The following is a 72,089-nucleotide window of genomic DNA, read 5'->3' as shown; positions in this document are numbered from 1 at the left end:
TTTGTGACTGTTGCCTCTCATTTTCGTCACCCTATATGTACAACTGTCTCATGTATTCAAAGGACAAGTTCACCTTCACAGACATGTGGGTTAAGTGAATGCAGCAATATTAGCAGAGCACATTAGTGATAATTTGGGGGAAAACCGGACAATCCGTTCAAAAGTTATGAATTTTTGAAGTTTCTGCTCAGTCATGGCTGGATGACAAGACTACTATGGCTTGTGATGTCACATGTGTACAGCAATATAAAAAAGTATAAAGAAAATCAAACATATTTCCACTTTTCTCGCATAACAAAAGAACAATCGACTTCTCTATTTCAGAGGCGAGGGGGATAGTGTTACTCATATAACATACGTCAGTAACAAGCCCAGAAAATATGCACTTTATTCAAGAAGCGAAGTTTTATGAAATTCTGTTATTATTTTCGTCATAATTATGGTTCTATGCATATGACATCATAGTCTTCTCATGTAGCAGTGATTGTGCAGATACTTTACAAATTCATAACTTTTAGACGGATTGTCAAGTTTTCCTCAAATTTTCACTGATGTGTTCTACTAATATTGTTGCATTCACTTAACCCTCATGTCTATGAAGGTGAACTTGTCCTTTAAATACATGAAACAGTTGTACATAGACCTATAGGGTGACGAAAATGAGAGGCAACAGTGACAAAATTGCAGTGTTTATCAATGAATTAACGAGGTTTGGTAATGCATAAAATCGTTGTATCATTTTGTTGAGAGGTGCCTGGTTTCCAATACGCTATATCAAGACGTTTTCTCCAAGAGACATGATGAGGTGTAAGTAAAGGGTGACGAAAATAAGCAGCAGAGGTGACAAAATCGACTGAGGCAACAATATGCTTAAATAATATTATACATAAATAGAAATGCATTTACTCAATCTACATGTCTAGCAAGGTGAACTTGTCCTTGAAGAACTCGAATGCAAAGCATATATCTCTGCGACAAAAACGTTTTGAAATAGTTCATTGAGAATCATGTCTGTCTAAACAACTTGGTGTAACGATTTGATGTAATATTTTAGCTTATTGTTGGTTTAATCCATTTCGTCACCGCTGTTGCCCTTTTTCGACACCCTTTATTCACTTCGTCATCATGTATTTGAGCCTATAATCTAGAACACTTGTCTCTTGGAGAAAACATATTGATGTAGAGCATTTGGAAGCCTGCAACTCTAAGCAAAGTGGTATTACGAGTTGATGCATTACCTACACATCGGGGCTTGATTAAATTTCATCACCGTTACTGCCTTTTTTCGTCATCCTGTCTGGTTCTGGATGTAGTACGGTGCAGGACCTTGCGGTCACTGGCGTAGCCAGGGGGGGGGCGATGGGGGCGGTCGCCCCCCCTAAGATTTGGACCGGGGATTTGGGAGGCGGAAAAAAAAATGCGTGTATACTGTATGCATGCACATGAAGCGGGTCTCCTTTGCAACCTTTCATCAAATAAGATATTTTTTTGAATATTTCACTCAAATTGTGCACCAGATCGTTGAATTTCAATTCAAAATATGCAAAATCTCTCGTGCTTGGGAGGGGGAAACCCCCTCCCAAACCCTCCCCCTCTGTGCCTCTTTCCCTAGCTTAGTACACTTTTTAGATTTGCACAAAAATTATGAATAATTCTGAGTGCACAAGACTTATCACTTATATTCCGAAAACTCAAGGTTCCCTCATGTATAAGGGGAGTTTCCCCTTTTAATCGACCCTTTCCTCCCTCAGTCCCCCCCCCCCTCCCCATCAGTTGGTTTTTTTTTTTTGTGATTTCCCAAATGTTGATTCCATCAAATATGCGTATACGAGATATCTCAATTTCAACCTCAAAAAGGCAAAAGCTCCATCGGAAGGGAAGGGTGGAGATCCACTCGCCCACGCCTTCTCCCTGCTCGCCCCCCCCCCCCTTCCGCCATGCATAGAAGTAGACTGTGGCTATACCCAGATCGCTTTATTTCAATTCTAAAAACGCAAAAGCTCCGCGAGCGGGAGGGGAAATCCCCCTTCCCCTAAGCTCTACCTCACTAGACTTTATACATACACACAGATGGTGCACATTCGGAATAAGAGCTAAATTCCGTGATTTTAACACTTCGATGAAAAAGTATTGCACCAAAAATTTGCACCAGATCGCTGAATTTCAGGTCTGAAAACGCAAAATCACGTTCGTGTGGGAGGGGATATGCCCCTATCATCTACACCCTCGTGTGCATGCTTTTTCTGTTTGATTGCTGAACAGACAGCGTTCATGATATTCAGTGTAAGAATTAATACAAGAAGATTATTTAAATGATACCATTTTATAGGCATATTGTTCAATAATAATCTACACTAAAATATACTGCAACCTTAAACAAGTGGGACTGTTTCAACTCGTTAAAACACGCAAAAACATGCATCAAATTGCACCATTTGCAACATCAAAATGCAAAAAGTTCTCCCACACCTTCCCCTCCCCCCTCGCTCGCTCCGCTCGTTCGGGTTCAGTCGCGTTCATGATATTCAGAGAAAAAAATTGATACAAGAAGTGTATTTAAATCATTCCATATTACAGGCTAATTGTTCAATGATAATCTACATCAAGATATACTGCAACCTTAAACAAGTGGGACTGTTTCAACTCGTTAAAACACGCAAAAACATGCATCAAATTGCACCATTTGCAACATCAAAATGCAAAAAGTTCTTACCGTGGGAGGGGGGACACCCCCTCCCACACCCTCCCCTCCCCCTTCGCTCGCTCCGCTCGCTCGGGTTCAGTCGCGTTCATGATATTCAGTGAAAAGAATTAATACTAGAAGTGTATTTAAATAATACCATTTTATAGGCAAATTGTTCAATAATAATCTACACCAAAATATACTGCTACCTTAAACAAGTGGGACTGTTTCACGTCGATAAAACGCGCAAAAACATGCATCAAACTGCACCATTTGCAACATCAAAATGCAAAACGTTCTTACCGTGGGAAGGGGGACACCCCCCTCCCACATCTCCCCTCCCCCGCGCTCGCTCCGTTCGCTCGGGTTCAGTCGCGTTCATGATATTCAGTGAAAAAATTAATACAAGAAGTGTATTTAAATCATGCCATATTACAGGCAAATTGTTCAATGATAATCTACATCAAGATATACGGCAACCTTAAACAAGTGGGACTGTTTCAACTCGTTAAAACATGCAAAAACATGCATCAAATTGAACCATTTACAACATCAAAATGCAAAAAGTTCTTACCGTGGGAGGGGGGACACCCCCTCCCACACCCTCCCCTCCCCCTTCGTTCGCTCCGTTCGCTCGCGTTCAGTCGCGTTCATGATATTCAGTGAAAAGAATTGATACTAGAAGTGTATTTAAATGATACCATTTTATAGGCAAATCGTTCAATAATAATCTACACTAAAATATACTGCTACCTTAAACAAGTGGGACTGTTTCACGTCGATAAAACGCGCAAAAACAAGCATCAAATTGCACTATTTGCAACATCAAAATGCAAAAAGTTCTCACCGTGGGAGGGGGGACACCCCCCTCCCACACCCTCCCCTCCCCCTCGCTCGCTCCGCTCGCTCGGGTTCAGTCGCGTTCATGATTCAGTGAAAAGAATTGATACAAGAAGTGTATTCAAATTATACAATTTTACAGGCAAATTGTTCAATAATAATCGACATCAAAATAAACTGCCACCTTAAACAAGTGGGACTGTTTCACGTCGATAAAACGCGCAAAAACATGCATCAAATTGCACCATTTACAACATCAAAATGCAAAAAGTTCTTACCGTGGGAGGGGGGACACCCCACTCCCACACACTCCCCTCCCCCTCGCTCGCTCCGCTCGCTCGGGTTCAGTCGCGTTCATGATATTCATGAAAAAATTAATACAAGAAGTGTATTTAAATCATGCCATATTACAGGCAAATTGTTCAATGATAATCTACATCAAGATATACTGCAACCTCAAACAAGTGGGACTGTTTCAACTCGTTAAAAAACATGCAAAAACATGCATCAAATTGAACCATTTACAACATCAAAATGCAAAAAGTTCTTACCGTGGGAGGGGGGACACCCCCTCCCACACCCTCCCCTCCCCCTTCGCTCGCTCCGTTCGCTCGCGTTCAGTCGCGTTCATGATATTCAGCGAAAAGAATTGATACTAGAAGTGTATTTAAATGATACCATTTTATAGGCAAATTGTTCAATAATAATCTACACTAAAATATACTGCTACCTTAAACAAGTGGGACTGTTTCACGTCGATAAAACGCGCAAAAACAAGCATCAAATTGCACTATTTGCAACATCAAAATGCAAAAAGTTCTCACCGTGGGAGGGGGACACCCCCCTCCCACACCCTCCCCTCCCCCTCGCTCGCTCCGCTCGCTCGGGTTCAGTCGCGTTCATGATTCAGTGAAAAGAATTGATACAAGAAGTGTATTTAAATTATACAATTTTACAGGCAAATTGTTCAATAATAATCGACATCAAAATAAACTGCTACCTTAAACAAGTGGGACTGTTTCATGTCGATAAAACGCGCAAAAACATGCATCAAATTGCACCATTTACAACATCAAAATGCAAAAAGTTCTTACCGTGGGAGGGGGGACACCCCCCTCCCACACCCTCCCCCCCTCGCTCGCTACGCTCGCTCGGGCTCGGTCGCTTCGCTCCCTCGCAGACTAACCGCCCCCCCTAAGATGAAATCCTGGCTACGCCGTTGCTTGCGGTATAAGGCACCGGGTGAGAGAGGGCACGTTGGGAGCGTTGGTAGTAAAAGTGAAGAAGACTTTGCTCAATCTTTGCTTTGAAAACCTCCTGAATATACTGTTAACGACTTCAGCTGGAAGTTAATTCCAAACCAGGATCGGTTTCACAAAAAAAAGAGTGAAACTCGGTCGGTATACTGATGTGTTACAGTGCCTTACTGTGTAACATTTAGTTTGATTTGTAACGTAATTTTCGACATTTTTTTTCTTACGTTACATTCTTTATATTTCTTTGCTGTAATATTTCGCTTGGGTCTTACTTTAGTGAAAACAATTGCAGAATGTAGGGCTGGGACCAACCCCTCTACCACTTTGAAGAATGATTTTAATCTCCGGACCTGGCATCCCAAGGTAAGAGTTGGCAAGTTCAGTTTCTCCCTCATGCACGTTGTACAGTCTGGATCGCGGAAAATGTAGTCACTGCATATGAACCGTACAGCTCTTCGTTGTGGGATTTTCCCCTGTCTGTCAACTCTTTGATGTACTTGAGCCATATTTCCAAAACACTTTTCTCTTTGATATAACGTCTTGATATCGCACGTTGAGAAGTATACAAGTCTCAGTAAAGCGGTATAACGAGTTGATGTACAAGTAATAAAGAACATTGTTGGCTGATTCGATTCCGTCACCGCTGCTGCCTGTTTTCGTCACCCGTTATTTACAACTATCTGATGCGTTTGAGCCCTCTAATCCAAGCCCACATGTCTTGCATAAAATGTCTTCATAAAGCACAATAAGAAGCACACAGCTCTCAGTAAAGTGATATGACGAGTTGATTCATTACTTGAGCAAAATGTGGGCTGATTCGATTCCGTCACCGCTGTTGCCTGTTTCCGTCACCCTTTATCTACAAATGACTGATGCATTTGAGCCCTCTGATCCAAAGGACACATCTCTTGGATATAACATCTCGACAAAGCACATTGAGAAGCATGCATATCTCAATGAAGTGATTATGACGAGTGGATTTATTGCTTGAGCAAAATGTGGGCTGATTCGATTTCGTCACTGTTGCTGCCTGTTTTTGTCACTATTTATTTACAACTGTCTGATACATTTAAGCCCTCTAATCCAAAGCACACGTCTCTTGGATAAAACGTATTGATTTAGCAAACTGAGAACCATGCAACTCCCAAGAAAGTGGCGTGACGAGTTGATATATCACGTAACCACATTTTGATCTTATTTGATTTCGTCATAGCTGGTGAATTTTTCGTCAACCTTTACTTACAGCTTTCTGATGCATTTCAGTTGTCTAATCCAAAGCTCATGCCACTTGAAAAGAATATTGATAAAGTACATTGTGATATACAACTGTAAAAAATGGTATAACAATATGATGAATTAGCTAATCATATCCTGGACTAAATCGATTTCGTCACTGTTGTCGCCTTTTTCGTAACCCTTCGTGTACAACGGCATCATGTATTTAAGACCTCGAATGCAAAGAGCATGTCTCTGGGAGAAAATGTCTTGATGTAGCACATTGAGAAGCATGAAACACTAAGTAGTTTGGTATAACAATTTGAAGCATCATTTAGACACATTGTTTGCTTCCGTTACCCTGATAGCCTTCTTCGTCACCCTTTATTTACAACCTCATCATGTATTTTCGACCCCTCTAATACAAACACGTCTCTTTTATAAATTTCTTGATATAGCACATTGAGAAGCATGCAGCCCTGTAATCCAAAGTACATTCTTCTTGGATAAAAACGCCTTGATAAAGCATGATACGAACCATTCGGCTCTCTGTAGAAAGGTATAAAGAGGAGTAGTACTTGAGTAAATTTTGGTCCAAATCGATTTCGTCACCGTTGCTGTCTGTTTTCGTCACTCTTTATTTTCATCTTCCTGATACAATTGAGCCCTCTAATCTAAAGCACATACCTCTTGGAGAAAACGTCTTGCTGTAGCACAATGAGAACCATGCAACTCTCAGCAAAGTGGTATGACGAGTTGATATACTGCCTAACCACATTTAGGATTAGTTAAATTTTCTCACAGTTGCTGCCTTTATCTTCGTCCTTTATGTACAACTTTCTGATACATTTGAGTCCCCATATCAAAAGCTCATTGGGATACATGCAACTCTGAACAAAATGAACAATTCGACGTATTAGCTAATCGTATCGTGGACTGAATCGATTTAGACACCATTGCTGCCTTATTTCACCACCCTTCATGTACAATTAGTTTCATGTACATGTATTTGAGCCCTAGAATGCAAAGCACACGTCACTGGGGGAAAACTTCTTAATGCACTGTAAAGCACACTGAGAAGCATGCAACTCCGATCATAGTCGTAAAACGATTTGATGTATTAGTCAAGCGTATTGTTTGCCTGAATCGATTTCGTCAGCATTCTCCTTTTCTCTTTTCTTCGCCCTTTATTTACAACATCGTCATGTATATCAGCCCTCTAATCCAAATCACATGTATCCTGAAAAAAAAAGAATATTTTTGATATAGTACATTGAGAGGCATGTAACCCTTAGCAAATTGGTATTATACTGTATTACCATAGCACATTGTAGGTTGATTCGATTTTGTCACGTTGCTGCCTTTTTTCGTCACCCTTTCTGTCTACTTGTCTGATGCATTTCAGCCCTCTAATTCAAAGCTCATGCCACTTGGAGAGAAATTCTTGATACAACACATTGAGAAGCATACAATTTTAATCAAAGTGGAAGAATGATTTGATATCTTCGCTCAGCATATTGTTGGCTGAATCGATTTTGTCACCCTGCTGCCATATTTCGTCATCCTGTATTTACAACGTCTTCAAGTATTTGAGCCTCTCATCCAAAGGGCACGTCTCTTGGATAAAATGTCTTGATTTGGCTCGTTGAGAAGCATGCAACTCTCAGCAATGTTGAATTACGAGTTGATGGATTATTTAAGAATATTGTGGCTGAATCGATTTCGTTACCGTTGCCGCCTTCTTTCGTCACCCCTTATCTACAACTGTCTGAGGTATTTGACCCCTGCAATCCAAAGCACGTGTGTCTTGGACAAAACGTCTTGATAAAGCACATTCAGAAGCGTGCTACTCTAAGCAAAGTGGAAAATAAGTTGAGGTATTAGCTAAGCACATTGTGGGCTGATTTAATTTCGTCGCCGTTGCTGCCTTTTTCTGTCGTCCTTGGTTTACAACTGCATGTCTGAGTGGGAAGGGGCTGATCTATGATTTGGGCCGTATTTCAAAGGGGATTATCAGCACATACACGAGTGCTTTATTTTTGACCTTTTTAGTTTGTGTATGTTTGTCATTATGCTTGTCTTTGTGTGTGTCAATGCGTGTGTGTGCACGTGTGTAGGCATGAGTACGTGTGCGTGTTTTCATTCAATATTTACAGCATAATATTCAGCCTTTTTATTATTGCTGTCACATCAACGTATTTTGTAACTAAAAGAAGAATATTTCGTTTTCGGAATAACGAAACTGATTCTATTATCAGATTAACGATCCTTGGAATGATGAATCCGAGAAAGGACATGAAGGAACATAATCATTTCTAAAATCTTGTCAGAAAATACGAGAGCAATTCATTTCTGACAGGTCGAATCAAGTGAATGTTATTTTAACAACCACGCCTCACCTCTTAACGAGAGGTTCCAGGCGAAAATGGTACAAGACTATTTAGCAGAGCCACACGTGTTTGTATGTGTATTTTACCACAGTTGTTCGCTTGTTGATGATACTCAATTTAGCCATACGTATGCATACAGAATGGCCACAAAGATGTCCTCATATGCATTTGTAATGAAATGTGAATCAGATTCAATCGGTTTATCATTACTTGTTGCCAGGACCACGTAGATGGCATCTCGTAATTTCATGATTGCAAAGAATGCACCATATTTCACCTGTGCCTTTGGCTTTGCAGGAATCTTTTTGTGTCGCAGCTCCTCTTTGTCCCCATGTTACCGCGGACGAGTTCTTCCGCGACAGTGTGATCATGCGTGAACACGACAGAAAATGCCTGTTTAAAGTCTACGGTGCTCCGATATAGGGGTTGATGTATTGACGGCAGCTTTATTCATGTTAAGCAAAAATCATTCAAAGTTTAATACAAAAATATATGGCAACTCAAGGTTAAAAATGATAAAGGGGAGCGGTGATATCAAATACATTTCCGAAACATACAATTGAAGTAAATATCAAGTAGACTTTACTCCAATAATTGAAGGTTTGCATTCGGCAGTAGTTTGGGTGTAGTTTCCACGTGCAAAACCCTCATAGATTTACAACTGAAGTCAGTTGCACTGAATACCATTATTCTTTTCTATTTGAAGTAAGGTAAGATGTAATACACCTTAAAAAGAATGGAGAAGAATGAAAAATACTGTAGTAAGCTGAAAGAGACAGGCAAACTGTATTTTTATTGAAAGATTATCTGTAGTATACCTAGGAGAGTAGACTAGCATTTCTTCGGGCTCTGCGACGTGTTTTGATTGACATCCGATGCTCAGCCAATAAAACTTCGAGAGTTGACGACTGACAACTGTCTTGCCACACCCGGCTCCACGCCTCTATTCGGAGGTTTCTTACTAGACGGATTTTTAGCCAACTTGACTTCCACATCGTCGCGCCCTCTATTGACTGCCAATCACTGATTTAGGCTAAAAATACGTCGCCCGCTAGCGCCTTTTTTTTTCGTACTACAGCGAGGCAGGAAACCAATGGGGCTCATTAATATTCATGAGTAGCACTCTTTGCACATGCGCACTACCTTTAGCAAAAGTCCCGTTGCTCATGAATATACATGATTGGTGCTCGAGCATCGGAATAGCATGGCTGTATGAAGTGGGATGCTATATGTATGCCTAACAAAACAAGATTTATGCACTGACATAGCAACGCACCTGGCTCATTACATAACGCAATGAATCACCTTATGTTCCTCTTTGTAAGCCTCCTTATTATGGCCGACATGAGTTACAAATACAGTGTTTTGAGACTGAAATGCATATAATCATGAAACATACACGCACAAAGACATTCGTCATACAAGTAGCTAGTCAGCTCCCTCTCTCTCTCCCTCTCTCTCTCTCCCTCCCTCTTTCCGCGCCAACCCTCCAACCTCTGATCCCCCTTCTTTCTCCCCATCTCTCACTCTGAACTCTGACTCTCCAAGCATGGTCCTATAATAAAATGAATGCATGTATTGGTCTAAGGAATAGACCTGTTTACTAATTTTATGCATAGGCCCTACCTCTTGAACAAAAGTTTCTCTTGAAGACTCAAAAGCTTGCCCGAAGATTGCCTGACATAGCAACAAGTAATGCATGCAAAATGGATTCCATCCATAGAGATGCCATAATGCATAGCATGTGCACTAAATAGTTGGTAACTAAGGATTCTGGAGAGAAATAGCCTTAGATATAAAAGCCTTACCCCTGACACCACTGATGACATAACCATACAAACCAATAAAGACACCGTGCAACATCTGCAGTGCAGGTTCAATCTGCAATTCAATGTAAACATATAATCATTTGTTTAAATGTCTCCAATGTTATAACTCTTCTTTCATCATGAACTGATTATGATTCTTGAATTTGTCTTTTTTTATTGGGTAGGGTTATAAAACCATAAACGCCAATTACATTCTAACAGGAGCAGTATAGGGTAGTACGACTCCCTAACAGCTGATTACTTATCCATTGTATCCATTGGCAACTGCGGGGTAACTGCAACAAGGCGAATGGAAATTAGACATGAGACAAGAACTATACTTATATTATTACTTTTTTTATTCAAAATAAAATGATTCCTTGGACTAAAAAACCCCAAATATCTTAGATTATGCTTTCCAAAATATATAATGAATATATGAAGTATTTTTAATCGTGATTTAATAGATAATTAGAATCATTACACAAATATAAATACTAGACGGGTTGTATAATAAAGGCTAATTTCGCCCCAAGAATCTGCAGCCCACCGTATTTGTTTGGTGCATTCCTAACGCTACGCTCTCATATCCACATAGTGCATGCACATGTTCGCATATAGAGTACACACACTGTTGTATGAGTAGCTAGTTCACCGGTCTCATTCCTGATCTCGTGCGAGGAAAACCTTCAAAGTGTAGAATTTCCTCTCAAAACTAAGCCAAACATGATTTTGGAACATATAATACAATGTCAAGACCTTTTCAGTGGATTTTGATTTCGCTATTTGTTTGTTTTAGCTCTTGAATGTACGACTTCTTACGTCCGATTCGTTTGAACCATGCCTCGTGCTGCGTGGTCTTTCAGCCACATGTTTCCCCACATATTATAATTATGTCATACACACACGCCATCGCGATCGAAGCTTGAGCGATGGCGATAACACGTGCGGAGCAGACATGCGGATTTCAGCACAGGTAAATGAGTAGTTGAACGTATCACGATTGTAAAGCAGATCTTTTTCTATGTCTCTGCAAATTAGGTTATCTAAGCATAGATAGATTTTGATACATCATAAAATAGATTAGCCATACCAAGAACTTGCTTACATTAGAGTTATTTGACAACGTTGCAAAATAATAACCCCGTCATTGAGTGGAATGTCCCAGAGCTATCTCGGGGGCTCGAGGACGTTATGGACACGCCGATTTGCAAAAGGGGAAAATATGATTACAAACGGGTTGAAATGAAGAGGATTTATGAACAAAATACACATAAGCGTTATATTTTTTTATGATTCATTCACAGTTTATTATTTTTATCCATAAAACTCACATAAACGAGAGCTGTATTGAGGTAACCAAGTGCACATTTGCATGGGTGTGCACGCATCAACCCTCCTGTCTAGTGGGAATGACACAGGCAGTTTTTCAATGACGTCTGAATGCCCTTCGCGTAAACTAGCCTAATTTGCGTACGTAAGTCGCTTGTACGCATGCGCATCTACTTTCAAGCCATACTTATCATGAATATTAATGAGCCCCATTGGTTTCCTGCCTCGCTGTAGTACGGAAAAAAAAGGCGCCGCCCGCTAGACTAGCGATCGACCTACTCAAGGCGCGTATCATTATCAAGTTTCGTGCATTGTGATCAAAGGACAAGTCCTCAGACTGATTAAGTGCCGTGGTCTGAAGCGGAATGCTAGTCTTGCCAAACACCGAACATCTACCAAAGACCTAACGGACAGCTCGTTGAAATACATAGTATTTCCACGTCTGAAAAAAATAAAAATGAACAGGAAATTTCGTTATTGGATACTCGGATCCCTTATAGTAGTGGTATCCACAGTCTGGTACATACAACGTGCTGTTTCTCCAGTAGCTTACGGAAACACATCAGGAAAGAAGGTAAGAATGACGAGAATTTGAATATATTATAATATCGTGTTTATTTTTATGTCACCTTTCTTTGGATCAGATGAGTCAAAATTGCAAATTGGACCTAGTGATGATATCATTGCACCTCCCATTTCATTTCAAAATATGAAGAAATGCAGACCCCTGCTTTGCTACATGATTTTGATTTTGTTTAATTTAGTGATAAATTGATAATGTCTTTCACAAATTTCTATCCCATAGTTGTAAGGTGCTGTGGTCAATATGTTATGCCTGCCAAGTGTAGGAACTATATGGGCAATTCCATGAGATTGGTGTCATGGGGTGAAAAAATAAATTGCTACGTTGAAACTTGCCACCTATTTTATTTTGTTCAGTATACGTCTGGGCATGTGGAACAGCCATTTTTTACACTAATATACCTCCAGAATGGCAGATATTACACTTTAAAGTCAAATTACATTTTCATTGAGAATTACATTGGAAATGTACTTGAATGTTTGAGTTGAATCCATAGAATATAAAAGAATGGTATGTAATTGATTTGTTGATTTTTATGATGTATTGGGTATCCGTTACTAGTTGTCAGTGAGGAAAAAATTATCCGTATCCCCGTGAATTGGTAGAATGCATACTGCCAAACTGCTAAAACTAATGTAACGTGAGTAACGAAAATACTCAAATAGTTTCATATCTCAATATTCCCTTGGATTTAAAAAGTGCCAATGGAAATTCTCTTCATACTGCCTCTACCTAATATGAAAAATGGTGAAAGAGTTGTGTACATGCAGTTGTATTATCATGAGAGAGGTTCAAAAATTGTAACGTGAGTAACAATGTAACGTGAGTAACAAGGGTGTAACGTGAGTAATGACAAAAAAAAATCACGAAATACAAATATATTTCTACACCAATGACAGCAAAATTTTTTTTTGTGTGACTTGAGTAAGCTGAGGGAGCATAAAGAGAGTATGGTCTTGTAAATAACCTTACATGACCTTGCTTGAATTGGTTGTTATCTAATAGGCTAAACACAATTGCTATCCAAAGAAAATCTTGATTGGCAAACTAAACAAACCAGATGTGGCTAATAATCGTGGAAATTGTGTATTTTTTTTTTATAAGTTCTAAGCCTTACATCATATCGTTTCAGATATCAGCTATGGATAACTTTAAATCCCTTTTAGAGCCAGCTTGATCTTTTTTTAATGCTTAAGGTTGTAATTTGTACAATTTTGGGAATTGGTTAGTGGAGCAATCATAAGACAAATGGGAATTAATGTTGCATCTCAGATGCAATTTACAAATGAATTGTAAACATAATAGATTAACAAAAATTTGTTATATCTGATGTAACTTTGAGCAAGAGTTGGCATTGTCTCTTTTTACAATGCCATTTTTTAATATTTTTATTTTTTTTTGAGTGGGGGGGGGGTTAACAATAATCATTTTCTGGCAGCTGGTAAATACACATACAGTTTTGTACATGTGTGTCTAAGACATTTACAAGAATCGTCAGTGTTACAGCTTTTTATACATTATTCTCTGGGATTATCAACCCCAAATAATGACAATTGCTTAACTACAATAACTTACTCAAAGTTAGAATTCACCACTACCAGAAGATACAAGAATATTTTTGGGTTAACCCTATAAAGCCCAAGGGGGGGGCACATTGTGCCCCCCCCCTACCAGATTTCCATTTGCCACTCCTTCGCCCTTTATCCGATTTCAACCAAATTTGGTGACTTTTCCTAAAATCTTATTGCGAACATTTTGATATATAATTTAGCTATATTTGATGTTGCTGGTTGCCATGGTAACCATAAACTGACAACCATGTCAGTCAGATTTTGCATCTTTTTTCTGTTCACATTTTATTTAACAGCATTACAGTGGATGAAATGGGTGTTTCTTGGCTGAAATTTGTTGAAGGAGCAAAATTTGAAGTAATTATGGTCCTGGAAAGTTTTCTTATTATTTCCCTTGTTTTTATGAGACAAAGGCATAAAACAATAGATATAATAGAGATAATTGAAAAAAATAATATTTTCTAAAGATTGCCCTTCTATTTTGTGTTATTTTGATTCCCTCACCCAAGTTATGCCTCTAATATCATTAGTTTATCATATCATCAATTTGCAATCTTGAAATTCCACTATTATGCAAATATGAAGTGTCATAATTATACATGTACCCATCCGAAACATTTCATCTCAGGTCTCATAATGTATTCTTATGTTGACATGAATAGCGCCCCCATGTGGTGACCTTGAGAAATTTCAACCGTAACAAATAATAACATTCCACTTGCTTATCATTTGTGACAAATATGAAAATGATTGGTCTTTAATAAGACATATATAATTGGGATAAAGGAATTATACAGAAAAATCATGTTTTTGGCATATATCCTATGTATTTCTTTATATTTTGGAAAATAGCGCCCTCCATGGGTGACCTTGAGAAAATTGAAATGTACGGTCATGTAGAGTATGAGTTACTCTACCCATGTGCCAAATATGACGATGATACATCAAATAATAAAAAAGTTATATAGGGGGGGCACAATGTGCCCCCCCTTGGGCCTGCGAGGGGTCAAAATAGCTTGGGCTTAATAGGGTTAAGAGGTAGATCAGTTAAGACTGTACATAGCAGGGCTGCCAAACTAGAGTGAGAATTTGGAGTGAAGTGTGAGTAAGCAAGCGACTAATCGAAGTGACAGTGGTGGGGAGGGGGTTGGGGATGGTGTGGAAGGGGGTTGTCTCCCCTCCCCCCTTTTCACTGGAGTGAACTTCATCAATTTTGCATTTTAACTGGTGGATTTGGTGCATACTCAGTAAAGATTTCAACACATGCCATAGAGAAGATTTGCCTGTGGGAAAATCTCGAAAGTTTGGGCATGGGCATACGTTAATTGCATGTTCGGATAATCAGGAATTTTCTTGTGACATATTGCAATAGTATATAAATTCAGACCCTAAATAAGCAATAAATAACATTTCGTTGCTTTCAACTGTCTTTGTAAAAAGGCGATTGGGACGGTTGTTCGACTCATGAAATGTCGATTTATGCAGAGTTAACTGTATTTGTATGCTGCATCACATAATTGATATCATGTGACAACTCAGTTTAAGATGTAAAATTTGTTTGGTATAGTGCATGATACATGTATGCCAGGTCATACTCTTAATTTATTAATCTTCATGAAAGAGTAAATTAGTTACCTAATTTAAAGGAGCCATGTAAAGTTTGATCAATTTAATTATCTCGCAAATTACGAGATACGCATAATTCACAGCGCCATCTAGGGAGACTGAAATTCGTGATGTCGCAATGAACGACTCGCCCTGTTTGCAACGAGAAAATCCAGGATTATCTTGAGAATCCTGAATCCTGGTAAATCCAAAGCGATAACTAGAGATTGTAATTTGTCATCACTGACAAATTAAGGTGATCCGATTTTTTTTATCAATGATTCGAGTCCTGATACTGCAAAGTCTCAGCTACAACATATCAAAATCTGAGAGAAATTCACCGAAGCATAAGTAAGATAGTGCTCGATAAAGAGAGTCATGTCAATTTTCACATCTAAAAAATTCCCTCCCATAGAGATAACACGTCATAGCGAACATAGAAAAAGAAGTACATATGACCTTTGACCCCACTTTGCACAGACAAGATGGCATCTGAGCAAAAAGTGATTATTTTATGAAATGATCCCTGTAACATGGATTTTACGTGTGCAAAATATGGGAAAGATAGGTCATGTATTCACCAAGATACAGGATGAAACATTTATGACCTTTGACCCTAATTTACATACCCAAGATGGCGTCTGATCAAGTAGTTGTTATTTTATGAAATAATGTTCGTGACATGAACTAAACATGTGCAAAATATGGTGGTGATAGGGTATGTTTTTCTTGAGTTATTGCACATAAAGTTGCAAAAAGAAAGGAATATCTCAATACATCGAAGATAAACTTTAATTTCAACCAAGTTTTTTCACGTGATCCCGACAACGTATGAAAAAACAAAGGGCACACTTACGATAGCCCTACGTCTCAGCTACAACATATTAAAACCTTAGAGAAATTCACTAAAGCATAAGTGAGCTAGTGCTCGATAAAGATAGTCATGTCAATTTTCATTTCCATAAAAATTGCACTCCCATAGAGATTACACGTAAACTGGTCAAATTTGACAAGGTTACCTTCAATCCATTTTTTCGAGGTGATGTCGTCATCTAATGAAAATTGTGTATTTAATTTATGAAAGAGCATTTCATAAGCTACAACATATTGAAATTTGGGTGAAAATTGGCAAAGGATAAGTGAGATACGCTCGAGTAAACTTGAAATTTGATGACGTCATTTTGAAAATTTACTTTTTTTACTTTATTAAGAAATTTGATATCTTTTAATCATTTTTTCAGCATCGCCAACCCATGAAATGACATATACAACTCATCAGCTTTCAGAATATGTAAAGGAAATGGGGGGTCACCGTCCATCCTGACGAGTAAAATCGGATTTAAGATTTGCGGTTTTTTGGCATAGTTGCACTGTCTATCGCCATTGACGCGCGCGCGGAATTTCAACTTTGACGGGCCCGTATGACGTCATATTGAGTCGGATTGACTTGAAACTTGGTAGAAATATTCCTTCACATTTCAGACATCTGATCACAGTGAAAAAAATGGGAAATTTCTATTGCATATGAGCTGTGCGTGCGTATATGCGCGCGCGCGTACGCGTCCGTCCGATTTTTTCATTTTTTCAAAAAATGCTCTAAATGGTCTGAAACGTGTGCAAAAAAATTTTGGGCTTGATTGGAGCATACAAATATTTCAACGCGCGCGTACGCGCACGTTTTAAGAGAAAATATAAATTTTGACAATATGAATAGAATTCGCTTGACTTGAAATATATGTGACGTAAATTTCATTTAAAAATTCCATCCCATTAATGAGATATGATTGAGAATGTGTTTTCATATAATGACGTCATAGTGACGTCACGGTCAACTGATCACAATGATTTTACTTGATCTGTCGTCTTTGGGACACGATACATACATGGTATAAGTTTGAACTTGATAGGCATAGCACTTTCTGAGCTAACCTCTGCACAACTTTTGAGGAGAAATAAAGAAAGAAACAAAGAAAGAAGAATAAAGAATCAGTACAGATACAGAAGGTGATCCGAGAGGATACTCGGATCACCTAAAAAAAGAATCCGTACAGATACAGAAGGTGATCCGAGAGGATACTCGGATCACCTAAAGAAAGAAAGAATCCGTACAGATACAATAGGTGATCCGAGAGGATACTCGGATCACCTAAAAAGTGTTTAAAAAAATATTGGCAGGGGTGAGCCTCGAACCAGGGACCTTAGGATTACTAGTCGGATGCGCTATGCAATGACCTATTTCATGCTCCATAGGCCCTGTGTATTAAGCAAAATGACGTTGCATCGAAGCCACGTGCCATTTTTCAACCAAGTTTTTCGACGTGATGCCGACGTCGTACGAAAAAATGGAGGGCACATTAACGATAGCCCAAAGTCTCAGCTACAACATACTAAAATCTTGGAAAAATTCACCGAAGCATAAGTGAGCTAGTGCTCGAAAAAAATAGTCATGTCAATTTTCACTGCCAGAAAAACTGCTCACCCATAGAGATAACACGTAAACTGGTCAAATTTTACAAGGATACTTTCAATTCATTTTTACGAGGTGATGACGTTATCCAATCAAAATGTTGTTTTTACATTAATGAAAGAACATTTCATAAGCTACAACATACTGAAATCTGGGTGCAAATTGGCGAAATTTAAGTGAGATACGCTCGAGTGAATTTGAAATTTGATGACGTCATTTTGAAAATTTACTTTTTTTACTTTATTAAGAAATTTGATATCTTTTAATCATTTTGTCAGCATAGCCAGCCCATGAAGTGACATGTACAACTCATCAGCTTTCAAAATATGTAAAGAAAATGGGGGGTCACCGTTCATCCTGACGAGTAAAATCAGATTTAAAATCATCGGTTTTTTGGCATAGTTGCACTGTATATCGCCATTGACGCGCGCGCGGAATTTCAACTTTGATTGGCCCGTATGACGTCATATTGAGTCAGATTGACTTGAAACTTGGTAGAAATATACCTTGACATTTCAGACATCTGATCCGTGTGAAGAAATTGGAAATTTCTATTGCATATGACCTGTGCGTGCGTATATGCGCGCGCGCGTACGCGTCCGTCCGATTTTTTCAATTTTTCAAAAAATGCTCCAAATGTTCTGAAACGTGTGCAAAAAAATTTTGAGCTCGATTTGAGCATACAAATATTTCAACGCGCGCATACGCGCACGTTTTAAGGTAAAGATGAATTTTTTAGAATATGAGTAGAATGCGCATAACTTGAAATATACATGACGTAAATTTCATTGAAAAACTCCATTCCATTAATGAGATATAATTGAGAATGTGTTTTCATATAATGACGTCATAGTGACGTCACGGTCGACTGATCACTTTGATTTTAGTTCGATTGCCGTCTTTGTGACACGATACATACATGGTATAAGTTTGAACTTGATAGGCATAACACTTTCTGAGCTAACCTCTGCACAACTTTTGGGGAGAAATAAAGAAAGAAGAAGAAAGAATCCGTACAGATACAGAAGGTGATCCGAGAGGATACTCGGATCACCTAACTAGAGATTGTAATTTGTCATCACTGACAAATTAAGGTGATCCGATTTTTTTTATCAATGATTCGAGTCCTGATACTGCAAAGTCTCAGCTACAACATATCAAAATCTGAGAGAAATTCACCGAAGCATAAGTAAGATAGTGCTCGATAAAGAGAGTCATGTCAATTTTCACATCTAAAAAATTCCCTCCCATAGAGATAACACGTCATAGCGAACATAGAAAAAGAAGTACATATGACCTTTGACCCCACTTTGCACAGACAAGATGGCATCTGAGCAAAAAGTGGTTATTTTATGAAATGATCCCTGTAACATGGATTTTACGTGTGCAAAATATGGGAAAGATAGGTCATGTATTCACCAAGATACAGGATGAAACATTTATGACCTTTGACCCTAATTTACATACCCAAGATGGCGTCTGATCAAGTAGTTGTTATTTTATGAAATAATGTTCGTGACATGAACTAAACATGTGCAAAATATGGTGGTGATAGGGTATGTTTTTCTTGAGTTATTGCACATAAAGTTGCAAAAAGAAAGGAATATCTCAATACATCGAAGATAAACTTTAATTTCAACCAAGTTTTTTCACGTGATCCCGACAACGTATGAAAAAACAAAGGGCACACTTACGATAGCCCTACGTCTCAGCTACAACATATTAAAACCTTAGAGAAATTCACTAAAGCATAAGTGAGCTAGTGCTCGATAAAGATAGTCATGTCAATTTTCATTTCCATAAAAATTGCACTCCCATAGAGATTACACGTAAACTGGTCAAATTTGACAAGGTTACCTTCAATCCATTTTTTCGAGGTGATGTCGTCATCTAATGAAAATTAAGTATTTAATTTATGAAAGAGCATTTCATAAGCTACAACATATTGAAATTTGGGTGAAAATTGGCAAAGGATAAGTGAGATACGCTCGAGTAAACTTGAAATTTGATGACGTCATTTTGAAAATTTACTTTTTTTACTTTATTAAGAAATTTGATATCTTTTAATCATTTTTTCAGCATCGCCAACCCATGAAATGACATATACAACTCATCAGCTTTCAGAATATGTAAAGGAAATGGGGGGTCACCGTCCATCCTGACGAGTAAAATCGGATTTAAGATTTGCGGTTTTTTGGCATAGTTGCACTGTCTATCGCCATTGACGCGCGCGCGGAATTTCAACTTTGACGGGCCCGTATGACGTCATATTGAGTCGGATTGACTTGAAACTTGGTAGAAATATTCCTTCACATTTCAGACATCTGATCACAGTGAAAAAAATGGGAAATTTCTATTGCATATGAGCTGTGCGTGCGTATATGCGCGCGCGCGTACGCGTCCGTCCGATTTTTTCATTTTTTCAAAAAATGCTCTAAATGGTCTGAAACGTGTGCAAAAAAATTTTGGGCTTGATTGGAGCATACAAATATTTCAACGCGCGCGTACGCGCACGTTTTAAGAGAAAATATAAATTTTGACAATATGAATAGAATTCGCTTGACTTGAAATATATGTGACGTAAATTTCATTTAAAAATTCCATCCCATTAATGAGATATGATTGAGAATGTGTTTTCATATAATGACGTCATAGTGACGTCACGGTCAACTGATCACAATGATTTTACTTGATCTGTCGTCTTTGGGACACGATACATACATGGTATAAGTTTGAACTTGATAGGCATAGCACTTTCTGAGCTAACCTCTGCACAACTTTTGAGGAGAAATAAAGAAAGAAACAAAGAAAGAAGAACTAGAGATTGTAATTTGTCATCACTGACAAATTAAGGTGATCCGATTTTTTTTATCAATGATTCGAGTCCTGATCGCAATAGGCATGACCATACAAGTTCCATCTCTGTTTAGAGACATTGGCCGTGTGATGTTTGCATTCTCATTTAGAAAAGGGAGTCATATCTGCCATCTTTGGTACCAAATTCTGTATACACTGAATAACGAAGATACAGCAATGAATACATATGACCTTTGACCCACCTTTGCACTCCCAAGATTGCATGTGATGAAATAGTGGTTATTTTGTGAAATGATTCTCGCGACATCGTCTATACGTGTGAAAAATATGGGAAAGATAGGACAGGTATTCACTAAGATACAAGATGAAACATTTATGACCTTTGACCCTAATTTACATTCCCAAGATGTCCGATCTAGTAGTTGTTATTTTATGAAATAATGTACGAGACATGAACTAAACATGTGCAAAATATGGGGGTGATAGGGCGTGTTTTTCTTGAGTTATTGCAAAGAAAGTTGCAGAAAGAAAGAAATATCTCAATACATAGAAGATAAGCTTTAATTTCAACCAATTTTTTATCGTCATCCCGACATCGTATGAAAAAACAAAGGAAACTAAACGATAGCGCAAAGTCTCAGCTACAACATATTAAAATCTGGGAGAAATTCACCGAAGGGTAAGTGAGCTAGTGCTCGATAAAGACAATCATGTCAATTTTCACATTAAAGAAAATTCCCTCCCATAGAGATAACACGTCATAACGAAGATACAAAAAGAAGTACATATGACCTTTGACCTCAATTTGTACAGACAAGATGGCATCTGAGTAAAAAGTGGTTATTTTGTGAAATGATTCTTGTAACATGGTCTTTGCGTATGCAAAATATGGGAAAGATAGGACATGTATTCACTAAGATACAGGGTGAAACACTTATGACCTTTGACCCTAATTTACATACCCAAGATGGTGTCCGATCAAGTAATTGTTTTTTTATGAAATAATTCACGTGACATGAACTAAACATGTGCAAAATATAGAAGTGATAGAGGCCGTTTTTCTTGAGTTATTGCAAAGAAAGTTGCAGAAAGAAAGAAATATCTCAATACATCGAAGATAAGCCTGAATTTCAACCCAATTTTTTGACGTGATTCTGACATCGTATGAAAAAACAAAGGGCACACTTACGGTAGCGTAAAGTCTCAGCTACAACATATTAAAATCTGGGAGAAATTTACCGAAGCTTAAGTGAGCTAGTGCTCGATAAAGATAGTCATGTCAATTTTCATTTCCAGAAAAACTGCACTCCCATAGAGATAACACGTAAACTGGTCAAATTTGACAAGATTACTTTCAATCCATTTTTACGAGGTGATACCGTTATCCAATCAAAATATTGTAATTTTATGTTTGAAAGAACATGAAATAAGCTACATCATACTGAAATCTGGGTGAAAATTGACAAAGGACTAGTGAGATATGCTCGAATGAACTTAAAATTTGATGACGTCATTTTGAAAATTTACTTTTTTTACTTTATTAAGAAATTTGATATCTTTTAATCATTTTGTCAGCATTGCCACCCCATGAAATGACATGTACAACTCATCAGCTTTCAAAATATGTACAGAAAATGGGGGGTCACCGTCCATCCTGACGAGTAAAATCGGATTTAAAATTGGCAGTTTTTTGGCATAGTTGCACTGTATATCGCCATTGACGCGCGCGCGGAATTTCAACTTTGACGGGCCCGTATGACGTCATATTGAGTCGGATTGACTTGAAACTTGGTATAAATATTCCTTAACATTTCAGACATCCGATCAAAGTGAAAAAACTGGAAATTTCAATTGCACATGAGCTGTGCGTGCGTATATGCGCGCGCGCGTACGCGTCCGTCCGATTTTTTCAATTTTTCAAAAAATGCTCCAAATGGTCTGAAACGTGTGCAAAAAAATTTTGAGCTCGATTGGAGCATACAAATATTTCAACGCGCGCGTACGCGCACGTTTTAAGAGAAAATATGAATTTTGAGAACATGAGTAGAATGCGCATAATTTGAAATATATGTGACGTAAATTTCATTGAAAAATTTCATTCCATTAATGAGATATGATTGAGAATGTGTTTTCATATAATGACGTCATAGTGACGTCACGGTCCACTGATCACAATGATACATTAGATTTGTCGTCTTTGGGACATGATGCATACATGGTATAATTTTGAAATTGATAGGCAGCGGACTTTCTGAGCTAACCTCTGCACAACTTTTGCGGAGAAATAAAGAAAGAAAGAAGAAGAAAGAATCCGTACAGATACAGAAGGTGATCCGAAGGATACTCGGATCACCTAAATATAGGCACGGAGTTTTCACTGTGCCTGCTTGTACGAGATCGATACGAGAATGTACGAGAATGATAAATCACTCGGACTCGGGTTTCTACGGGAGTGAAATGGATTGGAGTGAGTTGCGACGAAAGAAGACAAGATTAAATTACGACACTCCCGTAGAAACCCGAGTCCGAGTGATTTATCATTCTCGTACATTCTCGTATCGATCTCGTACAAGCAGGCACAGGGACATTACTTTTTTTTCTTTTTACATGCTGTTTTGGGGGTTAAGTGTGAGAATTCTTTTATCAGAGATAGTTAATATTTGATGAATTGCGTGAGTCTCATGCTAATTGCACGAGAGTTGGCAGCCCTGATATAGAGAGGAAAGTCCACACTGGTAACAGTAGCTGGATGAAATTTGTAGACATATGTACTGTACATATTGCTAAAGTAGTTTACAATTTATGAAATCAAGTGTTTCACTCATAATTAAAACTACTTACATTTAAGTTCCTGTGAAAGGGAATAGAAGGATAATATTTTAATTCACTGCATGAACTAGTATCTACTACTTTATATTTTCTTGCATTCGGTTTATAGTGGTTACTCGGATTCTGATAAAAGTAAAGTATGTGGAATATATGACCGTATGATAGTGGGAAATGTATGAAAGAGTGCCAATATTGTTTTATTTTAGGGACAAAATATCTGTAGAGGTTAGATATATCAAAACTATTTAGTTTCCAGCTAATTCTCGTGGTCAGTTATGTGGTAGTGATTATGAGCTAATATGTAACGTGAGTAACGTGTAACGTGAGTAACGACGATTTTGCTATCGTTGTCAAATATTTCCAATGCTCTCAAAATTTTAACCCCCTATATTTGAGTACCCCAACATGAGTTATATAAATCATACAACAGTTGTTTGAAATACTGCCCAGTATGAGGACACTTTTTGAATAAAGGCATGTTGGCTTTTTATGTCGTCCCAAAAAATGTAACGTGAGTAACGAAAGTATTTTGTCTTTATTTCCGGTATGGATGTGGTTAGTAAAATTCTATTAATATTGCATGGTAGACTAAGGACTTGTGCATCTATTGTACAACAGAGAGTATGTCAAACCTTCCAGTATAAAAAATATGACAATTACAATATGCAGAGACGCTTAAAAAGTGTAACGTGAGTAACGTGAAATTGCCCATATAGATCAGTGGGAGAGTTGTAAGGTTGTGGTATCATGGTTCCAAATTCGATTGCAACCCGTTAAACCCCCGGTGTAGTAGGCGATTATGTCCCCCCTGGAGAAACACTCCGGGGGAGCGCCTTTTTTTTCCCGTACTACAGCGAGGCAGGAAACCAATGGGGCTCATTAATATTCATGAGTAGCACTCTTTGCACATGCGCACTACCTTTAGCAAAAGTCCCGTTGCTCATGAATATACATGATTGGTGCTCGAGCATCGGAATAGCATGGCTGTATGAACTGGGAGGCTATATAGTCTGGTAGGAATGGGGGGTCCCCATGCACCCCCCGAACACATTTTTTTAACTTACTTTTTTGTAACCCTTAGGGTGTCTAGTTAGTGAATTTTTTTGTTCCCAAGAAAAAATCGTGTCCCATGGGGGTCATTGGCGGCCATCTTGGCAGCCATCTTGGATTTTCAGGGAAAATCATTATTTTCCATAACTTTTGAACTACACAGCATGAAATTATGAATAAAGCATTTCTTCAGGGTAAACGTGACACGAGGAATCGATTGCAGTGGTTATTTACATGATAAAAGCAAGTTTGAAACAAGAAAAGCCTAAAAATATGCAAATTTTGGTGTCATTTTCACCGAAAAATACCCAAATATTTTAACTTTTGAATTACACAACAAACAGGGACAAATAAAACAGTGCTTCAGAGTTGATACGGCATGAGGAATAGTTTGACATAGTTATTTACATGATTAAAGCAAGTTCCATAGAAGACAAGTCCAAAAATGCGAGGAAAACCAGTGTCGTTTACTCTAGAAATATTCCAAAGTTGTCCATATACATGTACATGACAATCTCATATCTTCTAAGAGTAACTAACCACTTTTTCTTCACAGTCTGGTAGAAATATGGGGAGGGGGGTCCCATGTACCTTCTTTCTCTATCCCGTAGGGTGTCTATTTCATGATTTTTTATTTGTTTCCAAGTAAAATCGTGTCACATGGGAGTCATTGGCGGCCATCTTGGATTTGCAAGGAAAATCATTAATTTCTATAACTTTTGAACTTTCAAACATACAAGGAAAAATTAAACATTTTTTCAGGGTAAATGTGACATGAGGAATCGATTGAGATGGTTATTTACACCATTAAAAAACGTCTGATACAAGGAAAGTCCAAAATATGAAAAATTCTGTATCGGTTACACCAAAAAGTACCCAAATAGTTCAACTTTTGAACTATACACAACATGCAGGGACAAATAAAACATTTCTTCAGACGAAACACAGCATGAGGAATCAATTGAGATTGTCATTTACATGATGAAAGCAAGTTTGATACAAGAAATGTCAAAAAAATGAAAAAATTAAGTGCTGTTACTCTGGAAATGGCCCAAATATTTATAAAAATGGCAAATTGCATACCTCACAAAAGTGACTAACGACTTTGTCTTTAGATCATTGCCCAAATAGGCCTTTTTTGTTTGGTATCAAAAATAGAATCTGAAGAGAAAATTAATTTCAAGCATTGTCACCCCTCACTTGGTGAAATCGAATACGAATGTAAGCACTATGGTAATTCATATGCAAATGCCCTTAAAATATGTGGTCAAAGGAGGTGACACATGATAATAATGTTGATCAGAACATGTGAAAGTGACTAATGGACAAAGATAAAACTTGAACTGAAATTTAACACTCTTTGCGCGCAGTGGCGTATCTAGGGAAAACGGCGCCCGGGGCAAGCGCGAAAATTGCGCCCCTAATTTCTGAAAAAGACTAGTGTTCAACCCCAACCCCATCCCGGTAGGGAATCTAAGCAAAGTCCACATGATATGCTTTTCAAGCCCTTAAAAGGGTCTTTTGAGGGTGATTTAAATGTAATGAATTTTGATAAATTTTGGCGAGCGAGCGCAGCGAGCGAGCCGAAAATTTTTGTATTTCAGCTGACATAACATGGCATTCTTGTCATTTTTTGCTTATCAAATCTTACAATTCTAATCAAGATAGTGACGGCCTTATAGATAACGATTTATCTATATCAACAAACTGAGTACTTTAAAAAAATATTCTAAAGGGGGGGCATTTCATGAAGCATTTTGTCATGAAGCAACTTGTCGGACAAAATTTGCTTTCAGCCAATCAGAGGCAAGGATTTCAGTAGCTTTTAACAGTTTGTCAGACGAAATATCTGACAAATTGCTTCATGAAATGCCCCCCATGGACGCGCGAGTGAGCCGAAATTTGTATTTTTATTTCCGCGTCATCATCACGTTTTGTTCTTGATAAATTTTGGCGAGCGAGCGCAGCGAGCGAGCCGAAAATTTTTGTATTTCAGCTTACAAAACATGGAACTCTTGTATTTTTTTGCTTATCAAATCTTACAATTCTAATCAAAATATAATGACGGCCTTATAGATAACGATTTTTACCAACAAACTGAAGACTTGAAAAAATACTCTAAATTAGTACGAGCGAGTGAGCCGAAAGTTGTACATTTCCGCGTCATCATCACGTTTTGTTCTTATCTCCTTTTTGTTTTGATAAATTTTGGCGAGCGAGCGCAGCGAGCGAGCCGAAAATTTTTGTATTTCAGCTTACAAAACATGGAACTCTTGTCATTTTTTGCTTATCAAATCTTACAATTCTAATCAATCAAGATATAGTGACGGCCTTATAGATAACGATTTTTACCAACAAACTGAGGACTTGAAGAAATACTCTAAATTAGTACGAGCGAGTGAGCCGAAATTTGTATATTTCCACGTCATCAGTACGTTTTGTTCTTATCTTGTTTGATTTTTTTTTGGCGCCCCCCCCCCGTATGTTCGAAACCGTTGGCGCCTTCTTTTGATCCAATTGGCGATCGCTTCAGAACGAAAGAAATTGCAGCCGCTGCTCCGTGAAACATTTTGCCTGCTAAATATAAAATGACATGTGTGAACACAATAGACATTGTCATTTTGTCCGCGTCATCATCACATTTTGTTCTTACCTTCTTCTTCTATATGAAATTTAGAGAGCGAGCGCAGCGAGCGAGCCGAAAATTGTTGTATTTCAGCTTACATAACATGGAATTCTTGTGTGAACACAATAAACATTGTCATTTTGTCCGAGTCATCGTTATGTTTTGTTTTTATCTTTTTTTTATTTCGTTTTCTGCCCCCCCCCCCCCCCACCATTCTTCCTCCCCCCCCCCCCCCCCGTTTCCGGTGAGTTTCTTCTTCTTCTTCTTCTTTTCTTTTTTCTTTTCTTTTTCTTTTTTTCTTTTTTTTTTCTTCTTCGTTTTTTTTTTTTGCGCCCCCAAGGAGTGGCGCCCGGGGCACGTGCCCCCCTTGCCCCCCCCTAGATACGCCACTGTTTGCGCGTTCAATTTCGTTTCATTTTGTATCTAAAAAGAGTTTGAGTTGGGATATTTTTAAGGAAACAATCACTGTGCCAAAATGTTGAGCCGATTTGAAAAATGTAGATGCCAAAATGTTTCCACTTACACTCAGGTTAAAAAAAGCAATTCATTCAAATGTATTTGTTTAAAGATTATTGTCCGAAAACAAAGTTAAAAATTTCATGTGATAGCCGGAAATCTACCCTGTGAATAGGGACTGTATATCAATGTGGATTGCTGGTACTTTAATTTAGAAATATTTACAAATGAATCGCTTTTGTGATTACATCCTGTATGCATTCAATTCAAGTTCACATTGATTGGAATTAAGTTTTCTTTCGAATTTTGTTAAAAGTTGTCTAATACAAGACACAATATCCAAGCTGTTATCAAAAGACAAAATGATATTTTAAATGGGTTAATCAAATACCGATTAGTGTTTTCCTGAACACAGTCACGTGATGGAGGTACATTCGTTATGTTTGCCCATGGGCGAACATTCTTGTAATGTTCTCCCATGGGAAAACATGTTCACGTAACAAATGACAGAATTAAGGCCTAGGACCGCACCGCACTTATAACCTCCCTCAACAGCATTTCAAGTATGTTCCCTCCGTCGCCAGTCATCATCTATTATATCTTAACATCTCTGACGTGTGTATATGCTTTTCATGAAGTATACGGAATTAACGTATATTGAAATAATGCCTCCGGCACCACTTCGTGGCGGAGGCATAAAAATAAAGTAACACAATATGACTTCACTTTTCTAAAAGTATTCTCAATTGTCATCCTGTGTAACTGTACAAACACAGAAGCGGCTATGCGATATATCAGCTTTCCATTTCACACTTCTTTAATGTCTAGTCATCATCAAAACGATCATTGTAATCAATGTCTGGCTCCTCTTCTTCATCCTCCTTCATCTCCTTAGTAATTTTCTGAAGCAAGTCAATGAGGGAAGTCGGAAAGATAGGGCCACTTGACCACACTGGCTCCATCATAACAAAGGCTATCTTCTGCCATCCTTGTCCAGGTTCAAATGGGTCATATACAGAGCATCAGAAGATTGGTTGGTCAGCTCTCTTTAAGATGGCAAGGCGATGGGTCACACATTTAATGTGTGGGATAAGGTTGTCTCTGCAAGGTGGGAGCATGAAGAAATCCACATTGGAGTTTGTCGTCATTTGTTCGCCCTCTCCCATCATCTACCTTGGATGATGCTGCTGTAAATAGACTTCTCCGGCTCTTATGGTCATACATTAGGCATGTGAATGCTCCAATGTCTTCTGTCACCTCTTACTGGCTCTACTGACCATCCATCACCAAGATTTATGTGGGGGACATAAAACATTGGCACATTTTAAAGTCATGTTCTAAGATTTCAAGAGTGTTCATTAGTATGTAATATTGAACAATTTACCACATTTCAGTAAAATATTGCTGAAATTATAATATCAGAATACTCTCACTTGAATGCTGTTTGATACATGGGGTGGCTTTGTAGATTCTTTAGGGGTCCGACTTTGCCCCTACTCTTGAAGGCACTTGTTACATATTCCCCTGTAAACACATGTAGTCCAAGTATTGTGGTACAGTAGCCAGCTCCCTTTGATTCTGTATGCCAGTTCACCAACATTCACAATCTGGCAATGCTCGACAGTCCATTTATCAAGGAAGATAGTGAGGGTGACGGAGTAAGCATGGTGCAAGAAGATCAAGAAAATGTCTGTGTCTGGTACCCAACCTTAATAGTGGAATACTCGAGGCAGAGAGCTACCCTGGTGTCCTTCTCCTGGTTACAGCAGCTCATGGATAAAGCTTATTGTCTCGTGGGATGAATAATTGAGTGAACAAAAAGAATGTAACAGGAATCACTTAAGCTTCAGAGAATGTGATTTCTGTTACATTCCTTTTGTTTACACAATGATGTGTTCTAGGAGACAATGGTGCGATATCCATGAGTACCTGTCTAACCAGTGTAAGGAGACGGACACCACCGTGACGGTCGTGCTCTACCTCAAGTGCGCTGCTAAGCTTGGGTATAAACAAGGTAGCTTTGGTGAGGAATCCAGACACACATTTTCTTGATCCCCTTGGTCCATGCTTAATCCATTCTACAATGTAGTATTTTACTTAATAAATGGACTGTCGCGTATTGCCAGGTTGTGAATGTCAATTATCTTGCATATAGAGTTAACGGGAGCTCATTACTGTACCAAAATACTTGGACTGTATGTGTTTACCGGAGAAGATGTAACAATTAAAGTGCCTTCATAGGTAGGGAAAAGTTGGACCCCTAAAGAATCTACAAAGCCACCCCACATGCCACATAGCATTCAGGTGAGAGTTGTTTGATATCATGATTTTTTACAAGTATACTGAAATCTGATAAGTTGCTCAGTATTGATTATCATAATAAACACTGCTGAAATCGTAGAATATGACTTTACAGTATGCCAAGTTGAGTGTTTTTTCCTCATAAATCTTGGTGGTGGGTGGTCTGTGGAGCCAGAGGTGACAGATGACATTGAAGCATTCACATGCCCAAAATGTACAGCAAGGCCAGGGAGAAGTCTTTTATAATGGCGTTCGCAGCATCATGCTGAAACAGATGACCAAACCAAGGTGGATTTCTCCTTGCTCCCACCTGGCAGAGGCAACCTTATTTCACACTTTCAATATCTGAACCACGTGTACCACCTTGCCATCTTCAAGCGATCTGACTAGCCAATCTTCTGGTGCGCTACCTCTTTGATCCTGGACAAAGGTGGCAGAAGACAGCCTTCGGTATCATGGATCCGATGTGATCAAGCGGCCCTATCCTTCCCACTTCCCTCATTGACTTGCTTCACAAAGTTACTGCGTAGATGGAGGAGGATGAAGAGGAGGAGCCAGACATCGATTACAATGATCGTTTTGATGATGACTGGAAATTACAGAAGTGTAAAACCAAAAGCTAACATATCACTTACCACATCTGTGGTTTGTATGATTGCACAGGATGAGAATTCAGAATACTTTAGACAAAGTAAAGTCATATTGTGTAACTTTTTTCGATATACGTTAATTCCATACTTTATATATAAATATAAACATACATATATATATATATATATATATATATATATAGAGAGAGAGAGAGAGAGAGAGAGGGAGTGGATTTCTGGCTGTCAAGTGAAATTCATATGTTTATTTTCAAACAGGAAGGCTTTAAACAAATACGTTTGAATGAACCATTTTAACTTAATCAGAATTAATCTTAAATACGTTTTAATGATAACATTCTGGCACCTAAATTGGTGACATCGACAGAGCATTTTGAGCATAGTGATTTCTTTTATGAAAATACCATTACTAAAACTCTTCAAATATAAAATTAAATGAAATAGAAGATGCATGGCACAAAAAGTGTTCAATTACATTTTAGGTTTGAATTTTGTCGATTAGTCACTTTCACATGTTGTGATCAAAATTTGTTTGTTCACCTCTTTTGATCTGCTTTTTTAGGGGTATCTTTTAATTTCTTTTCGAAGAATTCCGATTCCCAATAATACACTGTCAAGCATTTTTCTCGTCCTTGTTGTCCCGTGACACGTACAGAGTAAATTCGATTCTATTTGTATTACTTCCGCATCTTATCTTTCTACTTTTCCATATTTCCGTATCCTTTCCACGCATCTCGTTATTTTTTCGATATAGTTCTGTCGAGGATCGCTGGAATTGTTTTGCCTTTCTGTCCGTTGTATTGTCTTTCTATTATGTCAGCCTTGTCTCGTTCTGCCTTGTATTTTAGTCCTCCTTTATAAGTGTTGTCGTCCCAGTCTCGTTTAATGTTCATTCTCCTGTGTATGTGTGTGTGTCTGTTACTCTGTCTGTTTATTGTTCTTCGAGACTTTTTTATCTGACTTTATTCTCAAAATTTTCCCCTCTTTGCATCAGTTCATTTCTATTGACATTCTGTACCTGAGGGGCTCACATTCTACAAGCATTGCCTTTTTAGTGGGTCCCTCATTTTTCGATATTTTGTGTAATGTTATATCGTTTATATCACTTCAGTCAATTTTCATTGCAACATATTTGTTATCTCACGGTTTGACAATTATGTTTTCTCAATTTTCCTTTGTTTTGATTATATTTAACCTTATTCTCTGTTACCAAAGAAAGTGAAATGTTTATGTCCTTCTTTTCGAAAAAATGAAATAAAGTTTGAATTGAATTGAATTGAATCTGCATATGAATTGCCATCTTGCTTACATTTTTCATTTGATTTCAACAAGTGAGGCGTCAAAATGCTTGGAGTTGCATGTTGCATGCTTTTGAGCTATGGTCTAAAGACAAAGTGCTAAGTCACTTTTGTGAAGTAGTTTGTCATGTATGTATACGGATTTTGGGTACTCTACAGTGTAAATGACACTTAATTTTTGTATTTTAACCATCTCAATCGATTTCTCATGACACAGTTACCCTGAAGAAATTTTATATATATCCCTGTATGTTGTGAAGTTCAAAAGTTACAGAATTTACTGATTTTTCTCTCAAATCAAAAATGGCCGCCAATGTCTCTCCCCCCCCCGACACGATTTTCACTTGGAAACAAAAAAAAAAATCATCAAATAGACACCCTAAGGGATACAAAAAATGAGGGTGCATGAGGATCCCCCATTCCTACAAGACTATTAAGACTTTAGTGGTTAGTCAATCATATGAGGTATATAATTGTCAAATTTCCAGAGTAAACGACACTTTTTTCGCATGTTTGGATTTTTCATGTATCATACTTGTTTTAATCATGTAAATAACCAGCTAAATCGATTCCTCATGCCACATTTACCTTGGAGAAATTATTTATTTGTCCTTGTATGTTGGAAAGTTCAAAAGTCATAGAAATTAATGATTTCCCTTGCAAATCCAAGATGGCTGCCAATGACCCCCATGTGACTCGATTTTTACTTGGAAACAAAAAAAAATCAAATAGACACCCTAAGGGATACAAAAAGGAGGGTGTATGTGACCCCCCCCCCCCATTCCTACCAGACTGTTAAGAAAAAGTGGTGAGTTCACTCTAAAGAGGTATGAGATTTTCATGTATATGTATATGGACTACTGGGGAATATTTCTAAAGTAATCAACACTGGTTTTCCTCGCATTTTTTGACTTTTCTTGTATGGAACTTGCTTTAATCATGTAATTAACTATCTCAAACGATTCCTCATGCCGTATTAATTCTGAAGTACTGTTTTATTTGTCCCTGTATGTTGTGTAATTTAAAAGTTAAACTATTTGGGTATTTTTCGGTGAAAATGACACCGAAATTTGCATTTTTTTTAGGCTTTTCTTGTTTCAAAATTGCTTTAATCATGTAAATACTCGTTGCAATCGATTCCTCGTGTCACGTTTACCCTGAAGAAATGCTTTATTTATAGTTTTATGCTGTGTAGTTCAAAAGTCATGGAAAATAATGATTTTCCCTGAAAATCCAAGATGGCTGCCAAGATGGCCGCCAATGACCCCCATGGGACACGATTTTTTCTTGGGAACAAAAAAATTCACTAACTAGACACCCTAAGGGTTACAAAAAAGTAAGTTAAAAAAATGTGTTCGGGGGGTGCATGGGGACCCCCCATTCCTACCAGACTAATATGTATGCCTAACAAAACAAGATTTATGCACTGACATAGCAACGCACCTGGCTCATTACATAACGCAATTTACCTTGAATTTACCTTGAAGGCCACACCTCGCTGTTATGGTCAGTCATGGTGGTACATTTCTGCAGATAATGTGGTGTGGCGGGGTTAAGGGGGTCCCACAGGACCCATTTAAAAACCCAGTTGTGTTAATTGTCTTTTGAAGCTTAGGAGTGTGGGGGCGTCAATGGCGGTTTGTGGTAGCTTATTCCAGCCGTTGACAACTCTCTGGCTATAGAAGTACTTCCTGATATCCCGGCGATTTCTTGTTTTGATTAGTTTCTTGGAGTGACCCCTTGTTTTACTCGTTCTGGCAAGCTCAAAATAGTTGTCTGGTTTGGATTTGTCAATTTGTTTCATTATCCTGTAAGTTTGAAGTAGATCCCCTCTCTCTCTTCTTTTCTCCAGAGTAGTTAGTTTCAGTTTTACTAGTCGTTCTTCATATGGTAGATGCTGAATGTTTGCAATGAGTTTTGTGGCTCTTGCTTGGACTTTTTCCAGCACCTTTTTGTCTTTTTCAAGGTATGGGCTCCACGTCTGCATGGCATAGTCTAGATGGGGTCTGACAAGTGATTTATACAGTCTGAGGATCACCTCTCTACTCCTGAAGGTGAAGTTACGTTTAATCATTCCCAGTGTCCGATTTCCTTTGTTTGCTGCAGCAGCACACTGGGTGCCCACTTTCAGGGACTTGTTGACTAATACACCAAGGTCCTTTTCTTCTGTGCTTTCCATTAGCTGGGAGTTGTTCATTGTGTATGTGTAGTGCGGGTTATTATTTCCAAAATGCATGACTTGACATTTGTCTGTGTTGTATCTCATTTGCCATGTGTCATTTGCAATGAATCACCTTATGTTCCTCTTTGTAAGCCTCCTTATTATGGCCGACATGAGCTACAAATACAGTGTTTTGAGACTGAAATGCATATAATCATGAACCATACACGCACATACACATTCGTCATACAAGTAGCTAGTAGCTCTCTCTCTCTCTCTCCCTCTCTCTCTCTCCCTCCCTCTTTCCGCGCCAACCCTCCAACCTCTGATCCCCCTTCTTTCTCCCCATCTCTCACTCTGAACTCTGACTCGGAGCCCCATTGGTTTCCTGCCTCGCTGTAGTACGGAAAAAAAGGCGCGTGTCAGGGGTAAGGCTTTTATATCTAAGGCTATTTCTCTCCAGAATCCTTAGTTACCAACTATTTAGTGCACATGCTATGCATTATGGCATCTCTATGGATGGAATCCATTTTGCATGCATTACTTGTTGCTATGTCAGGCAATCTTCGGGCAAGCTTTTGAGTCTTCAAGAGAAACTTTTGTTCAAGAGGTAGGGCCTATGCATGAAATTAGTAAACAGGTCTATTCCTTAGACCAATACATGCATTCATTTTATTATAGGACCATGCTTGGAGAGTCAGAGTTCAGAGTGAGAGATGGGGAGAAAGAAGGGGGATCAGAGGTTGGAGGGTTGGCGCGGAAAGAGGGAGGGAGAGAGAGAGAGGGAGAGAGAGAGGGAGCTACTAGCTACTTGTATGACGAATGTGTATGTGCGTGTATGGTTCATGATTATATACATTTCAGTCTCAAAACACTGTATTTGTAGCTCATGTCGGCCATAATAAGGAGGCTTACAAAGAGGAACATAAGGTGATTCATTGCAAATGACACATGGCAAATGAGATACAACACAGACAAATGTCAAGTCATGCATTTTGGAAATAATAACCCGCACTACACATACACAATGAACAACTCCCAGCTAATGGAAAGCACAGAAGAAAAGGACCTTGGTGTATTAGTCAACAAGTCCCTGAAAGTGGGCACCCAGTGTGCTGCTGCAGCAAACAAAGGAAATCGGACACTGGGAATGATTAAACGTAACTTCACCTTCAGGAGTAGAGAGGTGATCCTCAGACTGTATAAATCACTTGTCAGACCCCATCTAGACTATGCCATGCAGACGTGGAGCCCATACCTTGAAAAAGACAAAAAGGTGCTGGAAAAAGTCCAAGCAAGAGCCACAAAACTCATTGCAAACATTCAGCATCTACCATATGAAGAACGACTAGTAAAACTGAAACTAACTACTCTGGAGAAATGAAGAGAGAGAGGGGATCTACTTCAAACTTACAGGATAATGAAACAAATTGACAAATCCAAACCAGACAACTATTTTGAGCTTGCCAGAACGAGTAAAACAAGGGGTCACTCCAAGAAACTAATCAAAACAAGAAATCGCCTGGATATCAGGAAGTACTTCTATAGCCAGAGAGTTGTCAACGGCTGGAATAAGCTACCACAAACCGCCATTGACGCCCCCACACTCCTAAGCTTCAAAAGACAATTAACACAACTGGGTTTTTAAATGGGTCCTGTGGGACCCCCTTAACCCCGCCACACCACATTATCTGCAGAAATGTACCACCATGACTGACCATAACAGCGAGGTGTGGCCTTCAAGGTAAATTCAAGGTAAATTGCGTTATGTAATGAGCCAGGTGCGTTGCTATGTCAGTGCATAAATCTTGTTTTGTTAGGCATACATATAGCCTCCCAGTTCATACAGCCATGCTATTCCGATGCTCGAGCACCAATCATGTATTTTCATGAGCAACGGGACTTTTGCTAAAGGTAGTGCGCATGTGCAAAGAGTGCTACTCATGAATATTAATGAGCCCCATTGGTTTCCTGCCTCGCTGTAGTACGGAAAAAAAAAGGCGCGTCCGGCCATGTTCCTCAGTATCCATGTCATGATATCCTTCCGTCAATGCAATTGTCTCACCACGACCCAGAAAACATAGTTCGGTAATTTGAAGGGAATACACTGTACCTGAGTTCTGATTTTGCTGTAGAACTGTCAACTTTCGCTCTAAAATGAACACCCAAATGCATATAAGTGTTTGAAATGACGCTTAGATATGCGATTTTGTAGTAAGGTAATATGGTACACGACGAAAATACGAAATATCAGCTAAAATGTGAAATGTAACTGTCTCAAGGAATACCCGACCGATGATGTTTTCGGGTTGTCCGTCCATTCGTCCGTCCTTCCGTCCATCCGTCCGGAATCCTTTTGTGGACAGCGTAACTCAAAAAACCAAACAAACAAACAAACAAAAACAACGTAACTGAGGTATCGTAATGAAACTTGGCATGTATACCAGTATGAGTGGGTGAACTTGTTGTGCTTATCAACTTGAGTGCTCATGCTCAAGGTCACAGATCAAAGGTCAATGGTCAAGGTCGAATGCTCAAAATTTCACTATTTCCCCCATATCTGTTCAATACCCGGAGGTATTTTCTTGAAGCTTAGTGTATACATTTACTACCTAATAACGATTCTCTAGAGAGAGTTTCAGGTCATCAGGCCAAAGATCAAAGATCAAAGGTCAAGTGAAAATGTTAAGATTTTGCATTTTTTTTTCTCCATATCTCGGAAATGGTTCAAGGTATCTTCGCGGTACTTACTCTGACTGGTATTGATCATCAAGCGAATTTGGGGGTTATGTGGTCAAAAAAATGTCAGGGGCCAAAGGTCAAGGTCAACTCCTCAAAATTTCACTTTTCCCCACATATTTATACAATGCCTGCAGGATTATTCTTGAAACTAACATGTATTACCCGATAGGGATTTCTGGGAAGTTTTTGTGTGTTTGTGTGTGCGTGCCAAAAGGTCAAAGGTCAAGTGAAAGTGCTAAATTGTGCTTCTTCCTCCATATCTCGGAAGTGGCTCCAGGTATCATCATGAACCTTAGTATATATTTATGTATGTTCTGCCTGACAATAAACTAAATAAAAATAAAAGGGTCAAAAGTAAAGTAAAATCCTTAAATCCCAAAATATCTGCTCTCTTATAGATAATATAGCCATTCACCCAATTTAACCTAGTTCAAGGAAAGTGAACAGTCGAAACATTTGTGACAAACATGTCATTTTGATATTTTGCCAATTACCGTATGTGAAACTGTCATCACACATTTTCAAGACGTGCTGTAGACCTATTGCTAGGAGAACCATGCCTTATGACGGAGCAGTTGCCATAGCAGTTTGTGATTTGATTGTTTTATATATATATATATATATATATATATATATATATATATAATATAGTTCCAAACATTAATTGCATTTGCTCCGCGTATTGGCAGTACTATAGAAATAGCAATAATAATGTCACGATCAAGGAATGCATTATATGCCAATTGCCTTGATTTTGATTCAAAATCCGAATTTTCGGGGGCCTCCCCCTTCGATCGTCAGGGATGAAAGTGCTAATCATATATAAATTAAACCACTCGGCCACAGAGACGTCATAGTGGTTCAGGCAGACCCAAGCTTGATTATCCAACGGACCAACCGTTCAACTCTTTCTGGGCATGTTCCTATTATATATATATATATATATATATATATATATATATATATATATATATAAATCGATTTTCGGTAATCGACAAAGCGGACCACAGCAGCATCCACCGATGCAGCTTGTTGGAAAATACATTTGCTAGGGCACAATCGATCGTCATAACACCATCAACATCATCACATAGCCACAATTGACAGGGCACTTCTAAAATAAAAGTTGTATGTAATATACATCGATCGAAATCCTTCTGATCTCAAAACTTTTAGTCTCAGAATACTCCAGAACGACTTATCATCGCGTTAGCCAGATAAGTTTTGCCAGCATATTCCAAATGATGGAATATATGAATTTAGAGCCCCTCTAGGTTTTCTGAGAATTATGTTTTGGCTTTAAAGAGTCATATATCTATCATCACAAGCAAATGCTGTATATAATATTTTATTATGCGTAATGTGTAATATGATATACACTGTCTGTCAACTTTCTTTCATTTTTGAGCCTAGTTGTATTCACAGTTAATTGTTTTATTTTTCGGATGCAAGATTTTTAAAACCTTATTTTCTAACGTTACTATTGATCCTTAAGATTTCAACACATGTTAGGAGATACAAGTTAATGTTTCTATCTCGAATTGGCAATGTGTGTGTGTGTGTGTGTGTGCGTGTGTGTGTGTTTCTGTTTCCGAGAATGTAATGATGACATCAGTTTATTCCATCTAAAGCTATACCTAATCTTTTGTTGTTGTTTTTTCTCGAACACAAGATATGCGGTAGAATTCTGAGGTGCCAATTCAATGCCAACAATGCCATAGTATCTGCAACAAAATTCCAGTGGGGTAAAAAAATAAAAATAAATCGCTCTTCATCCCTTCATCGCACTTTCGTCAAGGTCCATATTCAAATGGTGTCTTTGCAGGATTCATTTTGAGAGAAAATCATCTAAAACTTTTTATTGTTTACTCTGAGGTGGTTCTACTGTAACACCATCTTAGAAACTGTCCCACTTTAGTGACCGAGCTTTGCAATGGTGTGCTAATGCATGAAATCACAAAACAGTGAATTCGTAAGAATTAACCAACTTTTCAAATGCAAAAAGTGCCCAAGGTCAAATGTATTTTTTAAAGAAAATTAGTATGCAACAGCGAAACAGAACTTGACTTTTTACTTTTTTTTCTTTCCTTATCCAGCTTGAAATTCCTGCAGTGAATCAGATCGATAGCGATTATCGAAACCAGATTACCAGCCCAGTGAAAACACACTTCACTATCGTGGACCCGAAGAAGACGTATCGATTGTGCAATCGGCTAGATGTCGTTATCGACGCGAGGGATGGCAAAGGCAGGCCAGTACTATCGGGCGACGATTATTTCAGGGCGAGAATCTCCAACCCGCGTTTAAAGGCCAGTGCGTCGTCTGACGGATATGTCAAGTACATCGGACGTGGAAAGTATCAGGTATACAGGTTGACAATAACCGCCTTTTTCATTTGTCTATTATGTTTATCACCTTTATAGTAAAGTGGGATTTTAAAAAAAAAATCAATGCTTGCGGCATTTCAAATTTAAAGTTGGGACCCGGACTTTTGTTGGTACCTCGAGTAAACTGATTATAAAAAACAAAGCTCAAAAACTAAATTCTTATCAAAAGACGATCGACTTTGCGTATACAAAATGGCTGCCAAACCATCACTTTTTTTTTCTTTCTTGTAGGCTATTTGGGCCTACTTCTCGTACATTCTCGACAATGACAAAATAACACTAATGAGGTGGGGCTGCAGGAAAAAAAAAGCTACATGTAATACATTATTTTTCCACAAAATTCATTAACATGCAAATTACTGGCAAATCATGCAAATTAGGTTTGTCAGGCACAAGGCGAATTAGCATAATCATTGCCTATTTTATATATTTACATTGTTTCTGCTGTTAAGGGAACAAACTGATCATGGTGTGTTCATAGTTACCATGCAAATCGGTTACAAAGTCAACGAATTAGGAAGTGAATAAAACATATGCAAATCTGCATGCAAGTGAAGATACGTAAGAGGTTAAACTACATGATAGAGGTTTTGAGATATTTATGAGGTCCTCATGTATACTAGACATTGTTATCTTGCATTGACTGGTAAAATCATAGTATGAACGTCACACACACACACACACACACTCACTCATACACAGGCACACACACACACACAAACTAAAACAAACAAACATGAATTCAATATGTATCATTTTAATCTATATGTACATATTATACTATTATATATTTATATAACGCCTGATGAGATCCTTGTCATTTGATTGGTCGTTTAACATTGATCATTCGGCCCATTTCACTATGACGTCATCATCCGTGTTACCGTGCAATTTTGGATCCATACGATTTGCTCCATTACACTCTTGCTGAGAGCCCGGCACTATGGAACGCCATTAAGGAAACAATACAAAATTCATTTCACTCCAGCCAATATTCATTTCACTTTTAACAAATACATTTCACTCACAAACAATGATTTTACTTTTTATAAAAATACATTTCACTTTTCACAATAATACATTTCACTTTTAAATTAAAATTCATTTCACTTTTCACAAAAATACATTTCACTTTTGCATTAAACTTCATCTCACTTTTCACAAAAATACATTTCACTTTTGAATTAAAATTCATTTCACTTTTCACAAAAATACATTTCACTTTTACATAAAGATTCATTTCACTTTTCATAAAAATACATTTCACTTTTAGATACAAATTCATTTCACTCTTCACAAAAATACATTTCACTTCGGCGTACCATATCACTCAGACGAAACCATTTCACTGCGCTAAAACCATTTCACTCTGATAAAACCATTTCACTCTGATACAAAAAAATACGTTCCTCTTTTTTCCCGGCCAAAAGGTGGCGCCAGTCTGAGAGGAGTCACAGTGCCATGGCACTTTGTTAGCGCTGAGCTGAGGTGAGTAGCCGGCCAGCTGGCCGGCTGGCTATGCATGCAGTACCTAGATTTACTGAGTAGCCAGTCAGTCGGCAAGCCCGAAAAAACCCGTCTAGAATATCCAAGTCCTCGCACGCGAGTTGACCCCGCAAGTCATAGAGAGCGCGATTGGAGAATCGTTTTGAAATGCTCATATCTTGGTCACTGAATTACGTTTTCACATGATTTTTCTTTTATTTGATAGGTAAAGGTTAAAACTTGGATGCTATCTTGTTGATTTTTCCAAGAACGACATGAAAGATTATCAATTTCGTGGCTAACTAATTGCAGATGTTCCGGAAATAATGGATATAGATATTCTTCTAAAATTCTCCTAAAAGTCTTCTTTTTCATCGTGGCGCACCAACAAAAGTTATATCATGTAAAAGGAAATTTATTCAGCTTTAAGATGATACCTAAAAGTGTAATGTGATGATTTGTAGATGGGTCAGCAGCCAGCTGATATCATAGGGATGTCATTCCTTTTTTTCTCGGCACGAAATCGCGAAGTACTGTACTGTCCCACATATAGAAATTGACGTGTGTCCTCGATGCCTTTGTACGTGTGTGTCTAACTGTATGAGCGACCCCAGCGTAAATACACGTGGTCAGTTTCGAGCGTCTAGCTGTGATATACTGTTCTTGTGTCTGTCATTAGACATTACGTACTAATAGTCTACAGCCTCTTGCTGGGCCTCCCTCTCTCTCTCTCTCTCTCTCTTTTTGATTATATGTCTTGTTCTTGTTATTCATAATACAATGTATGTTTGTTTTGTTTGCTTTTGTCCACCCTTCTGATTTCGTCAACAGGAAGTGTCTGATTCTCAGTTTCATTCTGCCATCAATCATTCACATCACTCTCTCTCAATTCAAAGCATCCTAAGCATCCACTCAAATACATTATAACCACTACTTATACCGTTCACTCCGCTAAAGTGAACACAGTTACATTATATCGAAATTCCGCTTACATTATCCACTTTTTTTTTTTTTACATGCTTGGTTATAACAACATTTTGATATAACAAAAGAAAGCTGTTGATCCCAAGGACTTCACTACATTACTTCACTCTATTACTATAGGCCTACCTAACTAGGCAGAGAAATGTACATACATTATTGCACGTGCCATTCTCATCAATTAATAAAATACCTTTTTTTTTTCATAAATAACAACAGAGAAAGGAGCACAATCCACAAGTTTTTTTCTTTATAAATGTATATACATCTCCATATATATATATATATATATATATATTTATTTATTACATGTAAGTGTTGAAAGAACTACATCGCAGTTAAGTTTCAAGGTATCCACCAATCTTCATGACAATGTATCACACACATAACAAAAAAAAATAATACCTAAAGTAAGAGCTGCATAAGCAGTCTACGGTTTTATCTACTTTTTAGCAGTATAGTCAAATGCAGTTTTAGATCATTTTATTTTTTTTATTTATAACTCATTTATTTATTCATCCATTTATTAATTATTTTTAATTTATTTTTTGGTGGTGGTATTGGACTCAGTCTCCAGCCAAGTGGCATGTAAGAGACCTACAAAAGGTACAACTGTCAGCGGTCTTGTGAGTACATGTAGGAACGCGAGTAGGATCAGTCAGTCTTGACTACAACAGTGATGTACAGTGAACATTTCAAAAAAAAAATTCTTCTGGTGAAGCTCAGTAATAAGACAAGAGCAAATGAATGTACCAGGTAGTTTGAACAATTGCAGAGCTACATTGTATGGAGCAGATCTGTACAAATAAAATGCCGGCAAATTTTGACACTGGCAATAAACAAACTATACTGATACCGATGTTGCACAAACATGAAACAGTTGTGAATATGGCTTGAATGTTATGTAAGTGAATAAAATCAAGCAAGAATACCACAAATGTTTTGAGGCAATACTCTGTAAGTTACATGCCATCTACACTTTTGGCAAGGTTTCACTCGAAATACACATCAAACAATGTACATACACTAATACAAACCACACATGTCAAATTTAGCACTTGAGACACCAATTCAGGACAATTGTTCCAACATACAATCTCATTTGATGTGATCTAATATGGCAGTCTGTTGCAGAAATAAAGTACAGTGGTATACTGTTAACATTTGCGAAGGGAAGTAATATAGCACATTCACATGTAAAATGAAAATTCACAAGATCTGACACTGTATGAGCAACTTTGTAAATCTGAATGGATACACATGAGTTGTCAAAACAATACAGTAATGGTAGTATGGTACTGGATTTTATGAATGATTGAAGTACATGTATGATAATTAACACCAATGTAATTTGTATCTTGGACCAATTTTCTATAAAATAAGCATATTATTCTCATCTCCTACATCTGAAAAAAAAAGAAGAATTAATTCAGTGCAAATTCCTAGCAGAAATGCATACTTTACAACATAAAACAAATCAGTTGTTTACATTTCACTTTCAAACCTCATAAGGACCAATCTTTCTAAGTAATAAGAAACAAAAAGTACTTGTATTACATGTACATGGGTCTAGGGCAATTACCCCCTGGGCAATTACCCCGGACCCTTCCCCTGGTTCTAATCCTAATCCTAACCCTAATCTTTACTCTTACCTTACCACTACGCAGTATTTAGCCAGGGGTAATTGCCCTCTGGGGCAATTGCTCGGATATGCATGTACATACATGTAGGACAGGAAAAATATAGGAGAGAATAGGATTGAGAGAAAAGAGCAGTACAGAGTTCATCAAATGAAGTGAGCAAGAAAGAGCGGATACATAGGGGTGGATGAGGCTTGAGATTTACAATGATATGGACATGTATTGAAGTTACAAACACAAACATAAGAAAATCAGGATAAGCAAAGGAATACAACAAAAATGGGCACCTAGGTGCTTACATGGTTCAATTAAGCTAGTCAGATAACAAAATCAAGTAGCAAACAGAATAGCAACATATTCCGCATATAATGCAATGACCCGTTGTGAGTTATCTGACATCAAATACTAATTTAATGCAAGGAAAGTACAAACTGAGTGTTCAAAATTATACATGTAATGAAAATAATATTCAATGCCATGTCAACTTTATAGATTTGGGTTTCCAAGATAAATTTGAAGCTTTCAAAAATCTGTAGTAACATGCTTCAGGTACACTATAAAGTGCTTGTTCTACTGCTAATTATTTTACTCATTGCAATGCAGCATAATACAATATTACATCCATACTCCAAAGTCAAATACACACATGTGACAGGTACTATGTAGGTGCATAAATGAAAAGGTGGAATTTCATCACATTTTTGAATATGTAGTATGTTGGCTACTGGCCTACCTGGGAGCAATGCACAGAATTCTTGTGTTGTGGGCCTGTACATGTATATGCTATCACATTTCTCCTGAGTCGAGTTCTAACTGCGAAGTGATACACAATAGCCTGCCTTGTATGATAATCATGAAGAACTTGATTACTTCTTACGAGCATAGATGAAATTGCTTGGGGTACACTACTCAAGTGATACATGAAGGATGCCAGTTGAAGACAATTATATCTTGTGTTTTCAAATTACCATTCACATTATAAAGATTGAAAGTAGTTTGATCCGCAATATTTTGGTTAAATTTTCTATAGATTTTTTTTTCATTACCATGGAAACACATTAATTACATACCACATTTACCTGTAATAGTGGCCACATATGCCAAGTTCTAGGTCAACTCCTAAAAAAGCAAGAGAGTTGTTGTAACTTGGGTTGGAACCAGGTGCAAGCAACAATAGTGTTGACAGATATTTGGGCCATGTGAGGTCATTTAGAACTAGTTTCCATGGCGATGTCACAGTTTGGTGCTCTATACATCCCTTGTCAACTTGTACACACTATATGTGGGTGTGGTGTGTAATAATGGTATTAGCAGCTTTTCACATATTCGATACTTGTCTACATTATCATAAGTAAAACTAACTCCTTGAAAAGTGAATACATGTTTCAAAGAAGCATTGACCACTAATAGTATCAATATAAATGTACCTTATCATTCATACATGGTACAGGTGTATAGTCAAAATACAACAATATCCATCATATGGCAAATGGCTTGTAAAATAACATGGCCACTGTTATGAGGAGACCACAATTAAAGGTCAGTGCCTATTTCCCTATAACATTGTAAGTACTTCTCAAGCAAATGCTGTTTTATTATGCAGACTTGATACAGGAAGGGTGGAGATGACAAATAAATGGTTGCATTATGGTTGACTCAGCAAATTTAGAAAATAAGGGATGGATGCCAAAGTTTCAAATCCTCCTTGTTTGTACAGGAGTCCCTTTTAAAATGGTCTCACTGCCATACAATGTGGCCAGCAGTCGCGATTTAGAACGAAGATCAACTTGAAGACAAGATCAGCTGCACCCACAACGCCTTGAGGACTGTGCCCTGTGCTCTACAACTGCAGATACATGTACCTGAAGAGGGTATAATTTGCTTTCTCCAATAAGGAGGATGAAGGGCTGTGAATGCGGATGTTCTGTGTCGACCACGTATGAGCAGTTATAACAGTCCTTCCTGGAAGAATGAAAAAGGCAAGCATATATGGAAACAGCGTGTAAACATTTTGAAGACATATTGATGTGCACTATTTTCTTATGCCTTCATACACATGATATTTCCAGTAATTTTGTATCATATATTTACTAGCAACTCCAGCAAACTAGAAGCAAGAATGACCAAGATCAGAAGGTCATTCTTCAAAGCTGAAGATCTACTATGCACATACAGGAGTGAGTCAAACATGATATCTGGAAACAGAGGGAAAACTTGTTTCAGAAGGGAATGGGGAGGTAGTACAGGCCTGTAGGAAAGCTATAGATCACAACAGAACAATTCACACAATTCTGGCCTCCATGGTGCTATCTGTTTGTTTGTTTGTTTGTTTTTCCCATGTCTAGCTTAATTACAAACCAGAACTATCTTTGCAAAGAAGTGTAACTTTGTCTAAAGTCAATTTTTTTGACCAACCCCCCCCCCAAAAAAAAAAGAAAAATATATATCAGTGACAGACAATTCTTCATTCAAAGTTACATTTGACTTGCATTTTCATGTCCTCCGAAACTGATTAAATTGGTATCAGTACGGGTCAATTACTAGACCTAGGCACCTATGGTACACTATAATACACACTATTAAAATGATTGATTGGTCCACGCTGCATATTGTGATACCTGTCAAATGTATGGGCTGTTGCCATAGTCACTATACATTATAAAGAAAGAGAAGAATCTACATACATGTACATATCCTTGGAATGAAAGGGCAGGGTAAAGATTATAAGATGTGCCTTCACAGAAATTTCACTCTTAAGTTCACTCTTTAGTTCTAGGTGACATACAAAATATGTACATGTGTTGTCATTAGAATTATCTGGTACGGTACAATACATGTACCATCACTTCCAAAAAAAAAGTTGTTTTTTTTTTCCTCCCACAGGAGTAAGGTCAAGTTCTGAACAATGGTTATGGTATAAATGTACTGTACCTAGAATGTCAATCTTTTGAATAATGCACTTTCAGTAAATCCTGAAAGCTGAAACTCACAGCTTTCCAGTCAATGAGTGAGCTTGAATCAAAGCGTGGTCAGGGATGCAGCCTCCTTATGCATGGTCTTTCCGCATTCGCTGAATAGGAGGGAAGCAGATTCAATAACTGTTTACCTGAGGGTAAATAATATTCATACAAGTGAGGTGTTATACAAATGATGTGTTATACAATGCATTATTACATTATTTCCTTATATGAATAGGGGGAACTTTTTACTCAGCACAAAGAAAATGTAATACAAACGAGTCTCTTTTAAAAAGCACCTTAGCCCTTCACTCCAATAACCAACACCACATGCAGGAATTGATTGCCTGAACTTTTGCTATCTGATTTTTGCTTTAAATTGCTCATTTTGCAGTACAGTGTAAGTGCTACTAAAATGCCAAGTACTTATATCAATGAAACTATTCATGAAAATATACATTTGGTATTGCTACCAACATGAATTAACACACTGAATTACCTGCAGAACACAATACAGAGGTTCATCTTTCCTACCAAGGAACACAAAGGACTGGCACAGCCTCTTAGAAGAAGTAGTGGCTGCTTCAACCCTTGATACAATATGTCAAGGGTCAGCAATTAACCAACCACTGCATCACTGGGCATTTTTGTGATTGAGGGTACCACCTATCGGCACCCTATGAATTTGCAGCTCGTTTATTACAAAAGTATAAAACAAATTTGCCTAAGTTTTTCCTCAAATAAGCTGTAAATACTGCAGTTCAAATCTTGTGACTGTTCTGTTGATTCTGAATCTCCATTGTAAAATTATGCAATTTTTCTTCGCGTGGCTTAAAAAGGGTACCTCACGATCTGCACCCCTTCCCTCCATAGGTAATACAAGTGAATTTCATAGTCATGCGTTGTTACTGAGTGGATATGTAATTGAAACGTGTTTAGTTTGTTTTGTTGGCTTGATTTTCGTTTCTTTGTTACTGTTTTCATAGCTATAAAATGGCACTTAATCCCACGCGTACCTTTTTGTTCTATACGCACAAACAGCCATGATACGCAGGGTGTCGATGTACCCTGCCGATAGCTGGTACCCTTACCACACATTGAAGAAACCGTCCAAGTCTATTAATTGTGGGAAATGTGGGCATCTTTGGAAAGGCAAGACAAGATAATGCACATGCTTACCAGCTACAGTACAGTTACAGTTAAAGTGATTTTAAAACATTACCCTTAACTTGGTCAGACTCAGCCTGAGAGGATTTGATTCACTTTCTAACAAGACAAATCAGTCCTACTTCACTGCCTGTCTGATGATGCGAGACTGAACGCGAGTAAATTCAAGTAGATCGGCTTTGTCATGCCAATGTCAATGGACAAAGTTGTGGTTATGTGTATGCATTTATACCAGTGCAGTGACAGTATGGCAGTACAAAAAACAACAACTATGTAGTACGTGAACTTGATCTAGGCTGGGCCTGTATAGAGGCAGAGTCAATACCCAGAACATACCTTTTAGGGCCTAACGCGCGTTACAATCATAGGTCTAGAAACTCTGTTAGACTAGAGTCTAGAATTATGTCTAAAGGCCGTGTCACACCAGCCTTGCGTGCGACTTGCAAAGAACAATTTTGACTACCTGGAGGTCCCTGTAGATATCCGCACATGACAGTACCTAGCATGTATCTCAAAAGTAGTCGCCCGGAGGTGCGCACGCATATTTTTTCACCCGCAACCGTGTTTAGGCCCTGTCACACCTTTCCGGGCAAGCTACTCGGGCTTGTTACGTGTAGGGATTTTCTAGCATACCGGACATTCCTGAGGGCGGAAAAGGATTTGTGCGAGTCAGCGCATGTCTCTTACTTGCTGGAAGCGTTATACTTGCGAGTATACTGTGTGACCTTTGTACCAGTCGCGTGGGGGCTGACAACTTAGTGAAGGAATTTCTCTAATGGAATGGCTGAAATCTCACAGAATTTCATTATCTTGGCTGCATATGGGACTGCGAAGTACCTGCGTGGGAATTGCCTGGGAAGTACTGCCGCTAAGGGTCTCCTACTACTGACGTTCTGCGTGGACCTCTACAGGCATTCCTGCGACTCACCAGGAAAAAGTTTTGGTCATGCTCAAAACTTGGCTGCGGTTAAATCGGACTTGCGTGAGCACCTCCGGGCAACTACGCGCTAGATACTGTCAGGTCCGGACCAACTGCGGAGAGCTCCTTGGAGTAAATTTGTTTCCCCGCAAGTCAAGCCGCAGAAGTTCCCCCGTACGGTATGACAAGGCATGAATGAAAATTGCAAACATTCTTGTTCGCCCGCTGAAAATCTTCTACCTCCTCGCCACAAGCCCGCGTTATGGTGTGACATGGCCTTAACGTTAACACTACAGTCAGAGTATCAGGCCTAGATAGAGGCTAGGTGTTTCTGTTGTTGTTTTTATTTGAATCTATTTGCCGTTTACCATTGATCATTTTTTCCCTGTATTAATTTACGCCAAAATGTTACTTATGAATTACTTTAGAAACTTCAAATTCCAAAATTTTCCCTAGGCAGGGCCTGCATTATTTTAATTTTATTAGAAATAAATCAAAAATACCAGGTAGTACTCTAGATATCAAATATATCTAACGTTAGAGTGTCTAGTCTACTAAGAAGCTTATTATAAATAGGTTGCATACATCTACGTAACCTTTTTTTTTTTTCTAATGAGGATGTTGTTACGAATGTTAGGCCCTAGCGTTACCGCCTGCCACCGCTATACAACATGATACAATCGACCATATTGTGGTCCATTTATCATATGAGAAGTCCTCCCCATTTATGGACCCATCTCATTACTGGTCATTAGTACGTGTTGGACTATTTTTAGTCGGACAGTAGGAGTGCTCCTACTGGACCTAGTACTAGTTCTAGATCTAGCGGGTTACTCTGTTAGACTTCAAGGCTTCAGCACCACGTTGGCAGAATACTATATCAGAGTATTCAGACATAGATAGGCGTATATGGGACTGTGATATTGATAGACTGCTTTCTTTCGCTGGCGAGTCTGCGTCTATGGCAAAATACGTGGAAAGTTACAATCTGCAATGTAGCCTCTGCAAGAGAGTGACCGCTGTCAAGGATCGAAACAAATGGCAAAACCTCGAGAAAACCAAACGAGCAAGTGAACAAACGAAAAATGACACCTTTTTTTACCGGTATGTGAACACTCCCAAGATCGCACGGATGTCATCAAAGGAGAAATTCAGCAATTTGTCGGGGTAGAAAGAGCGAACAGGACACTATGACTATGCAAAGCCGCCATTGTACGCTCTTTGGTGCTAACAAAGTGCCATAGCGCATAGCACTGTGACTCCTCTCAGACTGGCGCCACCTTTTGGCCGGGAAAAGAGAGGAACGTATTTTTTTGATCAGAGTGAAATGTTTTTATCAGAGTGAAATGGTTTTAGTGCAGTGAAATGGTTTTAGTGCAGTGAAATGGTTTCGTCAGAGTGATACGGTACGCCAAAGTGAAATGATTTTTTTTTTTACGGAAAAATGAAATGATCTATTTTTTTTTTCTTGAAAAGTGAAATAAGCGAATTTTGTGAAAAGTCAAATGTTTTTGGTTAAAAAGTGAAATACATTTTGTGAAGAGTGAAATGAATTTTTATTTGAAAGTGAAATGTATTTTTGTGGAAAGTGAAATGTATTTTTGTGAAAAGTGAAATGCATTTTTGTGAAAAGTGAAATGGATTTTTATTTAAAAGTGAAATGTATTTTTATCTAAAAGTGAAATGTATTTTTGTGAAAAGTGAAATGAATTTCTATCTAAAAGTGAAATGTATTTTTGTAAAAAGTGAAATAAATATTGGTGAGTGAAATGTATTTGTTAAAAGTGAAATGAATATTGGCTGGAGTGAAATGAATTTTGTATTGTTTCCCTAATGGCGTTCCATACGGCACACTACGCGTGTTAAACGCGTTTGCAGCAAAGATAGTAGAGATAGTTGCAGTGTGTGTATGCGACAGCGCGCCAGCGTAAAGCGCTCAGTGAGCACTCTCGCGATCTCAGTGTCTCTCTTGTTTATGAATTAATAAAACATCAAATAACAAGGATCTATTTTAGGCGTTATATAATACACATAATGTTTTTCGTTCGTGCAATGGACAAAATATTTCATTCGGTGAAAGATGTATATTTGATCCATTCAACTCTGCCGCGCCTCGTTGAATGGATCATTTCATCTTTCACGTCATGAAATATTCTGTCCATTGCACCCATACACATTCATCATTTGTATATTATATTATATCATATTATATTATATATATATATATATATATATATATATATATAGAGAGAGAGAGAGAGAGAGAGAGAGATAGAGAGAGGCATATATATATATATATATATATATATGTATAATTATATTATATACATAATTATGACATCTATAACTGAATGTGCAATAGAATATACCAGATAAAAAACAGTCAATTCATTTGTCTTCATCGACATGAAGTCAGAAAAATTCTCGTAGGGGTGAAAAGCTATCTTTTTCGACCAAAATCCTGATTGTTTATTCTACTTTCCTACAAAAATCAAGGAAAGTTTAGTTGTCAGTTTACGACGATGGCGTATAGTCGTCGATGAGCAATAGCAATACGTGTATACAATATACGCTCCACTATACACAATCCGTAAAGGCATAATATTTACCATTTGCATACAAGATGAAACAAAAACCCAGCATTAGTGCATTAAAATAGTACTAAATTGTGAGTCAGGGATAGAAATAACCACTGTAAAAATTTGAATCCGTATTATCGATGTTAAATATTGTTGAATACACAAAATGTGAACAATAGTTACAGTATGACAAGAATGTTTCCAGACTAAACCGTCTACAGTTATGGTTTATTGAGGAAAATACTGATATCTCCTTATATTTCAAGCTTTATTACGAAAAGTTGTGATACAACAGACCTACACATATATGCATCATGTGATATCTTGATTTTTGTTTAAACACTGCTCCCAAAGGTAAACAGGACCTTTAATTAAGGACTTTGTTGTTGTTCACCAAAAATACATTGTGAATTCAGTGAATGCATAAATTATAACTGGAACAATTTTTTAGTGAAATTTAAGGTAAATTTGACAATCTGCTCAAAAGTCATGAAGTTTTAACGTTTTGGCTAAGTCCATAAGAGAGAATGCCAACATATTTTCGTTGTTTTTTATTTCATAATAAAAGAGTATTTAACATCGCTTCCAAGGTATGTGAAATACCATTGCTCCTATGTTAGTAATAGGGAAAATGTACTTTTCATTTAAAAGTAAAATTTTGTGGCAGAATATTCTTCAAATTCACTTCAAACCGTTCAACTAGTCTAAAATCATGATTTGTTGCAATCGTCTAGCTTTTATGGCGCATCTTCATGGTGTTTAAAAAAAAGCCATCATAACATTTGAAGGGATTGTTCGTTTTTCTTTAAACTTCAATGTTGTAATCCTCTTACGTTTCTGCGTCCACCGAGTCCACAACAGGTCTAACCATGTGTGATGTACTTTTCCTCTAAGCCGTGGATGAATATTATTTGAAGAGCTTTGTTAGTGATCGCAGAATGAGTTAAGCGCCATTTTTTATCGTTTTAAAATAAGTCTAGCAGTAGGCCCTAGATGGAACAAAATGAACCCTTTCTAAAAATATATACTTCACTTGTTACCCAACAAAGAGTATTCTTAAAGTTGTGAATAAAACGTCCCATTTTCTTGTTATTTTCTTTTTTTACTTAGCAGCTTTAATCGCCAATATCTTAAATTAACACAAGTGGAGTTTAGTCATTTTGCCATCGAAATCTTCATTTTGTATATAAATTGCGGATACAAACGAACCTCCTTTTGATAGGTTTATTGCCACATGGTCTACTATCAGATGGTTTAATTCCCAGTTCGTCTAACACCACTAAGGCTAAACTCATTTGGTCTTCTATCAATTTCGTCTAATGCCAGTTTGGTCTAATCCTCATTCCTTGATCTAATGCCCATCAGTTTGGCTAATTATTGTTTTGTCTAATAACCAGATCGATGGTCAAATTGCAATTTTGTCTTCTTGGATTTTCCCCCATTTCGTCTCATAAATCAGACGAAATGGGCAAAGCCCATCAGGAAGTAGACCAACGGGTATGGCTATAAGTGGCAATTTGACTATGCAATGGTCATTAGACTAACTGGTTGTAGACGAAACGGGATTAGCCATGTGTGTTGAGAAGTGGGAGTAGACCAAGTGATAGATCACCCTTTTAATACACGGCTGCAGGTGTCGTTCGTGCTCCGGTGGCCAGGCGAGGTTTTTGTCGACGTCACCCTGGTACATCCCGCGGAGGCCGTCCAGATTCTGCGGAAAATTCGAGACGACTTCCCGTCCAGGTGCGGCTACAACGGCAAGTTCGTCCGTGTCGTGGGGGAGAAGACCATCACCAAATTCACCTTGTGCAACGTATTTCCTCCGGATCCGAACGTACGTTTCAGTTTCAGTTTCAGTTTCAGTTTGATTTTATTTGTCCACTTGTACAAATACACAGAAATACACAATGAAAATGACAAAATCGAGACTTATCTTACTCGTAACATAATGTAGACACAGAGGTACACACACACAAAAAAAGGAAATGATTATTATTTCGAGGTACAAGTTGAGGAGACCATTATCAATAAGCAATGTGCTTTACTGAGCTGACGGCCTTGGACAACATGATACATAAGAAGAATCGAAGTCCTAATCGGAACTGAATGAGGAACGACAAAACAAAAACAAAAACAAAAACAAAAACTCTTCAACCTGTATCATTTTACATGTGCCGTGAATGGAATGCATTACGTTTAACGTAGGCCTATAACAAGACGAAAACGATGGACATGCAGAGAACAGCTGGAGAAGAGGCTACAGTACATGAAACAGAAGGGAGAAAAAATTTAATGGTGATTAACAGTACTTGAAGGAATGAAGCTGTCTTCGTATACAAAATCTGATACCTAAGAATTCTATATATTAAGCGTTTAAACTTTAATAGTAGAATCAGCAACAACAGTGGAGGTATTACTGGAATGCAGATTAACGAGTGGGATTATTATTTGAATGATACTTTGTTATAAAAGTGTTTTTCCTAAGACTGATTGAAAACTGCAGCGTAGAGAAACACTGCGTCTAATATCCTCAGTTAAAAGTCCAGTTTACCTTTGGGAGTAGTGATTTTGAAAATTTCAAGATATCTCATAATATATGATGCATATAGGTATAGGCAGTATCAGGTCTATTGTATGACAAAATGTCCTACCATATCAAATTTCGCAATATATAGCCTAAAATATAAGGAGATTATCAGCATTTTTCTTAATAAACCATAACTGTAGACGGTTTAGTCTAGAAACATTTCTGTTATAACTATTGTTCACACTTTGTGTATTTAACAATACTTAACATCGATTATACGGATTCAACTAATTTTTACAGTGGTTGTTTCTATCTCTAACTCATATTTCAGAACTATTTCAAAAGCAGTATTGCTGGGTTTTTGTTTCATCTGCAAATGGTAAATTACGCCTTTAATGAGTTCCAAACATTCGGGTCCATAATGTCTTACGGATTTTTGAGCTATATTGAGTTGAGCTTTTGCAATTACCTTACCATCAAAACAGTCAAAACTGGATTCGGCAAACTTTGTAAAGGAAGCCTTACTATATAATACATTCATATATATGTATATATATATATATATATATATATATATATATGTATATGAGCAAAGAAAATGTGCATATATACATCATAATACATTTAATATATTAAACAAAATCCCACATTGTACTAATGGTAATAATTATGTGACGATACTTTTTTAGTCATTGGTATCAATTTACCAGATCATTTATGGGCTTAAAATAGCAGTTACAGTGAATCTTTCTCCTGAATATTGTCTTAATTGTTAGTTTGGGGGCACGAAAAACGATGCTAATCATTATATGTGACTCACTTCCATGTAGAGATGTAGTGCTCCTTTAATTCCATGATTGATAACGTGATGTGGAAGAAAAAAAAATGCTGATTACAAGGTAGTATAAATGTCATAAATCACACTGTCGACATGAAGCATATGAAATTGGACTCAAAATTGTACATTAATTTTACGGTAAGAGAGTTCCCCAATTTCAAAGATGTATTCAACTATAAATAACTAAATTATAGTTCACTTGCACGATAGTGTTGGGAGATGCACAGGTCATGCACATAAGTGGTAGTTCCTTTTCTGTGTGTGCTCTTTAACCATGTTCCATGCAGAAAACAACGTGTGACTTCAGCAATCGTCGTCTGAACTCTCCCTGGTTTTGCACGTTGCCCGCCGATATGCAGTGCGCAGATTTCGCCTGGACGTGCACGAACAGTAAATGGGCGGAAAGCCGTCTCCTGCCGCTCGTGACGGAGAATGTTGCGTGGCTGTTTTCCTCTCTGTACGTGTACAGTATGCACAGTTGGGTGTCTTTCGTATTTTGATTTTCCTTGTCCTTTTTGTGAATAAAAACCAAAGTGTCAGTTGTGACCTTGCTTCACAAACCACCTAAAAGTCGCCAGACGTGGATTTTCGTTAGGGGCGGATTACGAAAAAGTAGACTCTATTAAGCTTCAATACACAGGGACTTTCCGAACATATCTAAATAATGGAAAGTAAGTATACACTCTGGGAAAGTGAGTAGGCATAATATCCCTAACAAAAAAGTCCTGTGGTACTCCCTGTGGTACTTGTCGGTACCACACAATGTACCACACACTTGTAATGTTACCACAGGAACTGTGTGGTACTGTACCACAGGCTTGTAGGGTACTTCCTGTAGTACTTGTCAGTACCACACAATGTACCACATAAATAAATGTTACCACAGGAACTGTGTGGTACTGTTTTACAGGCTCATGTGGTACTCCCTGTGGTACTGGTTGGTACCACACAATGTACCACACAAATATATGTTAACACAGGAACTGTGTGGTACTGTGTCACAGGCTCGTGTGGTACTCTGGGATGTACCACAGGGCAGTACCACAGGACATTACCACAGGAAAGTTCCACAGGACAGTACCACAAGACAGTATACACACAAATTGTCCTGTGGTATTTTGGGACGTATACCACACAACAGTACCACAGGACAGTACCACATGAATTGTCCTGTGGTATTTTGGGACGTACCACAGGAGAGTACAACAGGAAAGTACCACAGGATAGTACCACAGGACAGTACCACACGACTTGTTCTGTGGTATTTTAGGACGTACCACAGGACAGTACCACAGGGCAGTTCCACAGGACAGTACCACAGGGAAGTACCACAGGATAGTACCACAGGACAGTACCACAGGAATTGTCCTGTGGTATTTTGGGACGTACCACAGGACAGTACCACAGGATAGTACCACAGGACAGTACCTCACGACTTGTCCTGCGGTATTTTGGGACGTACCACAGGACAGTACCACAGGGCAGTACCACAGGACAGTACCACAGGACAGTACCACAGGATAGTACCACAGGACAGTACCACACGACTTGTCCTGTGGTATTTTGGGACGTACCACAGGGCAGTACCACAGGACAGTACCACAGGATAGTACCACAGGACAGTACCACACGACTCATCCTGTGGTATTTTGGGACGTACCACAGGACAGTACCACAGGGCAGTACCACAGGAAAGTACCACAGGACAGTACCACACGACTTGTCCTGTGGTATTTTGGGACGTACCACAGGACAGTACCACAGGACAGTACCACAGGATATTACCACAGGACAGTACCTCACGACTTGTCCTGTGGTATTCGGGGACGTACCACAGGACAGTACCACAGGGCAGTACCACAGGACAATACCACAGGGCAGTACCACAGGACAGTACCACAGGAAAGTACCACAGGATAGTACCACAGGACAGTACCACACGACTTGTCCTGTGGTATTTTGGGACGTACCACAGGGCATTACCACAGGACAGTACCACAGGATAGTACCACAGGACAGTACCACACGACTTGTCCTGTGGTATTTTGGGACGTACCACAGGACAGTACCGCAGGATAGTACCACAGGACAGTACCACACGACTTGTCCTGTGGTATTTTGGGACGTACCACAGGACAATACCACAGGAAAGTACCACAGGATAGTACCACAGGACAGTACCACATGACTTGTCCTGTGGTATTTTGGGACGTACCACAGGACAGTACCACACGAATTGTCCTGTGGAATTTTGGGACGTACCACAGGACAGTACAACAGGAATTCCTGTGGTAATTTTCGATGTATACCACAGGAGAGTACCACAGGAACTGTCCAAAATCCCACAGGAACATCATAATATGGTGCTATTCCACACAGAAGTACCACACAGCAAATTAAATTCGTAAGTACCACAGAAAAATGCCACAGGATATTCTTTTTTTTTTCTTAACATTTTATACCAGAGGACTATCACATCAGGAGAATATCAAACAGCAGTACCACACAGGAGTACCACACAGGAAAATTGTAAGGCAGAATCAACTGAAATTTATAACAAAAATACAAACAAAAAAGCACATATTAATATTCCTCAATTAATTGATAGATGAGTTATGCTGTGAATTATAACAATTGATTTGCCATTACTTATCCTGTCCTATACTCCTACAGTATTACCTATTTAGTGAAAGTGCTGATGTAAAGCATGAGAAATTTCATAAGGACTTCTGTGGTACTCCTGTGGTACTCCTGTGGTACTCCTGTGGTACAAATTTTTACATAGCTCATGAATATTCATAAAAAGCACTCTAGATTTTTAGAAAATACATATATGACTTAAAAAGTCAAAGTATTAATGATGGAACTTACTTTGAACTTTATGAAAGATTGTCTAATTATGTTATGTTATTCCCAATATCATAGATATTGTTATGAAAGTGTAATTTCATATCTTGATAATAAAGTATAATCGAGTTAGTAACCATGCCTTAATGCTTTACGGATAGACAGCCATATATATATGTACTGATAGGGTCGATGGCTGCCTAGGAATAGAATATGACTATATAGATCTATTATAGGACTAGATTGGCACTTGGCCATTAGACTCTTGTTTGAGGTTATGTTAGGAGTAGGACAGGTTATTAAGTAGGGCCATGTTTGTCCTGAAATCCATCACTCACCTATCAGGAATATTCCTTGAAATGTGGCTAAAAGTCTCCCAGATTTTTTTTTTTCGATCTATCCTGTGTGGTACTCTCCTGTGGTACCATGGAAATGCTGTGTGGTACTGCCCTGTGGTAATGCTGTGTGGTAATGATCGACCTGTGGTACTGTCCTGTGGTACTGTCCCCAAAATACCACAGGACAGTTCCTGTGGTACTGTTCTGTGGTACTACTCCTGTGGTACTGCCCTGTGGTACGTCCCAAAATACCACAGGAATTCCTGTGGTACTGTCCTGTGGTACTGTTCTGTGGTACCGGTCCTGTGGTACTTTCCTGTGGTACTGCCCTGTGGTACGTCCCAAAATACCACAGGAATTCCTGTGGTACTGTCCTGTGGTATGTCCCAAAATACCACAGGACAATTCCTGTGGTACTGTCCTGTGGTACTTTCCTGTGGTACCGTCCTGTGGTACTGTCCTGTGGTACCGTCCTGTGGTAATTACCACAGGAGTACCACAGGACTTTTTCGTAAGGGATAGCCTATTTCAATACACAGGGACTTTCCGAACATATCTAAATAATGGAAAGTAAGTATACACTCTGGAAAAGTGAGTAGGCATATAAGACTAGCCTCTTTTCTCTATATTATTGAGAAAAGAGGCTTATAAGTTTAGGGTCTCGTCAAGTGTGTAATTTGCTGTGATTTGCTCTCTGCAAAGAATGGAACAAAAAATAAAGCAACCAGAATATACAAAGCTCCATGGCAACCACTATGAAGGGATAATCGAGCTAAACTGATAATGTGCACATCATTAAGTGCACTGTAGTTTCAGCATGACCGATATTAACTTACAAAGCAATGGCGTCATCCTTTCAAAAGTCACTATATTAGAGTTAAATGTGACAAGTTTTTGAAGGGTTTCTCGTGCTCCGAATCGTTAAAGCCTGAAAGACTGAAATGAAGTGTTCTATAGAAGAAAAAAAAATCCCATGTGTTTTATGAACCCAAATGTTAGAAATATAAAAAGAATTGCTCTTTCAGAAAAAAAAATAAATAAAAATTGACTAGGTTTTCTCTTTTCATTTGTGTTTGTGTCCTCACAGAAAATCAGGCCTTGCGACTTTTTGTTGGTTTGGTGATGCACGATCACAATCTATTATGGTCATTGATATAAAAGACGGTGGTTTAACAATAAGCAACATGCTGAATGCGCGTTGAGCACTGGCTGGTGGAGGTAATTATAGTAAATGTATAGTGATCAGTAGTTTAAGCAGCCACGTTTTCACCTCCCTGGTTTTCTATGTGATAAGAATAGAGAGAGAGAAAAAAAAAGGAAGATCCGTTTTCAGCCTTCCCCGTTTGACATTAGACCCTAATTACCATCATTATGGCTTTTAGAGACTATGATATTACCTTGCCGGATGATATCACTATTATAGGAAAATCATCGCCACTATAACATGACGCACTGTTCAATGCAGATATACTGGTATTGCATCCTGTTTCGATGTTTACAAGGATATTAATTGATTACTAGCTTGTAACCAAACCACTTTGGTCAATCTTTTGTTTCATCTTTTGTTCATCAAAAGTATATGCGCAGACGATACCATGGATACAGGGCCTCATACGCGCGCAAACCAAGAGAACTAAGGGCCCTGTCTCGTCACATACTGCCATTTAACGATTCCAGACGGTTTTCACACTACGGCAGATGTAAAGTTGTTTTTTTTTTCTGTTTTGTTTTGTCGGGTTGTTTGGTAGTTTTTTGTTTTGTTTGTTTGTTTTTTCTTTGCCGTGGACAGTTGATATCACAGTATGAGTAATGTCTAAATACTTCGGGGAAACGAGTCCTCGACGATCAAAATCATAACCGCGCCAGATGCAAATCGTGGTTTTATTTTGATCGTCTTTCCAGCCTTAGTTATCTAAATAGACCGCTTAGTATACGAGCTCACGTGCACTTTTCGGAAAATAACCTCTCTTCTTTTTTCCTCAGTTGGTTAGACACTTCAGTTCAATCGTTTAAAGAGACTTAACGCATAATATTGCTTGCGTTTTCAAGAAAAGGGATGTACGTCACGCCTGTTCGAACACAAGAACAAAGTCGGGTGTGACAGCATGTATTTTAAAGGGCGTGTGTGTGCGGAAACATTTCCTGACACAGCAGAAGACACACACAGACGCACACACGCATCTATACACACACACACACACACACACACACACACACACACACACACACGTACTGGCTGATTCCCATATGGCAAGCCGTTCGGGTCATTGCGTCAGGTCACTCCACGTACCTCGAAACACCTATGCGTGCCTGACCACACGTAACGCGTGGGTACACGTCACGTTACGTGTACCCGGTATACGTAACGTGACGTGTACCCACGCGTTACGTGTGGTCAGGCTCGCGTAGGTGTTTCGAAGTACGTGTAGTGACCTGACGCAATGACCCGAACGGCTTGCCATATTCCCGTCACTGCTTCTGGTAGCCCTGATCTGCCAGTATGTGGAGAGAGGTAGCTCCTAGCTCTCCACCGAAGTCAGACATCCTACATATTTTTCATCACATTTTGCGTACTAACCACTGGACATTCCCGTTGTCGAAACAAAAAAGTTTCTTACACTACTTAGGAGTAATTTCTTGTAGCTTAATACCACTCCTGCACAAGTGTTGTTGTTGTTGTTGTTGTTGTTCATTTTCCATCCGTGAAGATGGCTGGATAGCCCATATTCAGCTACACTAAGCTGGTCTTCCATGGGGTCCAGTTGGATGTGGGGTGGGACCACTTCACCGGGTTAGACACCCTGCTCTTTGCGATGAATGAATGAAGCGGGATCTTTTACGTGCATGAGCTGTGACTCTCTCATACACGGGACCTCCATTTTATGTCCTATCCGAGGGACAGAGTGTTTTGCCTCTTGCTAGAGGGGACGGTATGTTTACACACAACACTGCTCAGTCCAGACTCGGGTTCGAACCCGGGCCGCGTGATCGTGAGGCAGACGCGCTACCGACTGAGCCAACTCACCGAAAGTGTGGTCTTTCTTTTATGAATATGAAAATGATACTAAAAAGGGAACGTCCCAGTTAAGCAAAACTCAAGCTCATTAATTACAGAGCCTGGAAAATCGAAAGCAATTGCTAGCAAGAACAAGCTAAATGTATGTTTTATGCATACGTTTTAAAGCAAATGCCTCGTCGCTAAGCAATTGCTCGCGGGCAGCAAGCAATTGCTTGTGCTTGCTAGCAAGAGCTTCTGCTCGCAAGCAATTGCTTGTTTTTATGCATACGGATTCGAGTAAAGGCTAGCACAAGCAATGGTAGCGTTTATGCATCCAGCCCATTGTATGCAGTAACAAACTATTATAGTCACGTTCAGACGGTGATGATTAAAGGGGAAATCCAGTCCAAGTATCAGTCAATCTTATAAGAAATATAGTAAAATATCAAGAGTTCAACGGTAAAATTTTGATCGAAATTGGGTGAAAAACCAGGAATTATGACATTTTGAAGTTTCGCTATTTTTTCAGGAAACAGTTCTTGAACGGTCAATCAATAAATTATATGCAAACGGCAAAGTGAGCATGTCATTCCCTCACAACTTGCCCTATACTAGTAATTTGTACATACACTGCAAAAACAGTGGTGTTAGATTTAACACCACATTTCACACTCTCCACATTCAATCGCACAAAATAACACAGTAATGTTAGTAGGTGAAAGACAGTCACGTGCTACTAGGTTGATCAAAATATTTAATAAATTCTGTCTGTCACAACAAAACACAATAATTCTATTACATGTAATGAAAGCCTCATCTCTACAATATAAGTATCAAAATGGAATACCTTTGACCCTGTCAGTTGGTTCTTTGATTATCTATGCAAATGAGATACATTATGGCTATTGTAGGCTAAAAATTTCAAATTTAAATACTCACTCTGAATACCTTTGGCCTTCTTGGCACTATCAAGTTGAATTTTCAAATGAAATTGATACTAGTATTATATCTTCTTGGCTCTATCATTCAAATGTTCAAATTGAATTGCCTACTCAGCTGTATAATTCAAATATTCAACATAGATCATCCAGTCTGGTTGTAAAATGTTAACATAAAAAAAAAAATATACTCTTTCTTTTGATCAATGCTATTGCAAGTGATGATACAAGCATGTGAAATTCGGATCATTTAAATATTCAAATGACACACATAAGGCCTTCTTGGACCAATATTTTCAACTCGAACTGGATGTAATTGATACCCCCACCTAAAACTTAGAGAGTTAGCTCAATTCATGATATTCTTGTATGCCTTTTGTTGAAAAAAAGTACAATGTAACAAAAGTTGTTACCATAGCAAGATTACTCAACAGTGAGATCAGTGTGCGACTCATTTTAAGATTACACTGGTTACATGAGCGAAACCTCAAGTCAAATGCTAGAAAACTGAGGGAGCTCACCCAATTCACAGTATGTTTTGTTTGATTTTCATTTTAAAAGATGGTTGCCATTACATTAGCACTCTGTTCAATATTTCAGGCAAGATGCTCAGAAACTGAGGGAGATTGCATAATCAACTGTTGTGTAAGTTTTTAATTTGAAAATGTCACTGCCATGATAACACTTTCTTTGACCGATACAAAAGATGACATTTGCACATTAGCGCACTACAGTGGTCACGTGCCAAAGTTCAAGTCAAATGCCTAAAACATGAGGGAGTGATGAGTCAATCACAATATCTTCGATTGCTTTGTATTAAAAAAAAAATAAGTTAGCATGGCAACGCATTGTTTAACATTGACGAGAAAAGTGTTTTGCACATCTAGAATTTATCTTGTCACAATATATAGGTGTCATATCTCAAGGTTATTGCTAAAAATTGAGAGAGTAAGCTCAATCCACTTGTAGTTTATACGATTCTCATTACAAAATACCATTAACTTGACAACATACTATTTGACAATGACGAAAAATAAAATTTGCACAGGTACATAATACAGTGGTCACATGTGCCAAATTTAAAGTCAAATGCTCAAAATCTGAGGAAGTTAGCTGAATCCACATCGTACTTGTGGATGATTTGTATGAAGATGCTGTTGCCATGGAAACGGATTTATGACCCCCACAAAAAGAGTCTTGCACGATAACATATTATCATAGTGACCATATGTATCAAATTCAAATTTAAATGCTAAAAAAAAAAGAAACTAAGTGATCCACACAATTTTGTATGATTTGTTTAAAAACTGCAATTGCCATGGCAACAGATTTCTGGACAATCGAATCTCAACAGAATTGATTTAAAACTGAGTAGCTTGATCCACATTCTGTATTTGTAATCTTTATGAAAATTTGATGTTACCATGGTAATGCATTACTCCATACTGACACATGTAAACTAGGACATGTAAAAATTACAAGGTCGTTGTTCAATGTCCTCTGGACTAAAGGTAATCACCTCCTCATCAAAAACTGTCATCGACTAATGGAGAGTACTGCTTCATCAACTGTATACAACTTGTATCATCAGTCTCTATCTCGGTTCCTCCATAGAACTGGACTTGGAGGATCTTCACAGTTTCATTGTCACAATGATGATTCTTCAAGTGTCTTCTAAAACCATTGAACGAATCAAATTATGTCCGTACACAGGCCCCCTGGGCGCAATTTATTGTTTGTCCATCACTCAGTCCATGTTCGTATGGCAAACAGTGAAAAAAAAAGCAGTTTCAGTGGGAACTCCTAAAGAATGCATCACTTCATTATCTATTTGAAAGTTTAGATCTCGGTTCACGAACTCGGGGTAATTCCAAATGTCCAAAGGTTGATGAGAGGTTTTACATACCGTAGACAAAACACATATTTAATGTGCTTTGAACAATGTGTCGAAGGCACTCTGAATGATATCACCAGGGCAGGGTACACCATTGTGTAGTACCAAGTGGTCAACAATGAAGTAATATTGGTATACATGTATGTTATCCTTCTGACGTCCTCTGTCAAGCAAGCTGCATCTTCTGATCTTCAAGCAAGCAAGCTGCATCAAGAGCTGCATCTTCTTCTGCTTTCCCTCTTCAAGTGGTGATCAAAACTAGCATCAGGCTGAAAATGTAAGGAAACAATGAAAAACAAACAGACATTGTATGAATCTATTACAAATAAAAACTAGACAAATTTGACTGTGACCTTTATTTCGATTCCATAATGCAATTTGATAGACTCAGTCATACATAGGCTTAACACATTTTATTCACATTTATGATTATTTTAACAGATTTCAAGCTATCACACACAGGGAGGGATGGACTACTCAAAACCATAACAATTCAGGCACCACTTCTTGGCAGAGGATAATAAATGGATCTTATTCCATTTTACTTAAAGATCACTATAATTTCACAATTAAAACTCACTTATACCTATTTTTTCTTAAAGAAGCTTTGAAATTTTTCACTTTTCTCTTATTCGTGACTGATCAAAAAGCAACTTCAAAATTTCAGCCTACATATGGGGAAGACAATCTTTAAAGTTCAAGGATCGACTTTGAAGCATTCACGAGTAAAGTTCTCGTGGACATCAGAACATAACCCTGACAAAGGCAAGTGCGCAAAAATATTCACAACATCCAAAAAAAAAGTTAACCTGTGAAACATTGAAAAGCAAGTGATCTTAATAAATTACATAGTCCAACAACACAAAAAAAAAAAACCCAGAAAATTTCCCTTGACCTCTAATTTCTTTTCTAATACAAAAACAGATCATAGAAAGTAGAAAATGCAAAATCAATTAAACTCGTAAAAATCAATTTAATTTTCAGAACACCAAAGTACTGTGAGTTCTAATTGCCTGTCCAAAATGACTCATAAAGGCTTGTTCAGATAAGATGAGTCAAACTCCGGCAACATTTTAGTGCACAAATCAATGCGATATGAGATGGTAAAAAACAAACAAATAAACAGATCAAAATGCAACAAAACAAAACAAAAACACTGAGGCAAGAGGAATATATTTTGCCACACAGTGGCAAGAAGTTATGGTGCAATCAAGCTCAAAAGTAAGTGAAAATACAATGTCATGAGTTTATCTTTATCTTATTTTTTTTTTTTAGTCATGTGCATTCATTAACATAATGAAAGTGGGGTGGTTCGGCGCACCATATCTGAACACTAAAAATGTCAGGGGGTTTGTCGCATCATATTTGAACAAACCTTATAGTCATGTAGACTTACCTTTTGAAATCGGATAAGGTAGTCTATAGCCAAAGCCACAGCAATCTTGCACAATCCTTGCGCCCTGGTTCACAGGTGGAAGCAGATAGAGTACAAGAAGGATTTGCAGGTTACTTACATTCTATGCTGTGTTGTAAGAAATGCATGTTACACAATATATTCTACGACTCATTTACAAAGTATCCAGGTATCAACAGAAATTATCAGTGAATTGCACTGCATAATCAGGGAGCATTAAGTAAAACATGTGATCCTTCATGTAGGATGAACCCATGGGTTGTTGTGTGACTTCTTTAAAAAAAAAACAAGAAAAAAAAAAAAACTCTTCTTTATTTCATCAGCATCTCCAAAATAACAAAATTACATTACATATTGATTTGTGACTGTGAACTTTTATATTACAATTGAGTTTGGTGATATCCATTCATCTGCCTTTGAAAAATCAAAGTCACAAGATATTTCCTGCATTTTTTTTTTTTCATAATGAAGGGCTCCTGACCCTTGATTATTGACCTCATGACCCTTATCGACTCCAGGGAAACGTTTGATAAAATGTATTGTCAGATGCAAAGATTTCAGCTACTTATAACAGTTGTCACCAATGACAAGTTTTGTGGAACGCCCCCTGGATTTACATAGCCTTACCAAGTTTCATTCACAAATGATTGTTTTCAACTTGCGGCATGATACACAAGAAACGATATTGGATGCATAGACATCTAGAACATAAAAAAGGGGCTTTCAAAACCTATAGTATTGTGCATACCCTGACTGCTACCAGGTCTGGTGGTACACTATTTGATGATTGCTCCAAGTCTCATGAATCCACATCAGTTTTCCGCATGTGTTCTCCCAGCAATCTCAACAGCTTGACTGTGGTTTCTGACGGCTTTCCTCTTGCTAGCTTGATAAGACCTTCCACCAAAAACTGGCCACTGCTCAAAAAAGCTTGGCATCGTTGCCTGGGAGAAGGAGTGAGAAGTACTGTTCAACCTGCAAGTGTAAGGACCATGAACATACATACTAGTAATTATCAAGTGGCTACAAGTCCACAAACTGTCAAACTGGTGCACAAGGTGTGATGCACTGGCTTAGGATTCAAAGTACTGAACATCCACATAACTGCACTAGTGTATTTACTGTATACAAGTGCATGAAACAGATTTATCTTGTGTGCATGAAAGATTTGATCAGAACTGCAGAAAACAAAGGGTTTTGTTCAGGTGGCTTCAGATTAATTCAGTCGGTGATTCTATTATATATACCTACTTGAGATATGCTCATAATTTCAAGTTCGTTTTAATTAGCCACCAAGGGGGGGGGGGGGGGGGGGGCAATAATATCCTGCTTCCAGGTATTCATCATCTTTATGCAGTGTACATTTATGCAAATATTATTAGAGGAGAAATGGAAAAATCAAATGCCATTTTGCAATTGATCTACTCTCATTTTCAAGGTTATTTAGATAGATAATAAAAGGTCTTTTTGCAATTCTGTCATTTTCAAGATTCTCAAGTGCACTATTGCCAATATCATTAAGTGTGGCAATAACATAAGTATGGGGAAGAGGCATATTCCAGAAGGGATTTTTTTTTTCAAGAGATTATTTCAACAAATACTACCATCAAAGTAGACGTATATTCCCTCACCTGAATCATGAAAAAAGCGATGATACATGTATTCCATTTTGACTCATTTGTGAAATTTAGGATCAGTTCTCAGACAGAGAACAACTGCCAGTTATTAATATGGGCTGTGATTCTGTTTCTCGCTACCCTTGAACTCGCACCTTACAATTTAATAGATCTAGAGTCTAGAGTCTTAACATGGACTCGGTGGAAATACCGGTTTTACATGCATGTGACGTCATCAACTTTATAAGAGCATATTCTTACTGTATATAATGTAAATTTGTAAGCGGTTAGCAAACTCATAAATAGTAGTACTAATATTAGGAACTAGTTAGTAGATTCTAACGTAAGATCCACGCGCAAACACTAGCGTCCTATACATGTATAGGCCCCTACGTTCCTACGTGTACACTGTAGCTACTGAAAACATCACGTAACCTGTTGTGATAAACAAAAATCGGGTCGGGAGAACCCCCACCCAGCCCCTTTAATCGGGTATTTACGCTCTTTTTAGAGCGATATTTGCTACTAGTACCTAGTACTAATTTAAACCTAACAGTTTGGACCTAGAACAGTTACAGTAGGCCCTACAAAAAATATAGTAGGCCTAGGGGCCTACCAGTATACCTACTAAACATGTACAAACCTACGAACATGTACACACAAACATTGTTCGAACTTCGTCTTCGTGCACGTCAGTAGCGGGAAATGATTTGCGCGCTAACAAAGATAAGCACCAGAGCCTCAGAGGTAAGAAAACTACATCAATAACAATACAAAATGCCACGGAACCTTTTATATTTAAAATTTGATGATATTTTTAAAATGCAATTGTTGGACAAAGGAACCCTCAGCGAAATTCGGATTCTATGCACCGCTGCAGCGCGTTGGTGTTATGGCCTACTATGTATGGCAAACACTATAGGCTACATGTACTTAGTATGCTGCGCTACATAGTATACTATAGTATTATGTGCGTCCAAAGACAAAGCTGTCTATAATATGCGATGAAATCCGTGAAAATCATGCACATCGTTTATGATAGAAAATAACTGGTACAGGAAATAATTACCTTAAAAGATACTTATCCCCGCTGACAGACTTAGCAAAGTCACCATCAGAGATTCAATGTCATTTTTAGCCCCAGACGACATCGAAAACCTGACTATCGCGATGACAGACGTTGACGACTCCGCGCCACAGCAACAAATTTCAGGCATTGGCATGTGTAACCAATGAGATCATCGGACTGCGAACACGTGACTTTCTCTGGTGGACAACTAACACCGATACGGTGCTATTAGTGAAAACCCCCTTTTCATGACAAAACTATAACACCACTTGGGTGTCATTTTAACACCGAGAATCTAACACCCAATGAATGAGAGAATGTTGGTGTTAAATTAACACCGAAGGGTGTCAAATTGTGTCAATTTAACACCAAATTTAACACCCACAGTTTGACACCCGGTTGGTGTTACACTTTTAACACCGCATTTTTTGCAGTGTACAATTTTGAAATTTCCAGTTTTTCATTCAAATGCAATTATGCCCGAGGCTCCAATCCTGATACAACGTATATCTAACTGATCACATATTCTGAAGTTATTCAACCAGGAATGACATCGTGTTTCAGACTTCAATGACAGAAACATTGAATTTTCGTCATTTTTGTACACGATCAATGGAAAATTGAGAGGTTATTACAATGGTCACCTCACTCATTTGCATATTCATATCCACTGTACAAGCACTGTTTTGCAGAAATTAGCAAAAATTCAATATTCCAAAACTTCTTTATTTTTCATTCGATATCAGCCAAATTTTTACCGTTTAATTTATAAGATTTTACTTCTTTTAATCAGACTAACTTATTTTTGGACTGGATTTCCCCCTGTACCACAAGGATAAGCTAACCTCGGACGAAATGACTGATTTCGTAACGAAATCACCGTGCGACACTTGCTCCCCCCCCCCCCCTTATATATATATTATAGAGTTTATCCTCGAGGTTAGATCACCCGTCTGAACGTATTGCCAAATACTAGGCTTTGAACACGTTGTTGCTGTCAAGTGGATGTGCGTAATCGTCACACCAAAGATGCTTAATATCTCCATGGATTCGAACAAACGTGCCCGTTTTGGCAAAATGACCTTCTTCTGCTCATGCGCATAGTCGAACTATATGAAATGGCTTGCTGCGACAACTTTACAAAACATGAAATATTTGCTCTAAAACATTACGATATCTAAACTGTTGCTTCTGTTGTTCTGAACAATGCGTAAAACAGCGCACATGTACTCAAAAAGTTAAGCCACTTACAATTCGTATATGTAATCATCATATTATACAATCATATTATCACGGCCATTTATTTTGTGTCAACCAATTGTCCCTTTCCACAGGCAAAAGAAACCGATAAAGGCGAAAGGAACCAGTAAAGTGAAAGTCTCTGATAGGAAACCTGCCGGTAAGAAACGATTTTTACCAAATAATTAGTGGCATAATTGTAAGGCCCATTGCAGAGCTATGCAACAGTGATGTTTTTATCAAATGATTTTGAAAGACAAGTTTCATGCATTCACGGGCTTTGCCGCAGCAATTTTTGATTCCAACTTTTGTGAGCAACTTTCTTTCCACTTGGCTTGCACTTGAAAAAAAAAATGAAAATACTGCCATTTCATCATGTTGTTGGCCAACTATTAACAACCTTCACCCCATATATTGCTAAGTTATCACAAGTTATTTTAGATGCGATAGATGGCGTTCGTTAGTTTGTGTTTCTTGATTTATTTTACTAACCAAAAGTTAGTTTAGGATTGTGTTCAGAACGACGGGATGTCGTTTGGGTCATTTAGGCATCTATGCGATCCTGAACAACATTATAACTGCCCGGCATGAAAATAATTGTGTAAAGTGAAAAAAAACAAACAAACTCATAAATGTCGTTTCATGTCCGACTTTACTGAAACCATCCTGTTTGGATGTATCAAACGTGTACGGTCAACCTCGTGTCTAAGTCGAATCCAAACGGCCCTGGAAAAAAAATCCTTCGACTCACGTTAATTTCAACTTAACCGATACAATCTCTCTAAAAAAATCGAGTGAAAATATTCACTCTTAAAAGAGTAAATACAAAAAAGAGTGAATTTAGAGTGAAATTGGAGTGAATTTTGAGTGAAAATGTTCATTTTCACTCATTTTGGAGTGACCTCAGGGATCACTCGAAGATTTTGGAGTGATCCCTGAGGTCACTCTAAAACGAGTGAAAATGAACATTTTCACTCAAAATTCACTCCAATTTCACTCTAAATTCACTCATTTTTGTATTCACTCTTTTAGGAGTGAATGTTTTTCACTCGATTTTTTTAGAGAGTAACACGTAAACTATGTCTATATCCATCTTGGGTCTGATTTTCCCCGACTTAGCAGTTTTTCAACATGTACAAGGTTAAATCAGACGAGGTTTACTGTACTTATTTTGGCATGATAAGGAGGATGATATAATTTATGATGCAATACCTCTGAATAATTGATATTTTAGCAGACTGTATATCACTATATGTTCTCATCTCCCGCGTAAAAATGCAGGGAACTCTAGTGCCAGTGGGTGTCTAAACCCTCAGCTGCCTCCTTGCCGGGTAGGATGGCGGTCAGGGAGCTCCTCGGCGGCTGCAGGTTACTTCATGGGCAGGCAGTGGTTTTCGAATGTCTGCCGCTTGCGCTCGTTTGACGCTGACAATGCTAATCGGTGTCTCCGAAATAAGGTCGTGTATTTTCACGGCGATTCCACTATGAGGCAGTACTACGAGTTCTTGATCGAAAAAATGCCCACTACACTCAAGCCCAACCCACCGACAAAACAGTCGAATTGGAAAGTGGGTCCGTCGATGGCAGAAAGTCGCGCTTACAACTTCTCAATACACTATCGACATCACGGCTATCCAATACGCAACAATTGGACAAGAGCGTCGGAAGTTATGTACATCGCTGATGCTCTGGACAATTTAGTCGCCACGCCAGACACTGTCTTCGTGTTTACTATCTGGGCCCATCTCACCGCCACCAACTTGAGCTACTACGAGGATCGCGTAGTCGGAATTCGGCACGCGGTGGAGAGATTGCATGCGCGGAGTCCGCATACCCTCGTGCTCATCAAGACGGCAAATACGCGCTCTCACGGGAACGCAATGCAATCGTTCGTTTCGAGTGACTGGTACGCACGCGAGTTGGACATGAAACTGAGGGAGACGTTCCGGAACTACGACAAAGTCGCCTTCATTGACCAGTGGTCAATGGCACTTGGTTATTCCAGTTCTGACCATATCCATCCCGGTCCTGAAATCATAGAAGCAGGTGTTTCGACACTACTGTCCTATATGTGTCCAGTTGATTCGACGACAGGTATTAACGCAGGACAAACTTGGTAACGATGATTACTTGACACCCAGGTTCAAGATTGGTAAATCGTTTCATAAAGGGGCGTTTTACCTTTACTGATTTCGCAAATGTTTGAGCACAATGAAGCGCGTGTTATTGTCTCCAGTTTAAAAGTGTGGAAGAGACAGACGATAAAAAGTAGGGTCTGCTTCTTAAGGACATCAAGTCCACCTTCATATAGACATGTGGATTTAGTGAATGCAGCAATTCAATTAGTAGAACACATCAGTGAGAGTTTGATTACAATCGGACAGTCCGTACAAAAGTTATGAATCTTTGAAGTTTCTGCTCATTCGCTGCTGGATGAGAAACTTGTGAAGTCACATGCAGAACGCTATAAAGAAAATATAAAGAAAACTTAACATATTCTCACTTTTCTCGCATGATAAAAGAACACTTAATTGCCTCTTTCATAAGGCAGGGAGACGTAATGATTATTATCCTTAACATACTTCAGCGACAAGTCGAGGAATGTGCACTTTTATCAAAAGATGAAATTTTGTGAAACTCTCTATATTTCCCTTGTATCGTTCTAAACATGTGACATCATACACCGTAGAGAGTAGTCTTCTCATCCAGACTTTAAAAACTTTAACTTTCGCTTTTTAATTCTCAACTTTTGAACAGATTGTCCGATTTCCCCCAAACTTTCACTGATGTGTTCTACTAATATTGCTGCATTCACTCAATCCACATGTTTTGAAAGTGGACTTGTCCTTTAAATGCACGAAAACAAAAGTCCAAGGATGAGCGACAGATTATATACATTTATGTACGAAGCATTATGGCTTGCGATGAGATCGTTTCGCAGCCCCTGTGACGAACATCCCCCACCCTCCAACAAGGAAGGAAGATAAGTTACATCATTCAGACTGTATCTTGCTTATATAGGGAGGAGGATGAGGATGGAGTGATATCTAGCATCAGTGGCGGATCCAGAGGGGGCGCACCGGGCGCACGCCCACTTTTCTATTTTTGTTAAAACAAAGGAAATGAAAAGAAAAATGTGTGTGTGTGTGTGTGTGTGTGTGTGTGTGTGTGTGTGTGATGGGAGCTTTGCGCCCCCTTTAATTTTGTAAAGGCGCCTCCCCTTTACGGAATTCCTAGACCCGCCCCTGAGTATAGAGAGCCAGAGATTGTTTCGTTGTAAGACACTTCAACCATATTATCGACGTAATGCGTCCGTCTGGTGCTATTCCATAAAATGACATTTGCTCCTGCGACATTCGCTCCTATGAATTATCTGCACGATAAGCCTAACATAAATTTTCTACCCACAAATATAATCCCAACGCCAATCCTCACATCAAACTAAACCTAAACCCCATTACAGCCGAAACCCACATATAACCCTAAGTCCGAGGAGAAAATAACACCGGGCGGAGCAACTGTCGCAGAAGCAAATGTCGTGCCATCATAGCAATTACACTTGGTATTTACACTACCAAAAAAATCGGTGTTAGATTTAACACTCCATGGGTGTTAAAT

The 72,089-nt window shown here is 38.3% G+C and overlaps 3 protein-coding genes across 3 annotated transcripts; 2 read left to right on the top strand and 1 right to left on the bottom strand.

Annotated features, from left to right (window-relative positions):
- Window positions 1–33,311: 33,311 nt before the first annotated feature.
- LOC139732014 (uncharacterized) lies at window positions 33,312–33,932 on the bottom strand. The gene has a single exon (XM_071642890.1). The coding sequence runs from the start codon at window positions 33,930–33,932 to the stop codon at window positions 33,312–33,314; it is 621 nt and encodes a 206-aa protein (XP_071498991.1).
- A 991-nt stretch (window positions 33,933–34,923) lies between these two features.
- On the top strand, window positions 34,924–54,618 carry LOC139732013 (NXPE family member 1-like). Its single transcript, XM_071642889.1, has 4 exons — window positions 34,924–35,247; window positions 38,735–39,001; window positions 52,387–52,587; window positions 54,406–54,618. Exons 1-4 carry the CDS (start codon window positions 34,924–34,926, stop codon window positions 54,616–54,618), a joined length of 1,005 nt encoding a protein of 334 aa, XP_071498990.1.
- A 164-nt stretch (window positions 54,619–54,782) lies between these two features.
- On the top strand, window positions 54,783–70,591 carry LOC139732009 (NXPE family member 3-like). The gene is made up of 2 exons (XM_071642882.1): window positions 54,783–54,789; window positions 69,753–70,591. Exons 1-2 carry the CDS (start codon window positions 54,783–54,785, stop codon window positions 70,589–70,591), a joined length of 846 nt encoding a protein of 281 aa, XP_071498983.1.
- The last annotated feature ends 1,498 nt before the right edge of the window (window positions 70,592–72,089 follow it).

This window comes from Diadema antillarum, unplaced genomic scaffold (assembly GCF_040938485.1).
Source record: "Diadema antillarum isolate AM-2024a unplaced genomic scaffold, OU_Dant_1.0 seq00000396_RagTag, whole genome shotgun sequence".
NCBI classification, from domain to species: domain Eukaryota; kingdom Metazoa; phylum Echinodermata; class Echinoidea; order Diadematoida; family Diadematidae; genus Diadema; species Diadema antillarum.
The sequence above is the reverse complement of the archived record's forward strand: the minus strand, read 5'-3'. Positions and strand labels throughout refer to the sequence as shown.

Bases quoted from the DNA above. Each gene is read 5' to 3' on its own strand.
- LOC139732014 (XM_071642890.1), bottom strand. From the start codon at position 33,932: ATGAACAACTCCCAGCTAATGGAAAGCACAGAAGAAAAGGACCTTGGT.
- LOC139732013 (XM_071642889.1), top strand. From the start codon at position 34,924: ATGAACAACTCCCAGCTAATGGAAAGCACAGAAGAAAAGGACCTTGGT. The intron at 35,248-38,734 runs GTAAAACTGAAA...TTCCTTATCCAG, and splicing joins TACCATATGAAGAACGACTA to CTTGAAATTCCTGCAGTGAA. The intron at 52,588-54,405 runs GTACGTTTCAGT...TGTTCCATGCAG, and splicing joins TATTTCCTCCGGATCCGAAC to AAAACAACGTGTGACTTCAG.